This window comes from Thermobia domestica, chromosome 8 (genome assembly GCF_964235325.1).
Source record: "Thermobia domestica chromosome 8, izTheDome1.hap1.1, whole genome shotgun sequence".
Lineage (NCBI taxonomy): Eukaryota > Metazoa > Arthropoda > Insecta > Zygentoma > Lepismatidae > Thermobia > Thermobia domestica.
In genome coordinates, this window is record NC_137461.1 from 74,862,082 (window position 1) to 74,934,170 (window position 72,089).

At 35.7% G+C, this 72,089-nt stretch overlaps 1 protein-coding gene across 1 annotated transcript; it reads left to right on the plus strand.

Moving 5' to 3' along the window:
- Positions 1 to 38,867: 38,867 nt before the first annotated feature.
- On the plus strand, positions 38,868 to 39,497 carry LOC145692168 (protein FAM200C-like). The gene has a single exon (XM_081767466.1). It carries the CDS (start codon positions 38,868 to 38,870, stop codon positions 39,495 to 39,497), a length of 630 nt encoding a protein of 209 aa, XP_081623592.1.
- The last annotated feature ends 32,592 nt before the right edge of the window (positions 39,498 to 72,089 follow it).

Consider the following 72,089-nt stretch of genomic DNA (forward strand, 5'->3'; position numbering starts at 1 on the left):
TGAATTTGTTACTGACAGACTTTCTTTTATTACTCTCAAGGGACGGTGGTGTGATATTATTGTTTTAAATGTACATGCTCCAACTGAAGATAAGGGTGACGATATAAAGGATAGTTTTTACGAAGAAGTGGAACGGATATTTGATCAACTCCCGCGATACCATATGAAGATTCTATTAGGGGATTTCAATGCGAAGGTAGGACGAGAGGATATTTTCAAACCGATTATAGGGAACGAAAGTTTGCATAAGGAAAGTAATGACAACGGTGTTAGACTCGTGAACTTTGCAACATCCAAAAACCTAATCGTGAAGAGTACAAAATTCCCACATCGCGACGTTCATAAATACACTTGGACATCACCAGACGGAAAAACGCATAATCAAATTGATCACGTTTTAGTAGATAGAAGAAGACAATCTAGCATAATTGACGTCCGGTCGTTTAGAGGGGCTGATTGTGACACTGATCACTACCTGGTAGTAGCGATAATACGGGAGAGATTATCGTTGAATAAAGGTAATATTCAATGTCCGAAAACGGAGAGATTTAATTTAAAGAAATTAGAAGAGAGCCATGTAAGAAAGGAATACCAGATTGAAGTTTCGAATAGATTCTCGGTTTTAGAAGACTCGGAATGCACTAGTGTTGAGGATACTTGGATTGAAATTAGAGATAGCATTAAAAGTTCAGCAATAGAAAAATTGGGACACGCGGAAATACGTAGGAACAAACCATGGTTCGACCAAGAATGCATTAAACTAGCAGAGAAGAGAAAACAGGCAAAATTACGGTGGCTACAAAATCCGAATGAAATAACTACACAAAATTTCGTAGATACCAGGCGGGAAACTTCCAAAACTTTTAGAACAAAGAAACGCGATTTTTTGAAAGCTAAAATTAAGGAACTTGAAGATAATAGTAAAAATAAAAATATTCGGGACATGTATAAGGGGATAGGCGAATTTAAGAAAGGATATCAACCTCGTGCTTATATATTAAAGAAAACTGACGGAACATTTCTCACTGATACGGATAGCATCTTAAATAGATGGAAAGATTTCTTTGACGACTTGCTGAACACGCAGCCAAAAACTAATGCGCGTGGAGAAAAGGAGATACACACCGCAGAACCGTATATTCCAGAACCCAATCGAATAGAAGTAGAAGCCGCTATAAAGAAATTAAAGAAACACAAATCTCCGGGTGTGGATGAAATTCCGGCTGAGTTAATTTTAGCTGGAGGCGAAAAATTGTGGAACAAGATACACAAACTCATTCTCCTTATCTGGAACAAGGAAGAATTGCCACAAGAATGGAAAGAGTCAATCATTGTTCCAATTCACAAGAAAGGCGACAAAACTGACTGTAATAATTATCGAGGCATTTCTCTTCTGTCAACATCCTATAAAATCCTTTCAAATATTCTATTAGCAAGACTGACCCCATACGCAGATGAAATTATTGGAGATTATCAGTGCGGATTTAGACGAAATCGATCAACTATCGACCAAATATTTACCATTCGCCAAATACTCGAAAAAAAGTGGGAATACAATATCCCGGTACATCAACTATTTATTGATTTTAGAAAGGCTTACGACTCGGTTAGGAGAGAAACATTGTACAACGTTCTTACAGAACTTGGAATACCGAGAAAGCTAATTGGATTAATTAAGATATGCTTAAGTGAATCCCAAAGTAAAGTTCGGGTAGGAAAATTTTTGTCCACGAGCTTTCACGTCCAAAATGGCCTGAAACAAGGAGATGCATTGTCGCCATTATTATTTAACTTTGTGCTGGAATACGCTATAAGGAAAATCAAAGATAGCAACCAGGGCCTAGAGTTGAACGGTATTCACCAGGTGATGGCATATGCTGATGATGTAAATTTAATAGGGGATGATAGGAGAACAGTAGAAATAAATGCAGAGATCTTATTAAACGCTTGCAGGGACATGGGTTTAGAAGTAAATGCAGAGAAAACTAAATACATGGAAGTGCGTCGGGACCGTAATACGGCAAATTGTGGGGGCGTTAAAATATTAAATAATACTTTTGATAAAGTGGATACTTTCAAATATTTAGGATCAATATTAACAGATGAAAATCATATTCACGAAGAAATTAAATGTCGACTAAAAGCAGGGAATTCGTGTTACTATTCGGTTCAAAATCTCTTGTCGTCGCGAATTCTGTCGAAAAATTTGAAGCTTAAAATATATAAAACGATAATCATGCCTGTTGTTCTGTATGGTTGCGAAACATGGTCACTTACTCAGAGGGAAGAACATAGACTGAAAGTATTTGAGAACAGGATCCTGAGAAGAATATTCGGACCCAAGAGGAACGAGAATGGGGAATGGCGGAAACTTCATAACGAAGAACTACATAGTTTATACGGTTTACCCAACATTGTTAGGGTCGTCAAGTCTAGGAGGCTTAGGTGGGCAGGTCATGTAGCTAGAATGGAAGAAAGTAGAAATGCTTTCAAAGCCTTGACTGGAAGACCCATAGGAAAACGACCATTAGGAAGACCTAGGCGCAGATGGGAGGATAATATTAAGATGGATCTCGCAGAGATAGGAATACAAAGTAGAAACTGGATGCAATTAGCTAAGGATAGAAGTCAGTGGAGAGCTTTTGTGAACGCGGCACTGAACCTGCGGGTTCCATAGGCCATAGAGTTAGTTAGTTAGGAATGAATATATTCTTTCAAAGTAAACCATTACACATATATCTCCTTGTTTTGTCATAAGAAATAACTCCTCAATGTTATCTCGTTACATGAGTAGATTAATCGTTATTACAATGAACCAATCAGATTTAAGCGAAAAGTAAATGTGACGTCATTTATTTTAATTCACAAACGAAAACGAGAGGTACTAACGAGGTCCAAAATCACATCATCCCATCCCTTTTATCCTTCTCAAAGAATAAATATATCCTTTCAAAGTAAACCATTACACACTATTTGACAATTAAACACCGTATTTGTTCGAACAAACAATGCCAACGATACTGTGACAACGAATACGTAAGCATAGGTAACACGATATAGCTTACGTTTCCTTTTCAACATATGATTATAAGTCAATACACGAAGAAACTTTTCAAATCTTTCCAACAGTTTTATTTAACCCACAAACGAATACGATATAAATTATTGCTGTTAACCAGGTCCGGGATCGCCCCTCCTCCTCTTTTCTGCGTCTTAATAAATGTATGCTTTCCTGGAAACACTTTTTGACAATTGAATATCGTGGTTCGAGTCCCATAAGTCCCGTGAATGAAAACTATACCTTAATCAAAAATCAAGTATTTTACCCAAAGTTTTCGAGTTAAGTTGATTTTGAGTTTAACGTCCCGTTTAGCAGCGAGGATAAAACCTACTAATTAACGTGAAATCAAAACCGCATGAGCTCCTTCCGTGAATCAAACCCTGGTCTCCCACGTTAAAGACGCATATGCTAACCGGTTAGTCACGAAGGAACTCCAAAGTTTTCGAGTTCCATACTAATACTAATACTAATTTATACTATTACTGGGTCTACTAATTCATAATGTAATAGGTCATCTAAAAAGAGATCAAATCTTGTTTTGGTGATTTTATACCCACAAAAGGGAACGAGAAACCATCATAAGCTCCAAGCTAAAAGTCCCAGTTCAGTGACGTCAAACGAACATATTAGCTCGAACCAAATACCTCTAATTCATTCATACCAGTAGAAGTGCGGTGGCTCAGTGGTAGAGCGTTCACCTTTGTTGTATGTGGTCCCTGGTTCAAACCCCGCGAAAATAGTTTTGTGGTGGGCAACATTATGCTCAGGATACTCCAATTTTTTCCCACACTTTCATTCATTTCTCATCGTCAACGTCCCATTTAGCGTGGGAAGTAAAACTAAAGATTTCATTTGCACCGGTGTTAGTTCATCTCATCAAAGGGATAACAATCTTCAAATTGTATGCCATAAAAGGAAACGAAAAATAAAATAAGCATTCGTAAACCTGTACTATTTCATAACATAATGAATCATCAAGACCATATTTTTAGTAAATTTAAAAGAATCATCATAACATCCGATCCAAAACTCCCAATTCAATGACGTCATAGCCGGGCCAAGGTACCTCTGACTCATTCGCACTAGTGTGCATGGCCCCTGAAGAGGCGTAAGCAAAATGTCAATAGGTGACGCAATCCCGGGCCAAAGCATCCCTAATTCACTCACTATGGTCCATGGTGGCCCCAAATTGGATAATCGAAAGTTCGATAGGGTGGGGCAATTACTACTAACTCTTTTCTTAGTGTCTAATGGTAACTCATGTCAAAAATTCCATGTAAATACAAATTTCAAGTTTGTAGTTAAAGTAGTTTTTCCCAGGCGCTGATCAATCAATCACTCATTTACTCAGGACCTCTTCTTTTAAATATAGATACTACCTGGAATTTATGTTCTTCGTACTTATAAAATAGGTTTATGGCAAACACCTTAAGGCCTTTCTTCCCTTCGGATAGGTATTTCAATGATGCACTCAGATTTTGGCATAAATTTTTAACTCCTCTTCCGCTATCTTAGGATAATCTTCATAAATCAAGGCAACATGATAAAAACCTTGAGGCAGGAACAATATTTCAAAATTAATTTCAAACCGTAAACCACTTTTCGTGATGCAATCACAAACAACAGAAAACGTGTTCAAATGTGGCGAAAAACTATAGAAAAGCATCTTCTTTCCTTTAAATACGTAATCTTTGAAAATGCTAGGTCGTGTGTTCGCTTATATGTGATGAGGAGATTATGTTGAGACTTTCATTTTACTAAATTGAAGGACTCATGACATATTGTATCTTTCGCATTAATTCTCAATTCCATGCTCCTTTCGGGTTATGTCCTTTCACGAAGATGCTGATTGAAACCTTCTGCGTCAGGTAGATACTAAGTATATTTCAAAATTCATGTGCCTGTTGTGAAAATTGCTAAATGATATAAGCTAAATGATGATAATTTAGCATATTTAATTATATACCCAGGAGATCACATGTTATGACTGAAGGCTGTAGAATCCCCACCGCCCTCGTCTAAACGATGTCCTAAGTAACCTAATTGTTTTGCATTGAGATGACATATCTAGGTAATTTCCCGTCTTTTCAAGTTTTTCAGTTACATAGGGGTTGAGTGATGAAATAATTCCATTGACTTTTACATCTTTCAATACTTCAGTTAACATATATTGTTGAGAGGGCTAAGATCAAGGTTTCAAGTGGGAAAGCCTCAACCTTACAAATAATTTTATAGATAGGAAATCCAGCTGTTTTCTCTGAATTATTCTCTCATCTCAATAAAAATAATAAAAATAATAAACCCTCTTATACGTTGCCATTTGAGCATTGTGCTAATTGAAAAATTATGTTGAAAATGTGAACAAAAAATGATATCAATGAGATATGTTTTCATCTATTCTTAATTTGGTTGGTGATATCATTACATACAATAAGGAGGGTTAGCTGGCTCTGTGGTAGGGTTCTCATTTCTGGTATGACAGGTTCTTGCTTCCATTGCGGATCATGTTAGATTTTGGTGGACAACATTGTGTCTGTAATATTTCTCAGAGTTCATCCGCTTCCTTCATTACTGCGATATTTGTCTCACTTGTATACGTGTAAAAACGTCAGAAATACATTGAAATTATATATTACAGCACGTGATGTTCCTAAAGTGAAGAACCGTGAAGCTTACGGTCCGTAACACTTCCGATCTCCGGTCCACGCATTCCGTTTTCACTGCTATCAAAACTCTTTTGCTTACTTCAGAATTATGTTTAACTCAGAGCTTGTATGATACATTTGTTGGGAACATGTCTTGAAAGTACGTATGTAGGGAATCACTTACGTACACATTGTAAATTGCTGAAATATGCACTTTTGCATATCATATGTGTGGCTTTCTTTACCTGCATATGGACAGCCACTCTATGGTTTGTTCTGCTCTATATAAAGCGGGTTGAAATGTAGCCTTCCACACTTTTGGGCAGCTCTAACTGTGAAACTGAGCACTTTTGCACTTTTTCCGCGCAGGTCCTTGTGAATTTCTTTTCTTATTTTGATGTGAGGAATCATGTGTTAAAGTTTGTCGATATATCAACAAGAAATCCATATGAAGCAGCAGATGGTGGCATTAGTCCATTCATGGTAATCAATTTTATAGTTTGCAGTTAATTTAATTTACATTACGTAAGTAATTATCGTAAGTACTTACGTAAGTATTAACATTAGGTCTACACAATATTTTTAATTGGGAACATTAAAATTGTACCGTAGTTTTCACAACATTTCAGTTTTGTGAGTAGGCTTGTTGTTTTGTTGTATTTATCAGTGGCGGCAGGTACTATATGTTGCACGGTTGTGCAACTGTATGATTTTTACTTCGAAAGATTTTTTTTTAATTTTAAAATAATGTTTCGTAAAAATAATCCTTTGCTATTTAGCACAAAACAGTATTGATGTATCTCTTAAAAATCATGTCAAAAAACTGAAAAAAAGAGAGAAATACACATCCAGTGGCAAAAACGTTGCCACTCGATCCAATAGCATCGAGCATACGGCAGAAAGCTCCTATTTCTTAACATTGGAAAGCACATTTATTCTTGCATCGCTCCTATCCTCTTGTATGGTCTCTATCCAGTTGCGGACACCTTGGCAACTGCCACTCAGCTTCTGTAATAGTTATGAATTCCTTCACTCACCAGCGATGAAGGTGTGGGTGCTGCGTGGGTCGAGGCAGCAAACTCGCAATAATAATAATAATAATAATAATAATAATAATAATAATAATAATAATAATAATAATAATAGAATAGAGGGAGTGATATGCAGAGTGTGTCCGATGTTTTGCTCATAATATTGTTACAATCGAAAATCCTATTGTGCTGGCTTATTGTAAGTGTGTGTTTGAAGAATGTGATGGTGTTTTTGTTCTTAGCCTGTGAGTGATATTTTTAATATTAAAATATAACGCTACTAACAGGAAACTCAAAATGAATTCAGTTTGCAGTCTTCTCAGGAGCCCGTTTTCTCGTAGGCCGATGGAGGAGAAGGTTGAAATAAAAAGGTTTGGGCGTCCAACACCAATTTTAACAATCAATCAACCAGTCAAAACAGGTAAGAGACAGTTTCAGCGCTCTTTTAAAAACGCGTATTATAACAACACAGACTGGCTTTGTGGTTGTGAGGGAAAAAATGCTTTATTTTGTTTTCCTTGTTTACTTTTTTGGGGGGTGAACGTGCTTGGACTGAAATAGGCATAAAAGATATTAATCATTTGAGTGAACGGATTAAGGGACACAAAGCTACACATATTCATATGAAAAATGTATTACAATTAGCTTTATTTGGTACTACCAAAATAGCTCAGCAGTTAGACAGTGAGTATAGGCGAAATATAGCTTTGCATAACGAAAGAGTGAGACATAATCGTTATATTCTAAATATTATAATTAATTGTGTGGGTTTTTGTGGTGCATTTGAATTAGCGTTGCGGGGTCATGACGAGACAGAAGGATCTTCAAACCCAGGTGTTTTTCGTAGCCTCATTGATTTCAGTGCAGAACTTGACCCAGCCATGAAAACTCATTTGGAGAAAGCTAGTGTCTTTAAGGGAACACCTAAAATGATTCAAAATGAACTTTTAAATATTATGTTAGAAGTTTGAAAGAACAAAATCTCACAAGAAATAAAAGAATCAGAATTTTTAGCTGTGATTGCAGACGAAACTAGTGATGTGGCTAATACTTTTCAAATGGCCGTCATTTATCGACATTTAGTGAATGGAAAACCAGTTGAAAGGTTTTGGACTTTCCTCGAACGTCCTAAAGACGATGCAAAAACTTTGGCGCCATGCCTGTTAAAAGAACTTGAAAAACATAGGTTAGAGGAGACCCCACAGAAATTAATCGCGCAGACGTACGACGGCGCGTCAGTAATGTCCGGAACGTCTGGAGGAGTACAAGCAATTATTAAACAACAGTTTCCAAAAGCCGAGTACGTTCATTGTTATGCCCACCAGCTGAATCTAATTATGCTCAATGGTGCTTCAGTGGTAAGAAATGTTGAATGTTTTTTGCCACTTTGCAGGGAGATTGTTCCTTCTTCTCAACAAGTCCACAGCGTACAAAATTACTTGATGATATCGTAAAGAAAAGACTTCCCCGGTCTGTTCCTACGAGATGGAATTTCCAATCACGCGGCGTTAATATAATTTATCTGTACAGAAAAGAAATAATTCAATGTTTGAAAGATATTCTCAATAATGAAGACATTAAAAGTTCGAGCAGAATCGAGAAGGCAAGAGCGCACATTGACACCCTTACTAGACACAGCTTTGGGTTTTGGCTAACTCTGTTCCACAAAATTTTACCTCATGTTGACATCTTGTATGGACAGTTCCAAAGAAAGGACATTGATGTGGTAGGTGCTCAAAAGTATGTTTCAGTTTTTGTAGAAAGTTTTGAAAAAATAAGAAACGAAGAAATAGATATTGAGCCTTTAGTTTCGTCGGAGACATCGAAAAGAAGAAAAACTGATAACACACAACTAAACATGGAAGCTAAGTAAGTGTGTGGTGCGATTATTAGTAACGTTAAACAAAGATTTAGTTTTACTGGCCATCTTGTGGCGGGCACTTTATTCTGTAATGAAAAGTTTGGAGAATACAGGAAGGAATTTCCAGAAGAAATTGTTCAAAATGTTTGCGACTTCTATCCATTTGTCAACGCAAAGCAGCTTCATTTCGAACTTCCTGTAATATATAACACTGCCGAGTTTTCATCAATATGCTGGACCAGTTAGTTTATTAGAATTTTTCCAGCACAATAACATTGAGAGAACCTTTTCTGAAATAACCAAACTTCTGAAGGTTTTGCTCCAATGACTTCATCGGAAACAGAGAGATGCTTCTCTACCTTAAAGAGAATAAAGACTTTTCTACGGAATACCATGACACAAGAGAGACTATCTGCCCTGGCAATGTTATCTATTGAGAGAGACTTGGTGAACAGCATTCCAGATTTTAATCAACAAGTAATAGAAAAATTTGCAGCTCGAAAAGAACGAAGGATGGTCTTCCTTTTCAAATAAGGTACGATTTATTTAATTAAATAATTTTGTTTAGCTTTATATATATATATATATATATATATATATATATATATATATATATATATATATTCTTTTTCTTTAATGTTTTCGTAATGATCTCATCAGTAGCGTAGCGTGGTATTCCGAAATGGGGATGCCAAAGTTAGTCACTTGTGCGATACAATACTACTAAAATTAGCAATACATAGCTATAACTAACTAACTAACTAACTCTATGGCCTATGGAACCCGGAGGTACAGTGCCGCGTTCACAAAAGCTCTCCACTGACTTCCATCCTTAGCTAATTGCATCCAGTTTCTACTTTGTATTCCTATCTCTGCGAGATCCATCTTAATATTGTCCTCCCATCTGCGCCTAGGTCTTCCTAATGGTCGTTTTCCTATGGGTCTACCAGTCAAGACTTTGAAAGCGTTTCTACTTTCTTCCATTCTAGCTACATGACCTGCCCACCTAAGCCTCCTAGACTTGACGACCCTAACAATGTTGGGTAAACCGTATAAACTATGTAGTTCCTCGTTATGAAGCTTCCGCCATTCCCCATTCTTGTTCCTCTTGGGTCCGAATATTCTTCTCAGGATCCTGTTCTCAAATACTTTCAGTCTATGTTCTTCCCTCAGAGTAAGCGACCATGTTTCACAACCATACAGAACAACCGACATGATTATCGTTTTATATATTTTAAGCTTCAAATTCCTCGACAGAATTCGCGACGACAAGAGATTTTGAACCGAATAGTAACACGAATTCCCTGCTTTTAGTCGACATTTAATTTCTTCGTGAATATGATTTTCGTCTGTTAATATTGATCCTAAATATTTGAAAGTATCTACTTTATCAAAAGCATTATTTAATATTTTAAAGCCTCCACAATTTGCCGTATTACGGTCCCGACGCACTTCCATGTATTTAGTTTTCTCTGCATTTACTTCTAAACCCATGTCCCTGCAAGCGTTTAATAAGGTCTCTGCATTTATTTCTACTGTTCTCCTATCATCCCCTATTAAATTTACATCATCAGCATATGCCATAACCTGGTGAATGCCGTTCAACTCTAGGCCCTGGTTGCTATCTTTGATTTTCCTTATGGCGTATTCCAGCACAAAGTTAAATAATAATGGCGACAACGCATCTCCTTGTTTCAGGCCATTTTCGACGTGGAAGCTCGTGGACAAAAATTTTCCTACCCGGATTTTACTTTGGGATTCACTTAAACATATCTTAATTAATCTAATTAGCTTTCTCGGTATTCCAAGTTCTGTAAGAACGTTGTATAATGTTTCTCTCCTAACCGAGTCGTAAGCCTTTCTAAAATCAATAAATAGTTGATGTACCGGGGTATTGTATTCCCACTTCTTTTCGAGTATTTGGCGAATGGTAAATATTTGGTCGATAGTTGATCGAGTTCGTCTAAATCCGCACTGATAATCTCCAATAATTTCATCTGCGTATGGGGTCAATCTTGCTAATAGAATATTTGAAAGGATTTTATAGGATGTTGACAGAAGAGAAATGCCTCGATAATTATTACAGTCAGTTTTGTCGCCTTTCTTGTGAATTGGAAGAATGATTGATTCTTTCCACTCTTGTGGTAATTCTTCCTTGTTCCAGATAAGGAGAATGAGTTTGTGTATCTTGTTCCACAATTTTTCGTCTCCAGCTAAAATTAACTCAGCCGGAATTTCATCTACTCCCGGAGATTTGTGTTTCTTCAATTTCTTTATACCAATACATAGCTATACCGATGGGAAATATAGGGTTGTAAAAAATTTAGGGGGGACGCCCCCTAATTGGTGACCTAGTGGGGCATACAGAAGCAAATGCGTGGATTACGTCAGAAGCCAATAAGCAATTGTCTCAGCTTCTTCTTACCACTACCGTGTGACAAGAAAACTCGGCCCCGCTGTTGTATGAACATTGTTTCCAGTATAGTTCCCTTTATTTCTTTGTCGTGTTTAGCTTCTTTCTCCGCATACCATACTTCAATCTCGTTCTTTAAAAAGTAGCCCCTAGAAATTTGTCATCTTGTATCCGGAACTCAGACGCCCATTCGTGAATATGGGCCTGAGTGTATACGTATATCATTAGAAGATGTAAATAGAAAACACTTAAACCAATTCTGGGGGCCTGTTTCTGAGTATGTATTTCGTTGTCAGATATCCAGATACTGAAGGCAGGGGCGCAAATCTGTCTTCAACATTCGGAGAACGGGTAAGACCGTTCCCATTTTTTAAAGCGATGTTCAAAACATTTATGAAGTTGAAAAACAATGCTGTGGAGGATCAGAGTTGTCTTCAACATTTGGAGTAGGGCATATTTTTGGCTTACTCTGGGGGAAGGGGTGATGAAACTCATATTACGGTAGATGAATCTGATTTCTGAGGTGAACCTGTTGTATATTATATACCAGGCGATGTAGATAAAATTGTGATACGTATCAAGTGTCGTGAACACATTCGGAAATCTGAATACATGCATATTTATAATTGATATGTTTCTATTTACGCATCCACAATGATCCACATTAAAATTTTAGGACACTTGTTTTATAATAATATAAATAATGATTTTCCCAAAACTATGAAAGAAAATCAACTATGTATGGCGCAACAACACTCTTTTTTGAGCAAAATTATGATGATCACAATAGCATTATAGGAATCGTTACAGGAATTAAACAAATAGTTGAAAATAGACTAACAATAATAAATGATAATGAAATATTAAAAAACACGATTCTTTTTTTAAAATGAAACAAGTTAAGGGAAACAATTTCATACCACTTTCCTTTGTGGCATTCGGATACAAATCATCACAATTTCAAATCGGGTGGAGGGGACATGTTCCCCTCATCTCCTCGGGATATGTGCTAATGACTGAAGGGCCCAAGCAATCTTTGCGAGGGGCGAGAATGCTGGCTCTCTTGGCCTACCAGATCGGTGACCGTGATTCTACAGAATGCTTTATATTTATGCTTGTGTGTGTGAGCTCCCTCAAAGAGTTTCTGGCCACGCCACTGGACGTACTATGTATTTATGATGAAGATTAATAGTTTGCCTTTAATTACGATTACAATTACGATGCATTTAATTACGATTAAAGCATAACTATTTTTATACTATTATTTACATAACCGACATGCTTCAAAAAGACATTGAACTAGCCATTTCTGTTTTGTTCTCTTTCTTTGACGTTAGCGCTCGTACGTTCTGTACAGAAACTACAGCTTAGTTCAAAATAGATGGAGTTGGAAATACTTGAAGATATGCCAGCGTATATCTAGAGTAAAATGTAGAGTTGCAAGGGGTGAAGGAAGTTAAGAAAGCAAGTAGTTGCGCATGCGCAGTCCACAGAAAGCAGACAAAAAACCCGTTTCTTGCAGTAGGCCTGGATGCCCAAGGAACATAGCATACGACAAGAGGAAAGATAGAAAATGTGCATCTGATTGACGCGCATACGTAGGTTCCGCTTATCAAAGCAAGGCGAGAGATGACATCCAGAAGATTGCAGTGGAAATAATTGTGATAATTACAAGCAATCAATTTATATACAATGAAATACGTATTTTTTCTTATTAATAGGGGATGCCGGGCATACCGGCGTTCCTTTACGCTACGCCGCTGGCTCTCATGCTGTTTATATTTCCGTGCTTTACAACACATGCTGCATTCTATTTATCTTTTGTTTAAAAGTGTCGTATGTGCATAACGTATAAATGTGCAATGACAGTGATTGTTTACCTCGTTCGGAAGGAAACAGAAAAGATAGGTCATTTCAGTAATTGTTAATATACAGGTTGGCCCTAAAGTAGGTATACACCCCTGCATTGATCAAGTGTAACATTCCAGTTTATGGATTTATTTGCTTCGACTGCTCTGGGCTTAAGTTATAAGTAAAAAGACGTTAAGAACAAATAATAAGGAAACTAAGTCTACCGGTTTGATAACAATAAGAAATGACATAAAATTCAGTACGGGACTATACCTACTTTTGGGCCACCCTGTACTTAAATCAATAAACATAGCAGTAGAGTTTGGAGGCAAAGACACAAGAGAAGGAAGGTTGGGGTGGAGTGGAGTGGAAGTCGCGCGTAAGCATGTACCTTATGATACTGCAACTGCTGGTTTTACAGACCACGAATCGCTACTGGTATTTATTCTATAAAGAAAATTGTCAGATATTATACATACACCACAAAGGCGTAACTGTGCGAAGATTAAAATTCTTTATGATGGCGGAAATTACAGAGGTATGATGGCGGAAATGCTTTATTACATTGTTTTCACTGGTTTTGTATGCTTACAACATAAATATTCTCACAATTTGTCTCAAGTTTCTCATTATTATGAAGAAATATGTTAATCCTTTATGGGAATGAAAGTACACTTGGATGGAGTCACCCTACTGAACTTTGTTCTACGAAATGATAGCTAGATATTAATTATTAAGAGAGACGTTACGTAACTTAACATTTAAATAACTTGTTCGTCGTTCGTAATTCAAGGACAAAGCTTGATAGTTAGAAATATTTAATTTTCATGTAGATGTGTTCTAAATCATCTTCAGTCTGCTATCAGTATCTTCGCCATAATAAATTTATATTGTCGTTGGATAAGTTAAACTTGTTTTATTTCTTTAAAATGTGTTGTAGGAGAGGGAAACGAGCAGTATCAGATATTCTTAGATCAGATTTCCATGCATTGTCACAAATGTACGCACTGAAGATCATATTTCGCTAGGAAACTAAAACTATGCTCAGACTGTCTTTCTTAGCTAACTTTTACAAGTGGTAGCAATTGAAACTCACATGAGTATATGGTAACCTCTCACCCGAAGTCCAAGGTTAATCTCTTTGCACATGGCTTAAAAAAAGACGTCTTTGTTGCCTCCGTTTTCACTCTCCCCCTCTGCCAGCCTGAATCCCCATTATATTACCAAATGTTATCAATCTTTAATTTCAAATTAAGTGCTTTATGATTTTTTTTTTTTTTTTTTGCAATTATAAAGTCTCATTAGTTTCTATCACCGTTGTCCCTTAGGACAAGTTATTATAACAACGGAAAAACATATTAATGGTTCCTCTTGATTACTTTTCAAGGCTCTTTCTTATAATTCACTTAAGCACTATTACTTTTTTTTTTACAAATTATAATATCCATTTATTTCTTTTTTTCATAAAATCTGTTTTTAACACATTATATTATCATGCGGTATTAAAACAAATCTGGAACTTCTGATATTTATTTACCTCCATCATTCCATTGGAAAATTTGTGTGATCTGTACACGAGGGAATGTTTTTGGGCTGCTAAAATTAAGATTACTGGTGCCATGCTATAACTTTGAGTTTCGCCTTATCTCAAGTAGATGCAGACATGTCAGAAGGTTTGATCCTTGTAGATACACTAGTTCAAACGCTGTCCAAGATGAGGTCTGGTAAATATGACTCTCAACGAACAATATTCGAACAAATGTATCAGGTATGTTTGGAGATGTGCAAAGAAAATGGTCTCGAATTCCAGAGCCGGAAACAAATAAAATATAGGGGTTCCTCGTGGAAACGAACCAGACATCCGCCATCGAAATATCACAAATTCATTTTGGATGAATCTTTTTCTTCATTGGATGCAGGAAACGAATTTTCTAAAGATAATATATCTATCAAGAGACATTTTCTCCCTACTATTGATAGACAATCACTGATATGGAAAACTGCTTTGTGTCATGTTGCAAAATCATCAGATCAATCACCACTCTACATCCAAAAAGTAAAAACTTTTTTAAATTACAACATTGTCGAGCCTATAACCCAGCATTATGGAGTGATCTGCAAACATTAAAGTGAGAACTCAAAATCCTCCCAAACACACTTAATAGAGCAACCCAAAACCATAAAAAGCATATAAAGCATAACAGCAATTTACACATATGGTTGGTATCTTGAACATGATTGTGATTGTCTAAGAGTCCAGAAGAAACTAGTTTTAAAAGCATAATTTTAGAAAATAAAACATAAAGCATAATTTAAAATATATAGCACAATTCTTAGAAAATTCTCTTTAACTGAAAGTTTAACATACTGTGTTAATATTTTTTAAAACCAATATTTACAATGCAAAATCACTGAGAACATAACAATGCAACAATGAAAAGCTTATTTTCATTCCTTTAAACTTTTCGGTGTAATCCTTTATGTGGAGAAAAGAAAAAAGTAAAAGAAGAAATTTTTCCGCCAACAAGGAATAGTATGCAAGAACTACATACTATATTGTTATGTTTACTTTTTGAACTTAAGCACTTTCTATACTTTTTGGTGGCATCTTTTATTTTCCCTTTCTGTATATGTGTACCTGTAAGGCGCACACAAATGATAGAAAAAGTTTTATTCGAGCAAAGCACATCTCTTTACAATGAATTAAGTAGAAAGTTCTTTAAATATGAGAGAAACTTGTTGCAAAAAATATCAATAAATAGATCAAGATATTTAGAATATTTAATGTATAATAAATATTATACATTATACACGATTAATGTAAAATAATCATTGAAATTAACAATAAAGCATAATACTATTAATTGTTTTCGTTATTGTTTATAATGTAAATAAAAGCACTGCATATTGCCAGTATTTAATGTTTAGAAAATTTAGAGAAAATGACTAATTCCTAGGTACCTGTTTGCCTTACGCGAACGAACCAGTGATTCCTAGTAACTGATAAGACTTGGCTTGCTTTCTATCATTTCCAGAGGGTTTGTGTTTTACCAACATACAGTTTGGATTCGAATGGACTGTTAATTTCGTTCTTTGGTTTTCTTAGATTTGTTGCCGAAAGTGAATCGGAGTAAAGTTTGGAAGGAAAATGTTTAGAATTCTTGTTGGAGTTCAGATTGAAGCCAATTTCATTTTCCTACTTGGCCCTGTAGAAGATTGTGTAAAGGAGTTTGATAAGACCCAGCCGTTAGTAATATTGCGATAAATGAAGGAGGTTACATTTTGTGGTTTGCTTTCGATTTCTGCTTGCAGGTGGTCGTTGAGTCTCACTTGGGAATTTTAATTATTTTCAGTTATTTTAAAAGGTTTGATTAGCACTGTTTTGATGGGAATTGAAATTATAGCGGCATTCTATTTCTATCCTTGCTTTTTTTCTTCAAACAAGCTTTAAAGAAGGCGACTTCGTGCCAGGCCTCACCGACCTATATCGATACCTCTTCTCAATTCAGCACTCCGTTAAGAATAGACTGCCATTCCCGAAGAAACCTTCCAACACCTGCGTGCGAGAGTCGAAGTTGTCATCAAGGCTGGGCCAACACCATATTGAATTCCAGCAGTACCGATGGAGGGCGCCACGAACTTGTAAGTCATTTTCAGCCAGATGTGCGGATACTATTAGTCCTTATTTTTACATGTCTGAAATTTCAACCTGTGACACCTTTCAGGTTGCTCCTTTCTACGAAAATCAATTTTCTGTGACATTTGAATCAAATTTATTAATATTTAAAGGTGGCTTAAGCGATTTGATGTTGCGTTGCCTAAACACGAACCACTGTTGAATTACGCCCGTGAGCAAAATTGTCAACTTAATTTAAGATGCTATTCACTGTTTTCTTTTACTTTCGATCACGATGCGGGGAAAGTCTTTCATTATATGTAGCGTAGTGTTGTTGCTACATATTTAATTGTGCAATAGTGAAGTCGGGCATACGTATCTATTTGTTGACAACTAACTTGTGTTAATCTTCCATTTAAGAATTTTTACAACTCTGGGAATCATATATTTTTCCGAACTATTGTAGTGCCGAAGTGGTCGTTGCAATCTTCTGTGTTTCCACAACGGAAGAAACTGGAAGTTAGGAATGAAGAAATCTGTCCCTGAGAGCAAATATAACAATGAAAAATCAATAGGACCCTTAAACCTCAGCGATTCTCATGAAAATGTATGTCTGGTTTTAGTAATAAGGTATGTAAATCAAGAATGCACGGAAACACTCAACCATTGAAAAAAACACAACCGTAGAAACAATGATTGTATGCAAGGGTATGGTCTTTGTAAATGGTAACAGTAAATTGTTAGTCGTTAGTTTCAATATAGATACAGTCTACGATATTAGGTTAGGTTAAGATAGTTGTGATTGTAAATTGTAATAGTAAATTGTTAGTATTTTCGATATAGATACAGTCTAAAATGGTCATTGTAAATTGTAATAGTAAATTGTTAGTGTTAATTTTCAATATAGATACATGCGGTCTGTGATACAATATTGGGGTCTGTGAGAACCCACGACAAAAGAATACGAAAAAATTAGGGACAAAAAAATAGAGGTTAAACACTGCATCTTGATATTACCTTTTATTTATAATACGTACTGAAGGAAACATTTACACCATTTAAATAACACACATGTAGATTATACAAGATGGATCCCTTGTTAAATTATATATCTCCCGTTGCTATAACGACAAATACACACAGAGCCCGAAACGACTCGAAATGACAGAAAAATTCATGTCTTCAAATTTGGACATACTTTAATGTGTACAAATGAACTGCCTTCTAATGGCGGACATAAGGAAATATGTCGATTTTTTGACATTACCGATATGTCCGCCATGAACTTAAAAATTGTTTGCAACTATAGCATGTCAAAACGATCTACTGCCTTGTTTTAACTAGTTTTGACGGATTAGTGTGTTATGTTTTGATCACTGGGGCAATGTTTGAGATGATATATTTTTACATCAAAAATTTATACAAATGTGCGGAAACGTGAGGCGGTTGTCGTTTTCTCTCGTTATCAGTGTTACCAATGTAGCACTTTGTCTCTTGATCTAGAAATTTTTAAGGATATTTCTATCAAAAACAATTGGTTCATTTATATTGTTAGAATAGAAATTTAGCACCTTTTAAATGTCTAGTGACTAAACTAGCGTTATTTCCACTAAAATTAATAATATTTCTAGTGTCTTCTTGCAGTGTGTTAAGTAACAGTATTATTCACGTTGTTGGCAGTGCGTTTAGTATCATTACGACATGTGTATGTACCCTATTACGGACAGGTTTGACATATACTTTGCATGTCATATCTTGTCCTTCGGGCTCTGTGTGTAATACATACCGTCAGATTACTATGTTAACAGAACACCAATCAAATTATCCGGAAGAAAATTAATTCTAGTTCTTTTTATATTTTCTTCTTCTTTTAGCTGGCTAGTGCATATTTTAATAGCACATATTGGCCGTAAATATAAGTAATGATATTAAAAAATACACAATATCGTTATATAATGTCGCCCGATCAATAGGATTTTTTTCGTTTACAACAAAAAAAGAATCCTTGACCGTTAAATATTACATATTGATTATCTAAGTTTTTGAATGATCCTCGTATGTATGATAATTACATTTCATATAATTATATATCATATTTCTTTATATTAATATATTCTTATTACCATAATTAATGTTATTTTAAACATTCATAAAATTCATCGACGCAAAGTGAAGGTACATTCAAAATACGGTATAACAGTTGTTTATTTTAAAGTTCTTTCCAGGTCATTAATGCTTCTCATAAGTTAGAAATTAACAAAATCTATATTAATTTCTTGGCCATAACTAAGAAGAGTTTGAAAAAGATATTATTGACATTCATATTATTATTATTTTGGAACGAGAAATGACCAAATATATTATACATTCAAACAAAGTACAAAATACAAAACGAAATATCGACAACGTTTAGAATAAAAAAGATAATCAGCATCATAACAAAAACTAACACAAATAAAGAAATTATCATATTAACAATGAATTTAAAGATTAAATGTCATTCATGTTAACTTTGGATACAACTTTAGAAGGTATGAATGTCTTAACTAACTGATTCCATTTACTTTTAGTATGTTTAGAGGGACGCCGTAACTTAAGTTCATCAATATTGCTAAACTCAAACGTTTACCATTTTTCATATCCATTTGTTCGAAAACTTTTGGATTAATTTGTTTGATACATAAATATGGTCTTATACGCTGGATTTTTTTATCATATTAAGAATTAGCATAGTTATCAGAACTTTAATAAGCATTATTCACATTCTAGATCTTTTGCTATATATTATGAAATTCCTATCACTGATTTTTATTTATAATATTTTCATAGAATTCAAATAAAGTACAAATAACAAACAAAATCATAACGTTATTTACAGTGAAATAAAACAAGAATCAATTGAATATACTCTTTCAGACGCCACAACATTAGCTTAAGTTACATGACCAACGAATTCATTTAAATTGTATTGAAAGTCACAAACCGGAATACAGTCTTGTGCGTGATTTATTTCTGCAGTTCTTTGCTTCCTATTTTGAGAATTTTTGTCATGTATGAAATTTCTACGAAATCCGATTTGAGAGAAATTAGATCTAATGATTGCATGCTTCTTAAGTATAGTACGATTACTATTACTGTTGCTACTAAGATTAGGTTCGGTTATCTTACCGGTAAAATTAGGTTCAGTTCTCATTCGTTTTACTGATGGTGAAATGTCGTGTCTTCTACCTGTACTACCAGGGCTGTACTTATTCTTTCCACGATAATCATGGTAATTTGTCCTACCACGATTTCTATTCCATGAAATCGTCCTCTGGCCATTTGATGTATCACTGCCCTGCTTCTTAGAATTAGCTGCATCGCTGTCAGGCGGATAATTTTTATCTGACTTCTTTCTCTTTCTGTCAACCCATTCTTCTCTTCGCCGATTGTTTTGATTCCATTTCTGTACCCCGTCCTCTTTCCTCAGAACTTATCTCTCCGCTTGTGATCATGTTCATCTTTGCTACTTCCCATGGTTAGCCTCACAACATTATCAGAAGTAAGTTCTTTGCTTTCATTTACTTCAGGGATTTGCAAAACAGGAACAGAATCAAAGCACTGTGAATCACTGTTTGTCGGTGAACTATCATATGGGTCACTGTTTGCCTGTGAACTATCATTGGATGGAGAATTGAGACAAATTCTGGATTCATGCTGATTGTCTTGGGAACAACCACCGTTATCCGCATTCTTGTTGTTTTGATCCATTGCACTCTGCTATGTATTCTCATTAACTGAAGCTCCAACAACTTCTAAGGAATTTTGATGTAAAGCGTGCTTGTTGTCTTGGGAATAACCACTGTTCTCAGCATTCTCGTTGTTTTGATCCATTGCACTCTGCTCTGTATGTTCATTAACTTTAATTTCAACAAATTTTACGGATGCTTGTACTTCGGTAAACTTACGTAAAATCTGCTCCATTTTGCGATCACTTTGCTCAATCCTTTGTGACAAATATTGCGATGACTGTTGATTTTTCTGCTCTATCCGTTGTGATAATTGTTGTGTCATATGCTGATTATTATTATTCATTTGTTGCTTCATATTGTCCATTATTTGTTACTTCATATTGTCTATTTGTTGACTCACTTGCTCCCCAAGGTGTTTAATAAGGTCAGCTAGGTCTGAGGATGTATACCTTGCTATAATAACACTTACTTCAGGTGTATTTTCACTTCCATCAACATTAATTTTAATATTTCTGTAAATTTTTCTTCCACTGTTTAACAAAGTATATTCCGTGTTGATGGATTTCATAAAACTGCTACGTAATCTTAAAATCAATCTAAAGTTAGTTATTTAGGAGATTGTTTACTTATCTTCTCACAAATCTCTAGAAATCCTGACTCGGAAAACACCAAAATTATAGGTAACGTATTTTGTATATTTTTAGCATTACACTATAATCCACAGTTCGAATATGTCTACAATCTAGTTTACTATTTTACCAAAATCCATTTAAACACTGCATCTTGACATTACCTTTTATTTATAATACGTACTCAAGGAAAGATTTACACCATTTAAATAACATATATATATATATATATTATACAAGATGGATCCTTTGTTATATTATATATCTCTCGTTGCTATGACGACCAATAACATATATCGTCAGATTGCTATGTTAACAGAACATCAGTCATATTATCCAGAAGAAAATTAATTCTAGTTCTTTTTTATATTTTCTTCTTCTTTAGCTGGCTAGTATATTTTAATAGCACATATTGCCCGTAAATACAAGTAATGATATTAAAAATTACGTAATATCGATATAACAGCAGCTGCAAAAAAGAGAAATATTAACTTAAAACTCCATATTCCAGTAAACCTATTGATGTTCGACTTCGAATGCGAGGGCGCAAAAGTGATGTATTACCTCAGCTATCTGCAGTGTTCGATAGGAATATTATCAGCTACAGGTGTGTCATGATAATCTCTTCGAGGCTTCCCTCGGTCTGTGGACAACATCTTCTGGAGCTAACCATCCATAGATCAATCATCCACCATCAGTATGAACAATACAGGCAATCAATCGGTTCCTACTCACATTAAAGAGTCATTGAAACTAAACACAATTTTGACATTCCATTTTGATGGAAGTTATTGAATGATATTAGTGGTAGCAATAAGGTAGAGAGGTTGCCCATTTTGGTATCGACCATCGGAGAAGAAATTGCTAGAAATTCCAAAGTTGTCTTCTCGGAGTAGAAGGGCTTCCGCTCATGCTGTGTACAGTAGTGTAAAAGAATGAGGATTGGAAAACTTGATTCATACAATATGTGTTAACACTACCTGTTCTAACACTGGTCGTTCATCAGGAGCGTGTATAATTTTTAAGCAGTTTTACGTCACATCCTGGAACTTATTCTGTACTCTGCCTTTGGAACATGCGTAGGACCCATCTGCTCACCAGAGATTCTCTTTTTCAAACGTAGGAAGTGGCCCTTCATTTACTAAGGAAAGTATGAGAATATCTTCTCAGACGATTTTGTAGCAGCAGAAATTCATGATGAAGTAATTTATTTCTGTGAACACCAACTTCAAGATCATCAACCGCTAGATGGTTGTCGCGAACCTCTCTTGTTGATGTTGATCTTCGAAAGTGCAACATCTGGTCCATCAACCCAGGTCTTCCAAACCCCTGAACCAATGCATCAAGCTCGCTGGATGGCAAGGTCTTAATGTTTGGCTATTCCCTTCCCAATTTAAGCTGACACACAGAGTGTTGAAGGGATTGCGAAATTTCAACATATTTCCCACGAAGATTTATTTTAAATTCTGCTTTCTGGCATCCCAGGCTTCAGGAAGAGCGAGCACTTATCTCCAACTCCTAAAGAAACATGGTTATCCTCAATGTGAGATTGGTAAAGCAACATCACACAAAATGACACGACATCTGTGGTACCTATCAATAGATTTGATCCTCCTTAGGCTCTGATCCATAGTTTAAGTGCAATCTTGAGCAGAGATGGAAGGGCTAGTTCTATCAATCAAAACAGAAGTGGATTTGGTTATGATAGAAAGTAAGACACTCGTCGATCCTGTGACAAAAAGAAGGAGAAATATATTCTCTTCTTGGCATCCCACGTGGTTTCCTCAGTCAATACTCGGATGTGTGAAATGATAGGAATGACTTTAAGGTCACTAAAGCAATTATTTCCTCATTATCTACGACAAATAATTATGCAGTGCTTGGTGTCGCCCTCTAACTCAGTCAGGACGCGTTAAGACTTGAGAAATCGAACAAACCCGGGAAGAGTTACCCGTTGCAAGCAAATCAACTTTTCTTCAAACTAAGTGATTTCAAACCTATAAAATAAAATAATGGCGTTCCTCACAATCGGAATTTGTTGTTCTGTAATAATTCAACAGTGACTGCTCCAAACTTTGCAGTTACATTGATTTACTGTGAATAACTGATTGTGTAAAACATAAAATACTCGAACAAGCACACGAAGCATTAGCCTTCACATGGCAAAACTTTAACTTTATTGAGCTACCTCTAAAAGTTCGTAAATGATATTTTGCAAATATTATTTCTATATGAAAAGGAAACTTTTGAAGGTGTCCTCCCACTTGCCTACATCCCTATTTGCGTACATGTTAAAACATTTCCCAGTTGCGTGCAAGTGCCAAATGCAATGAAATGTCATGATTAAAAGCGATATAAAATTCCCATATCCGTACATATTCAATAGCTAGTACTATTTTCTTAAATTTTTGTTAAGTCTTTGAGCAGAGGGGAATATAGAATTTAAAGATTTCGTTTCGAGTAACAGCTACAGCTTATAAGAATACTTGAATAGTTTCATAGCAGGCCAGCACGACCTTCTTTATTGACGGCACGTTTTAAGAGCTACGACAAACTTTTCTCCCAAATTTTTGTAGTTACGAAGATATTGAAAATTCAATAGAGGAAACGAATGTGATTCCAGTGCTTTCTAGCCTTGTCCCGAACAAGAGAAAGCATCCTATATATGAAAGGTTGAAGACCTGAATTGGAATATTGAAGTTGTGATGGTAGGCTTCAAAGAAGCAGTAATAAATTCTTTTAGAATAATTTTCCTTTCAGCTTCCATAAGTGGGTGCAATTTTTACTGTAACCAATGTCTTTGGCAAAAGATACAGTATTTGGTCTTGGTTACAAACTACAAAAACAATAATGATATAAGACTTTAGGTTCGAATGTTTGCGTCATTAACTATTCTTCCGTTTGAAATGATCGACAGTAGTTGACTGTTTTTTCAAGAAGACATGCTTTGAGCTTGAGCAGTTTTCTGGATATTTCATTGACCAGTAGCTAGAACATTCTACAGTCCCAATAAACATGTGGAGCTTTCATGAAAAAAGCCATAGAACAAATAATACCGTAGAGGATTGGGATAACATTAAATACTCTGCTAAAGAAGCAAAATCCTCATGTCATCGAATTAGTCCGTTTTCTCAAGTTAGAAGCCAGGACAAGTGACTATGTTTACGACTGGAAGTATCTCAAGTTGCACGGTAAAAGAAGAAAGTATATATGACGCTTGACCATAAAGGTTTTGGTAGCTTTGATGTTCCAAAAAATGTTATATGATATTTGGTTGCACTTTCATATATTCTTCGACGGAGATTCTTTATAAAAGCCGACTTCTATATTCCTTTGATGTGATTTGTGAATTGATATCACACACATTTCGGGCATACATTGGTCGAATTTGAATTCAACATGAAGAGTTGAGTGGAAAAACTTGCAAGAGTATGGAAAGCATGTATGCGTCTTTTCGTATTTCCTTCAGCATGCAATTTCATATCTTCCTCTGCTCAAACTTTATTAAAAACTCCCAGAAACTGAAACGGAAATGGGAAACCTCTTATCAATATCAAAAAATGTAATATCATCGCCCATTGTATTTTTACTCATCTGGGAAGGATTTCGACATGTACGCATCTGGGAATGTACGCAACACTATCGTAAAATTACTTAAACTACTTAATGTTTGATATTTTGGATCGTTACATAGGCGTAAACCTCATAGCATATCTCCACCATGGTCGGTGGATACATGTATAATATTTGGAGATTTTAGGATGTTACAGCATCTCCACCATGTTAGCCTGACTTACTCTAATTCTATTTTTGTATGGAGATCGTAGCAACTGAGTAAAAACTAGACCAAACTAGAGAAATGTCTGAAATTTCTCTCTCAAATATGCTCCTAAAACTCGGGCAGAAATTGTATAAATTGCAAGCAAAACTAGATTAGCGTAATGACTATTGAAGCTGATACAAAAATTAGTAAAGTCTTCGTGTTCATTTTAATTTATTTTATTAGGAACAGGTTCGTACAAATTTGAGGTTTCAAGAAATTTTGATTGGTCATGTTTAGTAGCTATCTGGAATTTGTGACGGATACTGATAAAGAAAACAGGCCAAAATAAGAGTGCCATACCTGTTGTGTCGCTGGTTCCTTTCCGACAAAGAGATCCTAATCCACAGCTCTGCCTTCGGCCGATATAAAATGTTCTCTGAGATCGTTAAGCTTGATGATTTGAGCACATAACAATAAAAGCCTTTCTTAAATCCTTTAAACACTATTCAGACTCTAACAATATCGTATACCGCAAGGTGCTTAATAATTCTAAGATATGACTCATTTATCGATTTATCTATACTCTGAAGTTATTCCGAACTTTTACTTCCGTGACTCGAATAACGTCTCTGCTCACATTCGTTCCTCTCTTCTACTCTCTTTTTACACACCCCTGAATTTTGAAGGAAACATTTTATATGGCCGAAAAACGTGAGATTGTAGATTTTCAAAGAAGTTTTTCAAGCGGTACCGACTTCAACAGGCACGTGAAACCTCAAAAAGGACCTGAGATCCTGAGAAAGAACATTCTGCTGCCAAAAATCTTTAAAATTTTCTGTACACAAAATTCCTAATATTTTAAATTCTGCCAATCTAAGAAATTACTGGAAAAGGTGAGTACAAAGATTTTACAATATTACAAACATTTAGTGTAATACAATGCTGAAATTAAAATGCTGATTTATTGACAGTTATTTAACAGTCTTGTTATGTAAGTTCTTTTGATGTAATATACTAGCTTGCAGTATTTTGTGAATAACAAAATCTAGGAATCATAATTAATGTGAATAATCTTCATGGCATAATTTGTTTTTACACCTGTTAAAAGAGAGTGAAATTTAACCAACACAATTTATAATGTAAATAAAATTAAGTTGAATTACTTGTATAATATAATATATCATTGCAGTTCTTCCATAGTACCGTAACATTGCAAAAACTGCATTAATTTGCAGTGTGGTCACCATGGAAGTCATCATGAATTTTGCCATATTGCATATCACACAATATTTTTTTTTTTATGTAAAAGGTTGTGATTTTACAATTCAACTTAGGCTTGAATATTCCCACAAATGAGAATGTGAACTCGTTTTCCACACATCAAATTTTTCAGGCAAGGTATGCTATATTTGGCATAGGTATCTAATAGGAAAATGTATCATGACAAGGCAGTATCAAAGTGACGCATGGATGGAGGAAAAGCAAATGTTATAATTTGACATTCGTCAGAGGTAAAAGTGGATCTGAAAAGGTAAGGGGACTGTAAGTAGCTGCACGCCGTTCCCCCTGCCTATCTTTGATCATCGTAATTTTTTAGGAACTGGGAGATGCCGCACATGTTTTCTCGAGGTGGGGATACGGCGTTCCTTGGTGTCCCCCCTCACTTTTACTATTCGCATTGGTATAAAACTGCGTTAAATGATTTTGTGTACATCATGGCAGCCATCTTGAATTCCGCATATTGGACACCACACAATATTTTAAATAGAAAGAGGCTAAAATCTTCCTATAAACGATAATTTAAATTAATTTTTGACAGATCGACATTCATTTACGAGATAGCGTTTGCTATGTTTTACATTTTTCAAGTAGAAGAAAGTATCGGGACAGGCAAGTAATAAATAGATCCTTCGTCGTGTTCTTCACGTTTCTATTCTCTTGCTTGCTTTTGTAAAACCTTGTAGAGTGAGTTACCACATATATTATTAGTATGTGTAACACATTTTATCATTTTTTAAATAGTAAGTGTATTTGTTGTTAATTGTTACTTTATGAATATAAAGCAATGTAATGCTCTTAATGTGCAAAGTTTCGAATATTCAGTAGAGCTCAATGACTTCGTTGAAATAGTAGCAAGTGGTAACAATGTTTTATCTTGTCAGTTTATTGTACTGTGTGGGATTAATATGGTAAGAGTATAATGGTAGAATAGCTAGGAAGAAAGCGTAGGACGAACCAACAGGACGAAGTACTATCACACCATGAACTGAGCATTTGAGAATACTTACACAAAACGATGGATTGGAAGACGAGCATGATCGAATGGCCAGCAAGATTTTGCTATCTATCACTTCTGGGTTACCCTCTGTAGTGGTACATTATGGACAACGTGCATCACACCAAACCATATGCCTAGAATGAATTATGGATCGCCTTGTGAAAGAAAGAAGAAACCTTCATTTTGATAAGCTATAGTATACACCTTCCACTTTTTACGACCAAGTAGCCTATTGTCAGACAATCGGAAAAATGCAGATAAATATAAGTAAATGTCATTTTTTCTGTAATATGCAGTGTATAATGTACAGGAATATAGTAAACCTTTCAGATGATTGAATTTTTAATGTCAATCGTACCACACTCTATCTTGTAAAGAATTAGCGATACATGAAAAGTAAGTTCAGGTTCCCGTTTCAGGATACATCCTAGCCAATATTGGTGCCATACATATCCTTTCCATTTAGATAATGTTCTGTGATATTCCCCGCAATGTAGGATTACCAATGTTGGCTGCCACGATGTCCACATCCCCATTCAATGCAGTTTTTACACCAACACCCACTTGCAACATTTGCTTTTCCTACGTCACGTTATTACTGGATTGTTCAGGTACTTTTGCCTACTACATACAAATCTTAACACATCTACCTTGTAAAAGAACGGTGATAGGTTAAAAATATATTCAGATTCTCGTTTGTGGGAAGATTCAATAATACATTAATATGCCAAATGTAGTCCTTTCCATTTAAACATATTATGTGATATCCAATATGGCGGAATCCAAGATAGATGTCATGATGCTCACACCCTCAATCAATGGAGTTTTCGCTTCAACAGCCACTTGTAACTTTCCCTTTTCCCCGTCCACGTGTCTCGTTATTAATTGCCTGTGCCGATACTTTTAACTACTAGATACAAATGCCAAACGAAGCTGTAACACCCTACCTCGCAAACGAACGAAAATAGATTTGAAGAAAACAACAAACAAGCATTTTATAAATGATCCAAGAAATGCATCAAAAGATTGTGATTTTGCTCAATAATTAGTTTTTGGATCAGGTGCCACAAAGTTTTTGAACATTTCCTAAATCGAGAATTCATGTTTTTTACTGAATAAGAACATCATACTGAGTTAAGTGATAGTTTAAGTTTGACTTCACTGTATGCAGTTCTCCAGATATCAGACTTAAGTTAAAAATTTTGATTGAAATATATTGGATTTTTTTGATCCAATAAGTTCATATTCTCATTTGTGAAAAGATTCTAGCCTAAATTTACGTGCCGAACCTACCTCTTTCCAGTCAAATAATATTCTGTAATATCCAATATCCGTGAATCCAAGGTATATGCCATACCCCATTCAATGTAATTTTTGCATCAATACCCACCTGCAAGATTTACATTTCCTCCGTCCACGCTTATCGTTATTGCTAGTCTGTCGTAACATTTTTGAATAACTCTATAGTATAGTAAGTACTTTTTTTCCTCACGTGTGTTCTTTCAACACAAATAAATCAGGTACTATCCTCAGAATATTCTTCATCTAAACATTTTTATGATTGTCCGGCTTTTCAGGCGTTTTTTGTCGCGGGTCCCTTTTGATTCGAGCCTTTCTGTCCTCGCTCTTTTGTCCGGGTCCTTCAGAACACACATTCTCAAATTATAATTTGAGAAGTAATTATCGGCTGTGAGATAATGGAGTGAATTCTTTATAGAGCGGTTTTTAAATAGTAAAAAGGATGACATTGAAAGAAAAATTTTGTAGGAAATTTTGGGAAATTTTCTCCTAATACTTCACTAAAAAAAATATGTATGTGTTATGTTAGCAACTAAAGCCACAATTAAGTAGCTAAAAGTCTAATGATTTAGTGATCGCGAAAAACTTCTGAGAAATGTACTAATGTATAGAAATGAATGACACAATTAGTCCATTTTTCCACTTTTTTGACTTAGATAACTGGACAACCAAGTGGCCTATATGCCAATTTTGTGAGTAGCTTCAATTTTGTGAGTGATCACTAGAACAACCCAAAAGCATAAAAAGCATAATAGCAATTTAGACATATGGTTGGTACCTTGAACACGGTTGTGTTTTTTAAGGCTGCCGAAGAAACTAATTTGAAAAGCATAGAGCATAATTTAAAATATATAGCACAATTCTTGGAAAATTCTGTATAACTGTAAGTTTAACATACTATATTAATATATATATATATATATATATATATATATATATATATATATATATATATATATATATATTAAAAGAATCAATTTTTACAAAGCAAAATCATTGAGAACAACAATGCAACAATGAAAAGCTGATTTTTATTTCTGTAAATTTTCGGTGTAATTCTTTGATGTGCAGGAAAAGAAGGAAATGAAGAAAGCTTTCCGCCAACAATGAATAGTACACGAGAACTTCACACAATGTTTTTGTGTGTACCTCTTGAACTTGAGCATTTTATGTGATTTTTTGTGATATCTTTTACTTTCCTTTTCTGTATATATGCACCTCTAAGGCGCACACAAGTGAAACAAAAACTGATTCGAGTAATGCACAGGGGCGGACTGGCCCACCCTGCTACCCTGCAAATTCAGGGTGGGCCCCCCAAGCAGGTGGGCCCCCTCCACCAATTTTAAAAAGATATGTTCAATTAAACCTACCAGCATCAAAAATATGGCAGGATAACTCCCGCAAACTTGTGTTTTGCATAAAAAAAACGTAAAGTTAAACTTTCATGAACATACCTTATTCTTCTTCACGTTTATCGATTTAAAAAGGTTCCGTCTATGAGACAATTAGGCCCTAAAACATTGCGGGGTTTGTGATACAGCAGCTGTTAAAAACGAGCACGTTAACTACTACTTTTTTAAATATAAGAAATACAGTAGATTTCAGTCTGTTATTGGATTTGGATACCATTGCCTAATCCGGTCCTTTTACAAGCCGGCGAGTGGCGATGTTTTAAAGAAACAATAGTTTCGTAGATATTGTTATTGTGGAAAGTAAAAATGGAGCCGGAACGTTTTTGAACTGCATTGTCCTCAGAGCAAGCTTCGCAGAAAGAAATCGGATCAGGCTTCGTTGTTTTTTTTTCTCAGTGCGGTAAAGCGAAAAGAAATTAGTAACCACTATCAACGATTGTTTCATACAAACCTGAAACAATTACTATGAAGTTGCTGCCCTCGGCTCGTGTTTTATTTTTATATTACATCGAAGAGCAAATCTGATAGCAGCAATTCAATTATTGCAACACCAGTTAAGTGTCGTTTGTCGTGGAAGACAGATGTAGTTGTGTCAGTATGGATGGTAGGAGTGATTGTAAGATTACTGTAAAGAAAAAATATAAAAGTGGTGCTAAAAAGAGAGAACACAAACGAAGATGTGATTTACAAAAAGCTGCATCTGACCCAAACAACGTAGGCTATTTGAATCTGTTAAGCCCCAAGAAACAAATGAGCGTGATGTGACTCATTCGAGTACTGCAGGACAGTTGCCAGGTATGTTTTTTTTTTTCTGTCTAAGGTGTTTATAAATTATAATGTATACACCACGTCTTTGGATGATTTCAGTCAATTGTAGCTTATCATTTATGGCTATTTTTACTTGAAATTACACAACTTTAACAAGCGATCACGAAATTAACTGAACTGTTTGCTGCCGCGTAGTGCTTTCAAACGGGTCAGATTAGGCATTCATGAGTCGAGTCAAGCCTGCTTGAGATACGGGTCGGGTCAGGTCACCTACGCTACTCAGGGCTGCTCTAGCTACGGGTCGGCTCGGGTCAACTTTCTTACGCACCGTTTCGGCTAAATCCTTCTCGGGTCGGGTCGAGTTGAACGTCGACCCGACCCGACTCATGGCCCGAATAGGTTTTAGCCGAAACGACATATAAGAAAGTTGACCCGAGCCGACCCGTGGCTAGAGCAGCCCTGATCCGATCTGTGACCCAAGGAGGTTCGACTCGAGCCCTGACCCGATGAAGCCTGACCTGACCCGTTTGAGAGCACTAGCTGCCGACACTGGGCTCAGTAAGAGTTGGTGTAACTTCTAAAAGTGCTGAACGCTTATTCTGTCAGTCAAATCAGTGTGTATATGTGTAAATGTTAACTTCCCTTTAGTTATTTAAAGTTAATTTAAAATAAAAGTGTAGTAAAATGTAAAAATTATTTGTGATGTGCAAAGTAGGTATTCATATGAAAAGAGAATTTGGGGCCAGCCGAGGAATGGGGGGATTACACTAGACGATAGACGATATCTAATCTTTCAGCGACATGAAGATATGATATTATGACTTACTTATGTCAAGAAAAATCTTGCGTTTCGAAATCTATCGCAAATTTATCTCCAATCGCATTCTTTGTGTTGCACTGAGGCCACAAAGTTACAGCTTTTTCAAGTTTCCAACAGTGACACGCTTGTTGGGGGGGGGGGAGTTGTCTGCTAAGAGCGAGACGTACTTCCTTGAGATTATACAGCAATATTTAGACGAGTTTGTGTGTGTGGGTTTCAACATTTTCTTCTCGGCAGAAAGACAGGTACAGAGAGAGATTGCAGCAACTTCGCGAGCAGACTCTCGACTGAAGTAAGTGGTATAATTTACGTATCAAGGAGGAGCGGAGCCCCAGATCAGCTATGACAAAATACGGATCTTCGTTAAGTAGGGTGGTTGCAGGTTTGGTTACTTAAGAAATTGATTACTTAAATTGTGAGTGTAACTGGGGCATAATGAATATATTAATATTAGGATACATTTCTGGCATTCATATTAATATTACATTATATTAGGTTACAGTATGCAATTCAGTAGAAAATTTCAACCAATTTTATATTAGAACTTATTTATGAGGAAAGAAACATTATTTCTGTCAGTGCTTTAATTATTTAGTGTTTCAAAGTTGACTTGAGATTAGTTTTTACTTATTGCACATGCATATATTTTGGGTTTTCTAAAACATGACACTCAATTGTTTAAATAAATGGTTTAAATTCATTTCATAAAAAAAACAATAGCACTATATAAATAACTGAAAGCACCAATTCCGGTATTGTGTGTGTTTACAATAAAAAAAATGATAATGCCAATTACACACTGTATGAGATACTATTAAAATGTTCCTACTTCAGATTTTTTGTAATTAATGTTTTGCTTTTGTATGAATATATGGGATACTATTTATGGGTTCGAAGATAGACTTTTAAAATTAATACTTATGAAGAATGCCAAGTACTTTTTTTTTACATTTTTATACAGTGGGCCCTCATTTCAGTTTAGCAGGGTAGGCCCTAGGGTTGCCAGTCCGCCCCTGGTAATGCATATCCCTTTACAATGCATTAACCATGCAATACTAAGCCTTCGTAATTTTTACGAATGGAGTTGGTAAAACTGGCATAGAAAGCAAACCCTACCCCTTCCTCTCCCATGACAGGTTCTCTCACCAGACCAGTAAGCCAGTCGCGGCAGTGTTGTCAGATAGCGGGAAATTCGTAGCGTTGGCGGGAATGCGGGAAATTCTGGTTGAAAACGGGAAATTCTGTCAACTTTTCTTCCTTTTGATGTCATCTCTTTCTCACTCCTTGTCTTCATGTTTTTGTAGATGGAAACGTCTTTGAAGGTCAAAAGAACCAGAAGAGCAAGAGATGTTTATAAACCGAACCAAATGGAACTGATTGTTCATCGCGCCAATATCCATTTTCTAGGAGGAGAAAGAAGGGACGGATGGTTTATGGCCCTTTGCTTACTATATCTGTAAGGGGAAGGAGGAAAGGAAATAATGCTTGGAAGCAGGACACACACAGACACAAAAAATGTATGTTTCTCTCTATACCAAATAACCTACAGATAGAAAATATAAGGATGACCCTATAATAGATTTCTCCTCCCGCAGGAAGAGATAAACTTCTGATTAATTGTTCATAGTTATTTGATTTTAATTTGAAATGAAAATTAGAAACTGAAGGAGGGCAGTAGGGAAAACCGATTCCACACTAACATTTACTTACGTGACGAATGCTTTGTTTATACTTTTAACCACAGACAGAGCGTTGATAATAACATATATATGTATAAAAAAATAAATGAAATTGATTCTTAACGTTGTAATGGGTAAAGTATACCACAATAATGGAACGGGTAGTATAGTGGGATTATAGTTATAGTGTATTGCCTGTCACATGGAGACCATTATCCAAATGATTCATGACATTTCATTCAGATGTGACAGATAGTAAAATAAAAGAGATTGAATAAAAATAATAAGATTGCACAATGTAATTAATTAATATTCAGAATAAAAGAAATAATTACACATAAGTCAAATGCACAAATATATTACGGTACTAAAAAAAGAAGCATACAATAACTACAAAAACATGTAAATTGCTAATAAATAATTTTGACTTGTTATATTATACCGTACTTTAGTTATACTTTCTTTTTGAGTTTATACTTAATGTCCTGACGACAGCTACTCAGAGACTTCATGTCGAAGCTCTGAACGGAACGAAGTGAATCCGAAATGGTGTATTTCGAATGAATGATTCCAAAAGAATGCATACTTGGTTTATAAAATTTGTCTTTTTATACTTGTAAATGTTCTTGTTTGTTACAACTAGTTGGCACTATATTTTTGAATCTTAGACCAGTCAAAAAATAGTTTCCTTATAAATATTATTATGTATACAAATATAAAGGTTATTTTTGTTTTTCCGTTCAGTTTTGGAAAATCCGTGTATTTGTCCACCAGAACATCACCAGATATTGTGTTTTTAACTTTTCCTGCAAACAATTGTGAGATCACCGATGCACCTATCGAGGTCAGCTAGGTGTTACGCTATAGCTTGTTATGGGAAAGTTTATTTTTCAGTTCACACAACCTTGGCCTCAGGTTATTCTTATTTCTGGATGCTTTGACTATTCGCACTGAAAAATATTATTTTAATTGTTCACTTTGTTTTATTTTAATAAAAAAAACTTTATGCACTAAGTGATAATTCACTTATTATATGACAATCCCCCTCTGGGAATTAATGAGCGGCTACTGATAACGTCCGCATTAATAATTAAAAGAAACTTTATGCACTGAGAGTCGGTGCGTTGAATCTTGGCGAAGCACTGACGGGAAGATGTTGTATGTGGTGCAGCAGTGGATTGCACTCTTCCAAGTACTACAGTTTTTTTCTTTTAACAATATTTTTTTTTCTTGTTTTGTAAGTCACAATATACTTATACCCACAATGGCTGTTAAACTGGCGTTCCACACTCCATGCATAAAGGTTTTTTTATTATAATTTTTTTTTCTAATGCGGACATTTTCAGTAGCCGCTCAATAAACCCCAGAGGGGGATTGTCATATAATACTCGGCACCTGGAAATGCATAAGGTTTTTTTTTTTAAATTGGAATTATATTTTAGTGTACAATTTCGTACACAGTAATTAGAAAGTGACAACATGGTCAAGGTTGTGTGAATAGGGAAACAAACTTTCTCATCGAAGACAACAACAGCCAGGTGACCTTTACATAAGCTTCTCGGCCCGTTGCTTTTTCCAAAACAAACACCTCGTGACGTGATGGACTTTCCTAGAGTAAAATAAGAACAAAAATACTTACTGAAAACAATTTTTGGATTTTTCACCATCATACGTCACGAGATTCAATAATATAAAAAGCACGGGCAAGAGGCAGAAGAGGAAGAAAAAATTGATCCATCCTTCGTTCCGTACAGTTTGGGTCAGAACTTCAAGAAGCAGCCATGGAGTTTGGGATTTGTGCCTTGTAAGTATCCTTTCTTTACAACAATATTCCTTTCCACTTTGGAGAGGAGATTCAGCAAAAACTCTGCCATCTGGCATGTAATGAGTCATTTATCATTGTGGGTGTAAGTCTCCTGAGTGGCACGCAACCCACTATGCTGTACTTGCAAATTTAAAAATTTTGTTTTCTTCTATACATACAATTCAAAAATTTTATTCTGTACAAGTCAGTAATAATAAATTGTATTTTAAATGGGGCCACTCATTTTATTTTAAAGCCCTGATATATCTTGCGGAGACCGGGGTTCGATTCCCCGCCGGGGAGCCATAACATATATATGTATAAAAAAATAAATGAAATTGATTCTTAACGTTGTAATGGGTAAAGTATACCACAATAATGGAACGGGTAGTATAGTGGGATTATAGTTATAGTGTATTGCCTGTCACATGGAGACCATTATCCAAATGATTCATGACATTTCATTCAGATGTGACAGATAGTAAAATAAAAGAGATTGAATAAAAATAATAAGATTGCACAATGTAATTAATTAATATTCAGAATAAAAGAAATAATTACACATAAGTCAAATGCACAAATATATTACGGTACTAAAAAAAGAAGCATACAATAACTACAAAAACATGTAAATTGCTAATAAATAATTTTGACTTGTTATATTATACCATACTTTAGTTATACTTTCTTTTTGAGTTTATACTTAATGTCCTAACGACAGCTACTCAAAAACTTCATGTCGAAGCTCTGAACGGAACGAAGTGAATCCGAAATGGTGTATTTCGAATGAATGATTCCAAAAGAATGCATACTTGGTTTATAAAATTTGTCTTTTTATACTTGTAAATGTTCTTGTTTGTTACAACTAGTTGGCACTATATTTTTGAATCTTAGACCAGTCAAAAAATAGTTTCCTTATAAATATTATTATGTATACAAATATAAAGGTTATTTTTGTTTTTCCGTTCAGTTTTGGAAAATCCGTGTATTTGTCCACCAGAACATCACCAGATATTGTGTTTTTAACTTTTCCTGCAAACAATTGTGAGATCACCAATGCACCTATCGAGGTCAGCTAGGTGTTACGCTATAGCTTGTTATGGGAAAGTTTATTTTTCAGTTCACACAACCTTGGCCTCAGGTTATTCTTATTTCTGGATGCTTTGACTATTCGCACTGAAAAATATTATTTTAATTGTTCATTTTGTTTTATGTTAATAAAAAAAAACTTTATGCACTAAGTGATAATTCACTTATTATATGACAATAAAGTCATGTAACTACAAACACAAATATATATATATATATATATATATATATATATATATATATATATATATATATATATATATATATATATATATATATATATATATAAAGAAAGAAAGAAAGAAAGAAAGAAAAGAAAAATGCATGCTCTCGATCGCGCTATTGAGGATCTGGATTCTAGTCCAGGTATAGCAGTTGACATTTCTGTCGTTTCTGACCAACCCGTACAAAAAAAAAAAAAAAAAAGTTTCCTGTGCCAGCTGAATAATGGTTTTGATTTGTTGCTTTTGTATAATCTACAGGTATAGCCTATACGCTGAACTTCTCGTTTTTGTCTATATTTTGAATGATCTGTCCAAAGTTTTTGAGAAATTTGTATTAAAATTAAGAATAAAGAGAAACATTACTTTTAAAGCTTTTCAGGAAACAATCAGACGACAACTGAAGGGATATTACTTAGATGGTCGCTATTTTGTCTTCAGAAGTAATGGTTTCTGTCTTTATTTAAGATATCATTTCAGTATAAGACTGTGGGAAACCAAAAGGAACTTCTGTCCATATTGTTTGAGCATACCTGTGCCTACATTTTTAGTGCCCTAACACCTTCTATTGTAGCTAATAAATCAAGATGTTTAATAAAACAACTATGAATCTCCTTTGTAGCCGAATTGCTACTTATCGTGCTTTCGGTGCGAGGGGTTCCGGGTTCGAGTCCCGCTGGGAGCTCAAAATTTACGGTATTCGTGAGTCCAATTGAGGAGTTACATGAATCGATATGTAACGTACTCTGGTCAAGGATATGGCGGTGAAGGGAGTCATTCGACCACTTTACACCCATACCCGCAGCTACGGCAAGATCATGGGGCCCCAAAATTATCTTTACCCTCTAATCGATATAAAATATCACTCTGCTTATTAAAAAAAAAAAAAAAACCGCCGCAACAGTCCCTTGGGACCAAGATTTGCTAGTAGGATTACATTCAAATTGGTGGTTACGTGGTCAGCTCATTAAGGATTACATGGTCTGCTACCTCTTAATTTAGGCGTTAATTCAGACAGCTTCCTAGGGCTGGATTAACGCATTTGGAGGCCCGGGGCTAGAAAAATTATGTGCCCCCTGCTAACTTCACCTAATACATTTCTATGAATGTATGGTAAGAAAGTTAAGGGAATATATTTCATATTTGTGGATCAAAGGAAATCCAATATATTTCAGTCAAAAATTTTCTTGTAAGCCTTATATCTGGAGAACTACGTACAGTATAACCAAACCAAAACTACCACTTAACTCAGTATGCTGTGCTTATTCCGTAAAAAAATACGAAAACTTGATTTAGGGGAAGTTCAAAAAAAATGTGAGCCTTGATCCAAAAAGCCCAATATACTTCATTCAATAAAAAATTTTCTTGTTGCTCATATTTTATTTTATGATGATTGTATCTTCATAATTCTTTTTAGATAGCCAGTTGGGATTTTGATCAGTGTAGAGGCCTCTGTCCACCTTGAGGTCCGGGGCTATAGCCCCCTAAGTCCAACCTTAATCCGGCCCTGCAGCATCCCAATTGCCTTCACGATGATGCGTGAACATTGAAATTTTTCAGTAGCCGAGAATCGAACCCGAACCTACGCGCACCATAGGCACGCGCTAACCACCCGGCTAAGAGGAAGCACATCAGTATGATTACTATAGAGAAAAGATATGTTTGGCACCCAATTTTAATTTACGTGCCTCTGAATTTACTTATGGTCAACCAAGCTTTTGTGGCTGACTACGGGCTTTGTTACAACCCACTGAAACGAAAAAGTGCCTGTTAGGGATGCACGGATTATTATTATTATTATTATTATTATTATTATTATTATTATTATTATTATTATTATGCTAGGGTAGTATAATATATGTTTTATGAGTCAGTTTCTGTTGTATTCATTAATATGAATATTTCAGATAGTAAGAAATGCTGAAAGTTTTTATGCTTTCTAAATTGAGTTTCCTTGCTGAAGGTAGAAGGTCACTGAACTTGCTTTCCAATCTTATACTTGACATTCGACATCTGCGAACCATCCCTTGCTTAAATTCCTCGGTCCTCTCCGGACTCCTAATTGAGGCCTCGCGGTAGAAGTGCAATAAAACTGAAAACACTAGTAAAATCTGTCCACCAGGTCACAATATATTGTCATTTTTTCTGCAAGAAAGGCAATCAAAAACTAGTTAGTTCGTTGTTCGGTGTTCCAGTGTCAGGAAGTGTCATGTGTTTGGCTAGGTGGATCTTGTGATAACTTTTTTTCTAAATATATATATATATATATATATATATATATATATATATATATATATATATATATATATATATATAGAGAGAGAGAGAGAGAGAGAGAGAGAGAGAGAGAGAGAGAGAGAGAGAGAGAGAGAGAGTAATCAAGATGAGTGATTGCGGTGTATAGAAACGAGACAAATCTAAAAAAATTAATGAGGATTGGCTTTCGAATCCAGAGTTTAAGGGGTGGTTGCAGTCTGTGCCGGGAACAAATGCTAAAGCTAGGTGTAGAGCATGCAACGTTGAGATCGTGTGTGGCAAAAGTGAACTTCAAAAACACGCAAAAGGGACCAAACATCTAACTAATGTTAAGCAATTGCAGCATACACCATCTATTGCTGCAGCGTTTACGTGACAAGGAACAAGTGAAGACCAAGAGCATAAAATTCGCGTGAAGGCTAGTGAAATTGAAATAAGTGCATTTTTTGCTGAACACAACATCCCGTTTCAAGCCGTGGGCCATCTTCTTCCGCTATTGCAAAGAGTTTTTTCTGATTCTAAAGTAGCAAGAGACATTAAATTAAAAAGAAATAAATGCGTCAGTATAGTAAAAAATATATTGTGCAAAGTGGAGACAGAAGAAACTATACAACAATTCCGGCAATCTTTCTTTTCGATTATGGTTGACGAAAGCACCGACATTTCAAATGACAAGCATCTTTGCTGCGTGGTCAGATATGTTTCTCCAATAACAGGCCGCATTAGAACACAACTTTTAGAACTTATAAAGCTGGATGCAAGAAACTCTTCTGCACAATCACTTTTCGGATCTTTTATGCAGTGTCTTAACAGACATGAAATTTCCGTAAAAAATGTGGGAGTGGCAAGTGATGGGGCATCAGTTATGGTGGGGAAAAATAATTCATTTATGTCCAGGCTCCGTGATCGAGTTCCATATTGTGTTCTATTAAAGTGTATTTGCCATTCAGCACATTTCGCAGCAAGTAAAGCGTGTGAGAAACTGCCTCGTGGTCCTGAAGAACTTTTGCGTTCTATATCAACATATATGTCTTCAAGTGCCAAACGCTCAGCGCAGTTTATGGAAATACAAGAGTTCTTCTTGCAGGAGAGAAAGAAAATCTTAAAACCATCATTAACTAGGTGGCTTTCAATGCATCAATGCATTGAGCGAGTACTCCAAAACTGGGATGTGCTTATAGCATTTTTTCAGGTGGCAGTTCTGGAAGAGAACCTTCGAAGTACGGAGACCATTCTTAATGATTTAAATAACCCGTATACAAAAGCTTAGTTTCTCTTCCTTAAAAACGCATTAAAATATTTAAATTCCTTTAATGCATTTTTTCAATCCAACAGTGTTAACACTCATACTTTGTGGGTTGAATGTAATAAACTATTTAAGCAGTTTTGTCAAAATTTCATAAAGGCAGAGCTACTTGAAAGTGAAAATATAAATGTTTAATCCCTCCAACTTTTTGCCTCTGCAAGAAATATACTTAGAGCTGGATTGCACGAAACATCTCCAAACTTGAATTTGCCGGAAAATGATATTAACAGTTTTAAACTAAAATGTCTCGATTTTTATATCTGCGCTGCAATGGAAATTCAAATTAGATTTCCTCTTAAAGATCAGATTTTCAAAGAAATGAGATTTCTCGATCCTTCCATTGCATTTACTCTAAACAGGAAAAGTTTAAAGGAAATTTCGGTTTTACCTTCTAATTTTTTTACTGTTCTGAATGCTGAAGCAGTGGCCGCTGAATGGAGAAATTTACCGTTGGCCCTTGATTCTGACGAAAAAAAGGCAGAATTAAATATTGATGAAATGTGGCATTCCATTGGGGAAATTAAAAAATTTGAAAAAATTTGGCTGAAGGGGCTGAAGAGGCTGAAAGAACTTTTTCCATTGTGACCGATGTAAAAACCAAGAAAAGAAATAGGATTGGGTCTGACTGTGTTAACGCTATTGCTGTTGTCCGGTCGAGCTTCCAGGCAAATAACATAGACTGCACAACTTTCCGAGCAACTCCAAGTTATATTTCCCACCACACAGCATCTGCACTTTATGTGGAAAATAACGACAAACCTACTTCATCATCAGACAGTCAAATATAGGGATACAGTGTTACATTTCAAATGGAAACGCGTCTTTTTGCATAGTGTATATTTGTACTGCAATAACATTTTTTAAATATATTTTGTAAAGTTTAATTGCGTGTGTCCCTGTGTGTATATTTGTGAATCCATTGCGTATAATAACTGCATATAGATACTGTTTGACTATGTATAGTGATGGTAGTGATTTTGTATAGTAAATTTCGTACGAAGAAGATGGAATTTCGTCAATTCTTGGTGAGTACACTTTCACTTTTTGATTTTTAACATATTGGAAACTTATTTTTCTTGGCGGGAAATTTTGCAAGCGATCGAGAAATTTCAGGGCTTTGAGCGGGAAGTCTGTTATTCTGAATCTGACAACACTGAGTCGCGGGCGAGCAGTCCTGTAGTTCATTTCGTTCTGGGTATAGTGGATGACGTTTCATAGTAAATTCTTAGTCGTAAAAATACGAATGCTTAGTACTAACGTTTGTTTTTCATAGTGTATCGTACATTTTTCAAACTACATTCGGCACAGTATTTTATCTGATTTCCACAACTTTACTGTCATTTTCTAAAAATGGCCCATAATAGACCACTAGACCCGGATGCTATGAGCAAGTTGTTGCTGGAAGACGAGAGTGAAAAATATTAGGAGAAAATTTAATCTCCAGCTTTGCGACCAGCTGGTTTCTCCTCACATGCATTGTCGAATGAGTAAGCACATTTGCAGCGCAATCTTCGAGTGTCAATATCAGATTTCCTGCAAGTTCCTATTAACTCAGGTCGGTAGTCAGCCTAAAAAATGTAGGGGGGCTCTGTACAAGTTAAGGGGGGCTGGAAGCCTATCGTGATAATTTAAGTGGAGCGGACCCCCTACACCCTCTGGATACGGGCCTGTATCATCACTGAAAGACGATAGCCTCTTGGAGCAACGAAAACATGCTTTTACTGCCCAACATCTAAAAGGGGGATGACAACCACTTACAGTAACCACTACCGACTGCCTAATTGTATGGGGTATAAAGCAATATGTTGAGTCCAATGTGATAAGGAAAAGTAACAACCTAAACTAAACACTTTGGCGTAGTGTGTTAAACCGTCCACAGTATAAACTAAATCAATATTCCATTGTTACAGAAGAATTATTAGGTCTGACGGTTATGTTTTTCAGAAACATTTATATATGTCATTTTTCATTTTGAACATATGCGATATTTAAGTTTACATCTAAAATAGAAAAATATATAACTTTTCCTTATATCATAGAACACGATGTTTTTTAATCCTTTCTGTATATTATAGAGTAATTATTTTGTCAAAATATTTTCTTAAAATATTTTTTAAATGTTTTCTGAAACTGCATTTTTGGCATACGTGTGAAAAATGACCGCAACGGTAGAGAAATAGAAAGATTTCAAAATAAAAAATATACATTATTTCACGTAATAATGTAGTTAGTCATAAACAATAATACTTTTAAACAATTATATCACATACATATGGCTTAAAAAAAGAAAAAAAAAACGACAGTCGTAAAAATTACGAATGCTTAGTATCTACGTGGTTCTCAAGAGGCTTAGTAGTCTAGGGTTAAGTAGAAATTTCATTGAATATGAAATTTTCCATAAGTAGAAGCTTCGCTTTGTTATAATTAAATATAAACTTATTATTAGCTCAGTAAAACTATATGTATTCATTAAAATTCAACACCTCTGATGAAACCAAAAGTTAGTTGGCGAAACTGTAACACGTGTTGAATTTTAATGAAAATATATAGTTTTGCTCAGCAAACAATTAGTTTATACATTAAATATGAAAGAAACTGGTTGCATAAAATATTAATAAATAGATCAATATATTTAGAATATTTAATGCATAGTAAATATTTTACATTATACACGATTAATATAAAACAATGACTGAAATTAACAATAAAGCATAATAAAGCATAATTTGGAAAAACAAGCATAATTACAAAAAAAAATAAAACATAATGTCGGTTGCTGTAGTGATTACAAAATAAAGTCTTAACAAGAAAGTGAAAAGCTGTGAAATGATATATAGGGTGTAAGCAAACACCTTACCATAAATTTCGCAAGCAATTCTGCAAAACAAAATATGAAAATATGTTCATGTAAGCATATGCCGAAAATTGCATGCTTTCTGACTGAACGAAAATAAAGAAAAAATATTATAGAGCTTTCATCAAAACGCAGTCAAGGTTTGGTTTGTTCTCGGGAAGCTCGTTTCAGAATGCAATCCTATTCTTTCCAAAATTGTAGTTTGTATCCAACAGGTTCAATGGCTGCACAAGGGATTACGCTGTGTCTTAAGGACTCGTTAATAGTTTTTGAGATAGAAGTGGTTCGAATTTTAACGGAGTGAAGAAATAGATGTAATTCTTCAAGTTCGAGTATTGACTTTGCATAATTTGGAAGCCTATAATAGTTTTTCCTCTGTAAGGAACAAGACGTACAATGAAGCGCACTAGTCTCAATAAATTAAAAGATTAAAAATGCAACCCAATACAACTTAGTTTCAGGGAGAAGCTGGAATGGCTATAACGCTTTTAACTGGCACCCAATCTTATGTCTCAGAATAATTTGGTATTAACATCTTAGCCAATGCCTGTCAGTCAGTATCGGATCTAGAAAATGAAAACTGGGGTTGGCAACCAGAACCGAGACTATCATGAGTTTATTATAAGCTTTCGAAAATATATAAATATCTTAAATTAGTTTTTCATAAAAAAAAACTGGGGGGAAATAGGCTCCCCGGGCAGCGGTTGCATCCACCACTCCAGGCAATATCGTCCTTATCATATCAAAATTTTGTTCGATATTGATATACTCATGCCAAGAATAGAGGCTACTATAACTAATAAAAGCAGAACTCCAAGTCGTTGGGAATTTTGATATGCCCTGCAAGGATATTTCTCAATCTATAGGAAACGAAGAGAGACGGTTAAGAAATGAAACGTCTTCATTAAAATAAAACTAAAATGTAGGAAACATTTGTGTAATATATCTGTTAAGACTGATTTGAATTTAACGTCCCCCACAGTTCCATGTCTATGGAACATGTTGACCTACAGTTTAACGTATTGGTCCGAACCGTGGGACGAGGGATAAAAATGGATCTGAAAAGGTGAGGGGAATGTAGGTAGCGGCATGACGCCACGCAGTTCCCCCTGCCTATCTTTGCCCATTGTGATTTATCAGGAACTGGGGGACACCGTAAATACTTTTCGAGGTGAGGGGACGGCGTCGTCCCGTGTTTCCCCTTACTTTTAACCCTGCATATACCTTTATGTGTTGCCAATATATTTAATGAAACTGTCTCCGTATTTGATTAAAATTATTCCACCCGACTATGTGAAACTATACATTGTTTGTTATATGTAAATTCTGAATTCCATATATAATTCCTCTCCCCCTAGAAATTTTGAAATGTTCTTGAAATGTAGTACTTCAGATGAAAATAATATTGTTCAAAAACTTTCCGAAATTTCCAGAACATGAGTTAATGTTGGATTTTATCTTATACCTTTTTGATTACTACGGGAGATTGGTGCTTAATATATTCACGTAAACAGTGGGTATATCATTTTATTCTATTCTCAATTACAACACGAAACGGTTTAGGCTTGATTGCAAATCCTTCTATAAACTCTGTTGATGGTGGAGGTTCATTTGGGGGAATGCGGAAGGTAAATTTCTGTAGCATCATTGTTGTAAACAAAAAGAGGATCATTCTTGCTACCTTTTCACCCAAACATCGTCTTCGACCTGAAAACAAAATACAGAAATTGACTTTAAAATTCTCACTATAATATTATAACTTGAAACGAGTTCTTTATGAAATCTGCGGAGTACTCGTATACTTATATAACAAATCAATATCAAATGTAAACAAGGACACGTGTGTTACTTCTTGAACACATCTTGATTATGTATATTTGCAGTAACTTCTAGGTTAATAATGTTGTTAACACTAAGATAAGAAATCCTGAGAGAATGGAGGGCATTCTTCAATTAATATTTTTGGAATATAATTCCCCTCTAATGCTAGGTTTATATCTTTGTCTCCTAATAAAAGAAATTATAAGTTTGTCTCAAGTCCTTTCAACAATGAGATCTCGAAAACCACAAGTGTTAGAAGCGTGCCGTTTTCTCTGGAAGATTCTAAATTTTTGTACATTGTCCAGTTCTAATTGAACATTTAAAAAACATGGCCAGTATTTCTTTATTTTGAACTTTTGAAAAAAATAAGCACATCATCATTATATCATCATTGTATTACTTATACATTCCAACACAACACAGCTATATACACGGGTTGTATACTTCCCGGCATGCCCGCATCCACGGAGGGCTAGTGGGACCGGCCCCCTAAACTTTGGCTGGTCCCCTAAAAGTTTCACGGTAGGCTTGAAAATGAACTATATTAGCATTAGAACTATATTACTATTATATTAACAGTAGGCATATTGCAAATGAACTATAATATGGTGATGAAGAATAATATGATTGGGTCCGGCCCCCTTAATTTCTACCGCCCGCCCCCTAAATTTTTGGACTGGCTACGGGCCTGCTTCCTGGGAGTTCGTTTCATGTCTATATGATAAAACGAAGAATAACCATTTCTCCAGCCTGAGATAAAGCTTTATTGTTTGGAGTGTTTCGTCCATTGAACACAATATATCACTGGCATTATAATTAATGGTGTATGTAATATATTTGCTTATTACACACTGCTTGCAAGAAGGAAGAAAGCAGTAATCATACATGAATGAGAAACTGCAATCTGATGTAAGCTCTTCCCTTTTTCCTAGCCCTTGCCGATTTTCATCAAGACTCTTGTGTCTCTAAAGTGCCATGGACAGATGTTGTGATGAATGACAAGTTCCGTGCTTATATGTGAATAATGCACTGTTTAGGGAGCGCAGGTTCATCTAGTACAGTTCAAATGTAGATCTTGCAATTTTTAATACATTACAATTGTACTGAATTTCCTATATAATTTTACATAATCTCTATAAAAGTATATTCTTCGCTTGCAATAACATTCAATTTATAACTTTCATTCTAACTAACTAACTAACTAACTCTATGGCTTATGGAATCGGAGATTGGAAGCCGCATCACAAAAGCTTTCAATCGACTTCTATCCTTAGCCAACTGGTTCCAGTTTGTACTTTGTATTCCTATTACTACGAGGTCCAGCTTAATATTGTTCTCTCATCTTCTTCTAGACCTGCCTAATTGTCGTTTTCCGAAAAGATTCCCAGTTTAAGAGTTCAAAAGTTTGTTACCCTTTTCCATTCTGCCTACATTACCTGCCCATCTAAGCTTCCTACACTCGATAACAGTAATAATATTTGGTACTCGGTACAACTTATGCAATTCTTTTGTATTCTATTTGAATAAATTATGTTTCTAAATCATGTATTGTACACTAAACATGTAAACTTTTAGGTATCAGATTGATTTCTGTTAATAATCACGAAATATTCATAGCTACTTTCAATTATGCTAATACCAATACTAATAGTTTTCCTTATCTGATAAATTAACTTTGAAATTGTTTCTTCAAATTTCTGATTTACTGCACAATTCTCAGATCTACTTGATTCTCCTGGTATTCCATTAAATGTGGTTCTACAGTCTATGAAATGCGGTTTTGAGATAAAACCATAACATACCCAGTAATAGTGTAAATCCGAACATCAACATAGATGATTTCTATTCAACTACACGAAATTCTTATGCTTCATGCTCTAGCTACGGTTCATTATTAATTCATAGTTGCAATGCTAAGAATTTGAAATTCTTCTTTTCATTCAAATGTTCTTACAATTTCAATACATTGGCGTGTCTCCAGGTTGTAGTTTTGTACAAGTAAGCAAATTATATATCAATATCCCTTATGAAGAACAACCTGCTTGACACTATAGACAGCTTTATATAGGAGTATTATTCACCACCCACAAGTAAACACTTGTAGGTCCGGGATCGATACAAGACGAAAACACTCAACGCATTGGAAGATAAGGCTTCACCCGATATTTAAAGAGGCTCATCACAGCCAAATGGCTGAGGTACAGTAAAATGCTTTCCTTCCCTAACCTTTGCGTCTTTGCGATATTTTCTATTATAAAACATGCATTTTATTTCATTCATCCCCAACTAATTACTCAAGCACTGTACTGCCCGGATCCCCACGTACTTTCTCTCTTCCCATGTGAAGTGCTATCCCCACGTTCATTTAGTAAGAACTGATAATTGAGACAATTAATTGTGGTTGTGACCCCACAGTACAGTACAGAAAGTGTATAATGATAGTATAGTTCCAAAGTTTGTGTATGCGTTGTACACCTATCTACAACTCTTAATGTTCTGTTTACCATAACATTTTCTGAATCACAGCGGGAAATATACTAGATATCCTGCCCTACTCAACTTTCAATGGTGTGTATAGCCCCGTTAAGATATTGTATTTAATCTGCTTTTCTACAGAGCACTTAGGCACATCAATATTTTTCAATTCTTGCAGCAGAATTAAGAAAACAGAATAACATTAGGGGATGAATTACATTTATTCTCTCTTTATAACTCTGAAAAATCTGTATAGCAATACGTCTTACTCGTGCAATGCTAGAATATCTTACCTCCTCCATATGGAAAAATATGTTCTGTGTTAACAATTTGCCCATCTTTCAGAAATCTGTCTGGATTAAATTCATCTGGATTAACCCACGTTTCTTTGTCTCTATGGGCAGATAGTATAGCGAGATACATAATTGTACCCTGAAATAGGAGATATCTTTTTTTATTAAAAAAAAAGCAATTTGTGTAACGGAATGAACTTAAAACACAAAAAATTATTTAGAATGAAATAGAACAAACAAAAAGAACGGAATTTATGTGTGAATTAACTGTACCACACCAGAATTTCGTTAATAAACTCATAGCCATTAAAACTGCAACACTTGAAAGAAAAGGAATTAGAAACGACAAATTATGTAGACAGTTAGCTGATCAACTCTGAACCACTTATCACCCTGAGCAACATTCCACGGCGGTTCGGGAGTCTTAACATAATACGCACAAATCCGAATCTCAGAAAGGGATATTCGACGTAACTTCTGCGGATGGCAGGACTTTGTATATTGTTCTGGGTCACCTCAAGCTATGTAGTTTTGAGATGTCGTTAAGTTTCATCTTATATATCTACAGCGATATTTCATGTGTGAATCAGTGTACAATCACCCTATAACAGAGTATCCGTTGTTCCAAGGTTCTGTGTCTCATATATAAAGTCTAAGAACATGGCTAATGCAAATTCATTTCCCAATATACTAGTATCATAATTGGCCTCTCTGAAATGTTTTTTTTTTTTCGATTTGACTATTCTTGTTACACTAAAAGAATGTAACGAAATTCCAGTGACGGTACATTCTTTTAAGTGGGATCAATTAAGACTTATCTTGTTAATATTTTGGTATAGTTAAAGTTTGAACTTAACAAACTTTATGTTCTGCGACGTACAAGCAACCAAGTGAATATATCACAGTTATTTTTGTATTACATGGCAATTTACAATGTTTCACAGTGTACTATTCCGTTGATTGAACTTTACATAAGTTGCAGGTGTCTATCAATCCTTCCACTAGGACGTTGGTATGGGTTAAAATTTGAGAAAACATGCGGTAACTTGAAGTGAATAAAATAAAACAACCTTAAACGATTGTAGATAAACTCTTTCCAGGTAACACTATGAACTAAATCAAGAAAGCATAGATTTCCAAACCAGTTTGAGAGGGATAATCTTCACAATTCCAATGTTACATCATAACTTCAGATTTTACTAAAAAGTGTTACTGGGATAAGTATATTGAATCGGTGGTATTATGTGATAACGCCTTTAAAATATTACAAGTTTTAAATTAAAAAAAATATTGAACATAATGTATTTGTAAGTTATAAATATGCATCAGTGGCGGATTTAGATGGTAAAAGCTCAGGAAGACAGCCACTACGATGCCTATGGTAGATGTATAATGAGTTAATAGAAAAACTTATTTTTTTAACAAAGAAAATAATATCTTCAGTCACTCATAAACCGGGGACGCCTAGCTGCCCGGGCACAGGCTTTGTCTGCCGCTGTTGTGCATGAGGGTTCACAGTTGAGAAAGAAAAGGTAGTTCTTATTTGTAGCTGATCTCGGACGAAAGCGATATTGTGACAAAGGACGCTTGCTTAGCGCTCAAACACATTGGAACCTGTCTATGTTGGCCACCATAGCTTCCGTTGGAAAGTGGCAAATTTAGACAGGTGGCCAACTTACAGAAAATAAGTGTGATTGGTAGTAGTAGGGGCCCCTCTATATTCAGCCGAGTCAGCAAAAATGTTGGTGACGTCATAGGTCAAAGGTCAATGACCTAGGACTGGGATGAATGACTCAGGTTACCTAGGACCCCTGAGTCCATGTATTATACGAAAATCGCTATAAAATCTTAATTTACCCAGAACTACATCTCTAACCTAGCAAGAACTCTAGAACTCTTTGAGTGCTACTCAGAACTCTAAAAATATATAGAGATTTTAAGATTTTTGGTTTTCCGTGAAGTTAGCAGCGAAACTTTAAAATCGCTATAAAATCTTTATTTACCCAGAACTATTATTCTAACCTAGCAAGAACTCTAGAACTCTTTGAATGCTACTTAGAACTCTAAAAAATACATACATTTTAAGATTTTTGGTGTTGCGTAAAGTTAGCACCGAAACTTTAATATCGCTATAAAATTTTTAATTTCCCAGAACTATTGGTCTAACCTAGCAAGAACTCTAGAACTCCTTGAGTGCTACTCAGAACTCTAAAAGAATATCGATTTATTAAACTTTTGGTCGCTAACTTCACTGGGGTCAACGAATGAGGTGTTAAAAAATGTAGCAGTAGGGAAGAAAGAAGAATTTTAGATATGTTAAGAGAAGGAAGAGGAACTGGTTAGGATATTGGCTGAGGAGGAACTGTATTATGAGGGACGTGCTGGAGGGTATTGTGGAAGGAAAGAGAGGGAGGGAAAGAAGGAGACTAGTTGAAGGAAGGTATTAAAACAGAAAATTGCTACATTAAGACGAAGAGACTACGTGAGGACCACCCAACGTCGAAGTTTCTCAGTTGCAGCAAGTAACCTGCCAAGAGTGGCAGAATATCTATTACGGAAATGATGATATATTTAGCAATATTGAGTAAAAAGAGAGAGAGAAAATTAAAATAATAATTATTATAATCTTAAGATTTTAGAATAAATTGAGTAAAAACTGAAAACGATTCAACTGTCTATGTGTTTTGTGAAAATTCAATCTATATAAATACGTTTGACCTGTATTGGAAATACAAAATAACGGCATCAAACACCAAGTTATTTGAAGTCTCACTTCTGAATATGGATTACTAGCATCAATTACCCACTTCGTTGGGTTAAACCTAAAAAAGTAATAATAATATATTTCGGTAGTCAGTTACTTTTTACTATTAGTAAAGCTCTCTCCGATATCTGTCATTTTCGATTATTTGTATATTTCCCTCCCCTCCCCAAGTTGCGGAGCTGAATTTAAATTTAAACGGCATCAGAAGTGTCACTTTTCGTTTCAGAGACCCCCAAAACTAAGAATTCGGCACTAATATTGGTCATTTTCAATAAACTTATATATCACCCTTCACCCCCATGTTGCGAGGTACGGCATCATAAGTGTCATTGCCCATCTTAATGACCTCGAAAACCATGAGTTCGACATTGATAATAGTAATTTTTGGTAATTTTATATATCTAGTTATTCCCCCAAGGAATTGGCATTTAAACGGGATCGGAAGTAGCACTGTTCACCTTAGCGACGTCGAAAACTATAGATTCCACAATAATATTTGCTCATTTTTGCTCATTATTGTGTACGAGGCTGAATTTGGTCGCAAACTCAGCGAACTGGAAAACTATGGATTCGACAATATTATTTGTCATTTTCGATGGTTTTTATATATCTTCTCTTCCCTCCGCCAAGCTACCGGGCTGAACTTGGATTTAAATAGCATAGGAAGAGTCACTGTTTGTCTCAGCGACCCCTAAAACTATAGACTCGATTTTAATATCTTCCATTTTTGATCATTTTTAAATATATTTCATTCTCCTTCCCCTAAAGTGCATCGCCAAGGTGATATGACAGAAACCACCTCAGGTCTGATCCTCATCTATGTTGAAAATGAAATCGAGTTCGGTCGGGTGGTTCAAGAGTTATTAAATTTTATTTATTTTTGTACATTTTCCATTCCCACCTCCTACCCTAAGTTTTAGGTCGAAATGACTTGACAAAAAATACCCCAAGTCAGAACTTCATCTATGTTGAAAATTTGATTGAGATCGATTGGCTGGTTCAAGAGTGATGAGGTCACAAAGACAGCACGTATATTTTTATTTTTTAACATATATATTTTAAGGGAGGGATCTATATATTTATTTTTATTTATATTAATTTTTGTACATTTCCCTCTTCTCCTCCAACCCTACATTGCTCCTCAAAGTGAAATAACGTAAACACACTCCCAGGCCCAAAACTCATCTATGTTATAAATTTGAATGAGATCGATCGGCTGGTTCAAGAGATTAGGGTCACAAAAATAGTCACTTTCAATTTTATAATATAAATTTATTGTTGTTGCGTAATGTATTATCGTTCAGCCTCGAAGTGTCGTATATCCAATGAGGCAAAAAGTTATATTAATAAACAATTATTCAATGTATAAGCATTCGGCCATTAAATAAAACTTGCGGTCACATGTACTAAGTTTTTCTCAATGTCATGAAAATGTTATTTCGATATTAGTTTTAAGAGTACAGATTGAAAATTTCCAACGGATGCTTGAGTCTCGGAGCCAAGGCCATACCCATGTAGTCGGCACCTATGATATACGGTATTACCGATGTTCAATACTACATTTCTCTTTAGTTTTGGAAGAAGAACACCACTAATATGCTTTCAAATGAAATGAAGTATCTAGTTTATCGTCCCACGAATAGGCATCAAGGCTAAGGGAGACAGTGATGATGTGAAATGACTGAAATAGTGGAATGGAGAAAGTAGGAGGAAACGAAAAAATACCGAGAAAACCCACGCACACAGTGTTTGTCCACCAGAAAATCTCACATGGTGCAAGATGATAACTGTGTGGCTTGTAAATGAGTAATATCTACAGAAAACGCAAACAACCAATTCAGAAAACGACATACTGTTTCTATAAGCTACAGGGGCAGACTCACACGGATTGCATAAACTACTGGAAACACATTCAGTCCTTCAGCATTGTTACTGAAGCCAAAAAGAAAATCTCCTTCTTTTTCACAGTATATAAAGAAATCAAGTAGTGCCGGTACTTGTGCAAGTTTCTTGCGCAAGAGTCATGGTCTTGATCTTTGTCTTGCAGGTATCGTCTTGATCTTGGTCTTGGTCTTGGTCTTGGTCTTGCATCGGGATCCCTGTTCTTGGTCTTGGATGCAAGACTCTTGCAAAAGCTGCAAAACCAAGACCAATGTTCCTGTCAAATTGACCAAAACGTGTCTCTAACGGAGTAGCAGGTTCAAAATGTATTCTAAAATTAGAGAAACGCAGTAGACCCTTAGTTTGTTACATATAAAGAATGAGCCAGAAAAAACTTGGCCAGTAACTTTGACGAAAAAGTAGGTAAAGAAATGAAAAGAAGAAAGGTGGTTTTAATATTTTAGTTGACTATAAAGTAAAAAAAATAAATAAACACACAAAAGATATCATAAAGAACTAATTGTGGAAAAATGCTTGTACATTACTTTTAATCCGCTTCATAAGAGTTCACACATCTTCTGTTATTTGATTGGCAGCTGCAGTCCACTTGCGACGAAAAGTTTTCAAGTGAGCTTCCTTCCCTTTTGATGTTTTCAATGTTCTTTTATTATGGGCCCAATATTTTTCAATTGGCCTAAGTTCAGGGCAATTTGGTGGATTTGCCTCTCTTCGAACTGCGACGATACCCTTTTCTTTATAACAATCAGTGACTGCTTTAGAGTAGTGAGAGGTAGCAAGATCTGGCCAAAAGAAAACAGAGTTACTGTATGACATTACAAATGGATACAAGCGTTTTTGTAAACACTCCTTCGTTTAAATTTCGCCTTTAATTGTCTCTGTTGTGATGAACGCCTTGCTTTTTTTTTTTTTTTTTTTTTTTTATCGCATGAGCAAATAGCTTGCAAAATCAAATATTTTTTGGGATATTTTTTGATGCCTTCCGTTGTTTAAATTTCTCCTGCACATCTCCCCTCTTCAGTGCTACGTAGTACTCCTTTCCGGGAATTTGACTGAAATCAGCGACACAATAGGTTTCGTCGTCCATAATGCAACATTCATATTGAGTAAGGTACTGATCATCCTTAAGGTAAGTTTTCTTGCTCTGGATTTTGCCGTCAGTTGTTGCTTTTCGTTTCGGTTAGGTACCTTTTGCACTTTGAAAGATCGTAAACCTTTCCTTGCTTTAATTCTGTGCATTGTAGATTGGGACGCTTTGACCACACCAGGAACTGCTCTTTCCGATAAATTCGGATTCTGACGCAGCAATGCAGTAACCTTTTTCTCCAGCTTCGGTTTGCTAATCCCCGGTTTTCTACCTGAGCCAGGTTTTCGTTCAACAATTAAATCTTGTGTGTACTTTTTAATTACATTTTCCACAGTAGACCAAGGGTACTTTATGAGTTTGCTTAATTTATTAAGAACATACCTGGATTTTCAAGGTGTTTGTTCACAATTAGTTTTCGTTTTTCTGACTCATCGACCTTTACCACACCACGCGCACTTCACAACTGACAATCTATTCGTGAGTAAGATCGGGAGTCTGTCCTTGCTTATGCACAGTGCTGCCAATGTTCATCTTATATACTAGAAAATATGACGGAATGAAAGCGGCCAAGTTTTTTTCTGACTCATTCTTTATTACTAAGTTGACGTGACATAATGTTCTCGGAAATTAGTATATACTCCTTAAGTGAGATGAGGGGACAATTTCTATTACATAATGTATGTATGTTTGTCCTCTAAGCGAATTTACAGAGCAATGAACTTGGTGTCTTCATTGAGCTGGGCTTTTATCATGTATCTGATTAAAATACCTCTTATAAGGTATAAACCATGCGTTACGAAAACGGAGAAACTTAAAACAGCAGGAAACTAGTATAACGATAATTGGCTATTGAAAATAATTATTAGTGGCGTATTTAGGGGGCAGGACTTCCGGGCTTAAACCACCCGAAATATTACTTACTATAGTAAAGTATATGAAATATCTTGCAGAATTTTCACAATTTCAGGCAAAGCAACCCCTCCGTGAAAATTAGCAAAGCCCCTCTCCGAAACAAAATCGTAAACACGCCACTGATAATTATATAAGATTAATTTTCTGTAAACAAGGAGTCATTTCAGACTTCGCTTGAGGGGGGGCAAGACCACCTCAGACTTTCACGTTTTGTACTAATATATTAGTAGATAATCGATTAAAGTACGTAAACCTGAAATTCCTGGGGGACAAATGCCTTCTCCTGTCCCCCTTAAATGACGCTGCTGTCTGTAAATACTAAGAAATCAATTGGTATTAATCTTGATTTGTTTGAATTAATTCTTTTTTAAAAAAAAGAAAGAAAAGGAAGACTAAGAAAGAAATAAAAAGAGTTAAATAAAAACTTGTTTGTATTTAAGGTAGGTTGAGAATTCTTTTGCTTCCGGCTGTTACATCAAGGTCGCGCGCGCTTCTGCTTTCTTCCCCTTCCCGCGCCATAGGCTTATTGGTACGTGCTGCACCGAGGCTCCGTGACCTTTTAGATGTGTGCAGAGTTGGAAGGGTCAGCTGCCTTAAGGAAATGTTCGTTCACACAGCGATTGTGGTCTTCGTTTCGATGGATTAATTGCAAATTGGATCACGTCGTTCGAGTTGAATTTCTTTATTGCTTAATTTGTGAATGTCATTAATCCTAATGAAAAAAGTGAGAATAAACAAGGAAGTGAGGAATATGCAGTTACATGTGGTGATAACGTTTCTGAAAGATTGAAACTTGTACATAACTTGTTTGCTTGCACGCTTTACTTAATAAATTTTGAAACTGAAGAGATAAATTTTGAGTGCTTGGTGTTGCATTTATTGGCTAAATTTGGCTAAATGTGTGGTTACTTTAGTATTAGCATTGGCATTTTTTTCTTGCTTGGTTATGTCAATTCGAAGAGTTTGCAAGTGAGTTTCTTGATGAAATTTAGTGTCCCTTTGGACCGAGTAGTTATCTCTCTCTGTCTTTTCTTTAATGCTAATAGCTCACAGAAATCAGTGTTTATTCTTGCTTTAACCGACACAAGACGTGATTGCAACCCAGACTGGAGTAAAAATTGGAAGTTAAAGTAGGCTGAAAAATTAGAGGTGAGTTCTTTTTAAATTTTGAATAGTGTGTCCTTTGTGCGTGTTATTGAGTGCTTGTGTGGTTCTGACTCCAATTGCTTTTCAAAGGTTGGAATAGGAATAATCAGCAGGATTACGTCTCTGGTTTAAACTCGATTGATAACCAAGTTATAAGAAGATTGCGGGACTTGAACCCATTGCCTTTAATAGAAAATGAAGTAAATTGAATTTTCTTACCGGATTGGTTTGTTATATGAAACCTATTTGTCTTCCTCAGAACTTAAATTCAATAGTATTTTTGTTACAACGTACTAAATTGTGGTTCCCAACCGTTAGCACGCGGATTGTACTTTGTAACACTAGTAAGATAACAAAACCTTATAAGATTTGGAGAAATTGTTATTATTCTTGAAAATTTGTTTTAGACATATGTCTTGGACTAAAGCGGAAAACACGTGGTTCTCAAGCCTTAACCCGCATTTGGTATTGTTTAGATTTGATGAAGTTACGAAACCTTCAAAATCCGTGAACTAGGCCTAATGATATTATCTCTTGAAATTGTCAAATTAGTAGTCTTGGACAATTTTATATGGAAGACTTGCTGTTCTATGCTTTAGGCCGCGGTCTTTTTGTATAGTTCATTTAATATTTCAAGATTTTCAGGTATTACGAGGTTATTTAGCTAGATTAGTATGGATTTAATAGTTTTTCCCAGATTAGAGATTTTGTTATGGTTTACTTGCTATTCGGATTTGAGTTAAATTGGAAAATTTAAATGAAACTTAAAAGTAGGATTTTCCATTTATTCATTGACTGATAAAGCCAAAACATTGTTCTTAAAGGGAATTCTGACCACTTTAGCTATTAAATTGAATAAGTGCAATTTGTGTGTGCATAACTTGCTGAGATCCATGGAAGGATTATATTGTATATTAATTGCTTTAATTTAGGGAATAATGCACTTGATGTTTACTACGTTTTGACGAGCTTGATTGAATTAATCTATGAATATTGAAGAATTGCAACGATTAATTGAATATTGTGCAGTCGCCCCTTGTCGGTCTGAGAGCTCAGCTAGTGTGCTTATAAGTAACGTAATTGGGGATGTCAGAACCGACAAGTTGCGCCCAGGATTTTACATATATTGAACTTGACAGAACGTAAGGCACGGGACCAGACCTGGGTTGCATTTACATAAAATCAAACGTTTGTAAAAAAGAAACAGATTGTGATGTTGATGGGCTTGAAAGGGGTGAGAAGGGAGCAACTTTTAGGACAGATTAACCTACTTGCACTTACTTGTAGATTTGGATGTTGCCTTCTTGACGATTCTTCCAGTGGGCTGACGTCCGTCCATCTCTCTTTCTGGGTGGCTGTCGTCCAAGTAGTCGAAGGTTAAGAGTTAGCGAAACTCGGACAAGGAAACCAACTTTACGAAGATCGCAAGTTCAGTAAGAGTCAAAACTACTCTTTAGTAAACAATTCATCGTCGTTAACAGCTATGTAATGTTAGCTAATACAAATGTGCTCTTTAGGACAGAGCAAGGCTAAATTTGTCGTAAACTTGAAAATGACGCTCGCGGTTTACATCTTAACTCGTTTCTAATTCCATATCGACTGCCTCTTCCAAAAGTCTCTCAATCGTTTTTGTTTAGCGTCCCTTCCGGGTTCATGAAAAAGTGCGTGCTCGTAGATTAACTAAGGTAAGTTGATGGTAGGAATGCGGACGGGGAAGCAATCTGTTGTTTTTATTAATTGAGAAATTACAAGTGTAAGAAGGAAATAACAGACAGAAATAAGACTTCCTAGTAGGGAAGGCGAATTAACTTAGAAAAAAGAAGTCGAAAAGTAATTTAACATTAAATGAATGATTATCCTTCTTACTGTAATGATTTTTAAAATAAAATGTCCCATAGTTCAAAATAAAATATTTTCTTATGTGTCTAAATACACATATCTTCACAATATAGTTATTATGGAATTTGTTGCTGTTTTCATTGAAAAAATCTTTGTAAATTTTGTAATAAAGATTTTTGTTGGAAAATTCGTGTTGTTATTTGTTATTTATTACTGGTGTTATTTATATTCGTTTAGTTGTTTATTTTGTGCACTGTGTAAAACTGGATTATCAATTGGTTAACAAATATCTCTTCGACAGCCAAACCCTTCCTCAAAAACTTCTTCTGAGACTAAATTGAAATTTTTATTTTTTAAAAATATTTTTATGTCTAATTTAGCTACGGATACGATTACAAATATGTTACGAGCAGTTGAAATATTTCAAGAATAGAGTATGCGAACTCCTGTGTAAAGGACCTACAATTTTTTATACTTGCCCGAGAAAGGCCTCAACTTCATCTGTTAATTTATGACTTAAAGAAAACAACGGAAACCTTATAAGTAATATAATCAGTATGCTGAAATTTGTTTCTCGTCTTTTTCAAGTTTAAGTGTAATATTTTTGCTCTCACGAAACAAATATCTTTAAACGATATTTATCTATTCATCGTTCGAAGAAATTTTGGATACCTCAACTAGTTACACTTCCGGAATATATTCTTGCTAATATTCATCTACGCGAAGAAATAAGAGCTACGGGGGACCGTACTAAACGTGCTTGCTACACTTTCTTATCTTAAGTCGCGCTATGTTGCAGTTGAGAACTGACTACAGAAATTTTCAAATGTGAATAACATTAATTGTCGTTTCCGGAAAACTCTGTCCGAAGAAAACTCACCTCTAAAAGTGAACTAGCTGTGTGGATTTCTTTAATGAGTAGTATTCTACGCAACATCATAGGCAGTGTTATTAGACAAATGTTTGTGAAATATGAACAAACTCGTGTGAGTCGCTTGACAAGTAACACTATAAAGATACTCGTCGCAGAAGGAGACTATATCTTGTGCAGTTTTCTTTCCATAAGCGACTTATCCTGTATTGTATGTTTGAATGAGTAAATTAATATATATATAAAATTAATATATATTTGAAATATGAAAGAAATCTACTTCGTAATTTCTGAGAAAATTCCTCAGAAAAGACTCATCCTAAGATGTACCCTATGTTGAGTAAGAGTAGGAGTAAGGCACCCTATGTTGCATTTTCAGGACAAATGAGTTATGCCAATTTGTTAAGTTATTAATGTAATATTTATTTATGAAATATGAAAATAAATCTTCTGATTATTTTTGGAGAATACCATCCTAAAAGAAAAGTTCACCCGAAATAAACTACCCTTATAAGAAGTCATTTTCCTTGAAAAATGTTTTGTACTACAGTTAATGGTTGTTAATGCCATATGAACAATAGTCGTTAGTCATAAGTATGACTGTCATTATGTGTGATTGTATATGTTTCCCCACTTTGCACAACACATTACCACTGCAATAATGGTACGTCATAGCTTTTATAAAGTGAAATGTTTCAGTTTCTATATTTAAAAAGAAGTAGCGATATTAAATGTTATGTACAATACGATTTTAACAAAACAAATACCAGTCTTTCACCTTAGGTATTTTGTAGTTCAATAGATCAGTATCCTCCAGAGCCAGTCTTGGAAGTAGTGCTATTACTGGAGCTATCCTTTGTACCTCATGGATAGTGGCAACTGTGTAGGGCATCCTAAATAATAGAAAAATAGGTGTAATGTAAATGCTGTATATTATCAAAACATGAGTAATATAATAATATCACATAGTACCAAAGAAAGTACTATAAGTAGTCACGAAATGAATTGGTTTTATTGAAATATTGAAGAGCGATTAGCAGTAGAGCTAGATTTGAACTACGTCTGTCTAGATAACAAAACCATATTTTTCTTTGACCTCACTGAACAAGACCAAATTTAATATTCAGTTGAATAATGTACCCAGGGATAAATAAAATGAATAAAATGAAATTTCTATTTTTGCGTCCCATAAAATATATATTTAACCTTCACCTCATCACTGCTCCGGAAGTCATGAAGGCAATAAACAAAATCAAATCACCTGCTTCAGGAGCTGACGACTTGCCAATCATTCTTATTAAAAAAATATTACCGTTCATTGTAGATGTCATTGTGCATATTTTTAATAGTTCCATCACAACCGGAGAATTTCCATCAATTTGGAAACTCTCTCACGTTCGCCCATTGCCTAAAACCAAAGCTCCAACAAAAGCAGAAGATCTTCGCCCTATTAGTACACTCCCTGCACTCTCCAAAGCATTAGAGCATATAATACATGACCAATTAACTAAGTTCCTCGAAAAAAATAACATCTTAAATCCGTTTCAGTCACGTTTCAGATCTCAGCATAGCACTTGCACTGCTCTAGTTAATATCACTGATGATATTCGTGCCGCTATGGATGAACGCCAAGTTACACTGTTATCCCTACTAGATTTTTCTAAGGCTTTCCAAACTATAGACCATGACATACTGATTGCCAAACTGTCTTCCTTCTAAAACTTTTCCCAGTCAACTTTATATTGGTTTAGCTCCTATTTATCAAATAGAAAACAAAAAGTTGTCACTAATATGTTCCAATACGAAACTTGTTCCTTGTGGAGTCCCGCAGGGCAGCGTCCTAGGACCTCTTCTGTTTTCCTTATACATCAACGATTTACCTGAGCACATCACCCATTGTAAATATCACTTATATTCAGATGATATACAATGCTATTTAACGACTAATCCCCTAAATTTAACCACCGCGATTGATCACTTAAACAGTGACATTGAAAGTATCTGCACATGGGCACGTAAAAATGGACTGCAAGTAAACCCAACCAAATCAAAATATATCATGCTTGGTTCTCGTAAACTACTCTCCACGATCAATATTACAAGCCTACCGAATGTTCTTGTAAACAATGTAGCCATTCCTGTAAGTGATAGCGTCAATAGCCTAGGACTCCAGATTGATAAATTCCTAAATTGGACAGAACATATTAATAGAGTATGCAAGAAAGCTTACGGCTCCCTCCATTCTCTTCAGCGTTTAAAAAACCTTCTTCCGGAATCCATTAAAGAGTCCCTGGTTCAGTCATGGTAATCTCTCATTTAGATTATTGTGATGCAGCATATGTTGATTTAACCGAAGATCTGGCAAAACGTTTGCAGCGCATTCAGAATGCCTGCGTTCGATTCATATTTAATAAAAAAGCGCTTCGACCACATCTCTAACGCACAAATCTAATTTGTTTTCCAAGCCTTTCATACTATTTGTCACCAAAGCTTGGAATGACACCCCTGAAAACATCAGAAACTCTTGTTCAGTGTTGACTTTTAAACTTTGGCTTAAAGAATATCTTTCTAATGTAGGTCTTCAGTAAGAAAGAAAAAAATTGTTACACACGAAACTATTCCTGGCGTTACTATGCAGTCGTTTTTTTCTTCTCTCCCTTTCTATTTCTTCTCATTTTCTTTTCTATTCCTTTCTGATACATGTGTATGAATGTATACATTATAGACAATCACTTAAGTAGGTGTATCATTTTATCTATAGATAGCGAATCATAGGAATGTATTTTATGTTATATATAATCAAGATTGGCGTTTGTTTCTCCTTGTATTGTTTAACATGTCTTTAACATGTCTCTTGTTTGTTTTAGTGTTTATTTTATATGTAATAAGTTTCATTTTCATTTTTCATGTTTTATTTTCTGTATTTTTATGTATGTCGGTAACTCTTTAACGTACCTAACTGTATGTCATTTTTATTCTCGTCGTAAAAAAAAGAGAGAAATCCGACTGTAAAGAAAAATGTAAATGGTTGAGTGGAAGAAAAGGTTATGCCTTAACTCCGCCATTTTAAATAATAAATAAATAAATAAATAAATAAATATACATAACCAGGTGCTTTTGCACCAGAGATGATAGTTAACATTGAGCCACCGAGCCCCTATATAACCAGCGGAATGAAGCAGGGAGGACACAAAAATTTTAAAAATTTCGAGATAAAGAAATGAAAAATTATTTTGTGTCTCTGAGCGCAAAGGAACTTCTTCTTGGCTATAAAAAGTGTTGCGTCTACGACGCAGGATATCCTGTTTCGATTCCCAGTGGCTACTAACCTGGCACAGGTTAAGCTGTAGGTTCACGTTTCGTACAGTCTAACTGCTAAAAGGAGCAGTAAACTACAATCCAAGCAACGAAATCTGCACATAGGTTTCATTGATTTTATAATTATTCAAGAAAGAGTCAGCTAGTCGGTGGCACAGTGGATTAAGATGCAGTATAGCTGAGTAATTTAAGACATTGGCAGACGATCGGGAGGCAAAATCAATTCGCTTGTTTATTATTGAAATTTAACTTCCGGTTTTCACTATAGTGGCTATATGAAAAGTGGATCTATAAGTTAAAGTAGAATACAATTAGTGTTCGAGATACGATTTCTCTATATGTAAGGGAAGTGAGTATCTGTACATTTCAATACTTTCTGTTTCTCTACCTGAATTGGTTTGGTCATTTTTAATTACTTGATAGAGTGCAACGACAACATTTATTTAGATCTGCATATGCCAATAGAGTGGAAAACGGTTTACACAAATTTCTTGCTATTGTGAGTGAATCAAGTGAGCACACGCACAAACAAACGTTGCATAGAGCGCTTCATGAATAACACAGATCATTGTACATTTCTCCAATTTACATATGCGCGAGGAAAATTTTCTACGTCCCTTAAAATTGTAAATTTGGCAACAATGCATTTTGAGTGAGAGGAGAAGAAATGGAAAAAGAAACAAGACTTATGAACACAGCTCACAGTTTGCTGTTTGAAATTCTCAGTTCCTCTTTTCTTACTTCATATATTGATACTTTAGCTACTAAACAGTACCTTAGCTATAATACAGAAAATGTTTAAAAAACACACGCTTCTCGACGAAACAAAGAAAAGATTGTGATAAAAAGAAATGTTATTAAGGAGTTGGTTTTCTATCAATACAACTGAAGAAGCGTTCTCTAGTTGTTGCGATATCCATGCGTGTCAAGTAATCTATTTTTGTGTCGATTCAATATTTTGTGAGTTAGTTCGAATCCCACTCGATACTTGTATATCTTTATTTTATTTTTTTTTCAGTTATGCTTGCCGCACACTTTTATAGTTTATCTATTACACAGAGGGGATGGGCAACTATCTAATTTCTTCAAATATAACAAGGTGTACAGGAGTAAAACCTATTCTCTATATCCTAATATGATTCCTCTTTAGTTCAAATTACTGCTTTATATTATTATTATTATTATTATTATTCGTATTATTATTATTATATGCGTCTTTGGACTGGGAGACCTGGATTCGATTCCGAACGAGACATCATGTGGTTCGGGACCCACGTTAAACTGTAGGTTTACTTCTCATTTAGCCTTGTTGCTGAATGGGACGCTAAACTCAAAATCATATATATATATATATATATATATATATATATATATATATATATATATATATATATATATATAATTATAGACGTCTTTGGTGTGGGAGATCCGGATTCGATTCCCGGCGGAGCTCACGTAGTCTTGGGCCTACGTTAAGCAGTAGGTTCACTTCTCACATAGTCTCGCTGCTGAAAGAGGCGCTAAACTCAATATATATATGTGACATGACATATCTAAAAAACCCAGGAACATTTCTACATGTTTACCGTGTCCACTGACAATACTCCATACGGTGTAACTTGTCGTTTGCAGTAAGGGCTTGAGTTAGAGTTATGTGATAGGCACGATATTTTACCTTTTTCAAGAGGCTAAGGGTAGTTCTTCTAGGTATCTCTATTTCCCTCTCCATCTGCCTACTACTAATATGGGAATTGATGTGAATTGCTGCTAAAATAGTTATAATTCGTGCATCATCGTCTTAGTTGCGAGCTGATCTTACTCGCATCAGGCGACCCTCACGGACTCTTACTTCAATATGTCGGATCACTGTATGGTTTGGTGGCCGTCGATCTGGATAACGTGTTTTATATAAATCAGCAGCTTGACGATATTTTTTGCGACATTCACCCAAAATAAGTAGCATGTCAACAATTTCGTTTGGAGTATAATCAGTCATATTCTTATGAGCGACAATATTTCAGACAGTCAATAAAAAGAAAGTAAGAAGTACAACAACTAATACTAATTCGTAGAGATAATAAGAATACGTACGAAAAAGTGTTTGTCCGACAGTTACATAACTAGTCACTCTACACTTTTGCTTTTGGCACATCTGCTACTAACACTGTCTCTCATTTAACTCATTTAACAGGGTTCGTCTGTAGAAGTTTGGTTCGAAGCTTAGAGGCAGCATTTACTGTACCGGTGTGTGTGTATTGGGCACAAGTGTCTGTTGAACCAATGCGAATGAGGCAACGGGGGTGCGTCTGCTCTATGACGGCGTCCTACACGAAGATTCAGGAACAACGCTAATAACCGCAATTACTACTAACGTTTTTGTGTACAAAGTAATGGTACTTCGTTACTTCATAAGTCAAACAACATTGTTTTATTTATTTTCATTTCTGAAACTATATTTTCCAGATGAATTTGAGAGTATTGCTTAGAGCTTTAGAGCTCTTGCGCAATGTGCTCTAGTAAGAGACTTTAATTTAGTTTATCACGTTTAGTCGTCTAAATCTCAGGCCGGACTACAGAAGCACGGATGAGGAGAGTCAGCACCTGAGGCCTTTTACAGACGGTTCCATCCTGACATTCGTCCAGTGGAACTTAAAAAACCAGGTACTCGCACTCAGAATGTCCGACCGGACAACGGTTCGGGCGTACGCTTGATCTACCCAATGCTGTTTGGAAGGCAGACTTCAGGGATAGAGAATTGGTGCACTGAGTTAATGCGGATGGCCACAGTTAAATTTTGATTAACTATTAGCACTCGTGTCATATTGTGAGTTTCAGGGCTGAAAGGGTGCGTACGTATATCCCGAATTTCTTTCCGAATAACCAGCACGCATTGCGTTAAAGTTTCTGTGGCTAAGGAGATTGGCAAATTCACACGTTTGTAAGTTCCAGCAACTGCATTATTCGACAACTTCTTTCGCAAAACGTTCCTTCTGTTTTCGCATCAAATCATTCTCAGCCATACAGATATGCGTTACCATTCACATAAAATTTCACCTTTTTTTAGTCACTATAGCGTCATCCCTACAAACAAATGTTTCAACCACACCGTACCTATTTGTAGCGTAGCTTTAATTTGATAATTAAAGTAGAGTTCTGATATGAAATTTCACAGTTACTTTTCACCCTACACACATATAGAGCACAGGGGGAGATTATTTTGCAGGACTTGGATATCTCTCTATACAATATGGCAATTTTACTCTAACATTTTTACCTCTGTTGTATCATTCTCGAGCCATGGAATACCGTCTGTGGTTTACCTATTTGAGTTTGGTTATTTTCATTTATCTCTAACCGAATTCATACTATGGGCACTAGACGTTTTCTTAGACACAGTCACCATATCTTGGCGATCATTTTGAAAACGGTGTCTTATGTCGAAAATATTCTTACAGAAGCTGTTTAATATTCCTTTGTATATCTAACGTGATGTTACTCGCTTCAAGTTGCTATTTGAAATTTTCAAGTTGGCCCCGGATAGTCTTGAGTTGGCCCTTGGAGTCACCACGACAACACCTCTCAATGTGTCTTACTCAGTTACCTACTCCAGTTTTTCTTCTGTTGGTTTATCTCCAATCGCTCTCATACTACGGGCACTATAGCTTTTCTCTGACACAGATACTATGTTTCAGCGTCCTTTTGAGAACAGTGCCATTTCATCTCAATCGTTTTCCGCTGCAAGATGTTCGATTTTGCAAGATTTATCGAACGAGGTACCACTCGACTCATGTCTATTTGAAATTTTGAAGATAGCCCCCAAGAGCCACTGGGATCACAGAGACCACACTATTCGATATGCCCTATGATGTTTACGTATTTCAATTTTGTTCCATTCATTTACCTTCCATGGTTTTCATACTACGGGTAGTGGAGTTTCCGAACCATATAATGGCGGCCATTTTGAAACCGGTGCTCCATATGGAACATCTTTTGATACAGCGTTACTTAGTTTTTCAAGACCTTTCGAACGAGGTATTACTCGACCCATATTCCCATTTGACATTTCAAAGTTACCCCCCGTTACACCCATTTAGAGAGGGCGGAGAGGGGTACTTTTGGCGGAATTGGGTTCCCCCTTAGCAATATATAACGTGTACTTGAAACACTTCTTCTATGTTTTACCATTTTTTAAATATTTCCGTGGATTGATTACAATGACCCACCCTGTATATATATATATATATATATATATATATACTTTAAAAATGACAAACAAAAATGCATACTTTACTGTGAAATACAAATTCACAGACAACGCTTTTATGTAATATTTTAACTAAACTTTAAATTCACTTACGCATGTGGATGCTATGACATATTTTATGATGCTTGATGTCAAATAAACTGTACTCGTATTTGTGACAAAAGCTTAAGTAGCGAATAGCTGTAGAGAGAGCTGTTCGTTTTTTAAAAAAAAATCGGAGTTCAGCTGCTTTTCTGGAAAACTAGCTAGTAGCTGTAGTGAGTTACAATTTTACCATGTAGCTGTAGCTGTAGTGCAGCTACCTTTGAAAAGTAGCTTTCCGATCAATGCACGGAGTAAAATATTGTTGGCAAATGGCGAATATACAATATACTTTCCTTCTAAGGGTGCGTCTCGGGTCTATTTTCGCCGAGCTTCCTTGCCTCGATTTCAACAAGCGGTAAAAGGAAATTTATCATCTTTTTTCAGTTGGTTTTCTGTATGCTCTGAAAACCCTTAAAATTAGGAATATGATTATGAGTACTCGGGTCATAACAAAAGGAGGAGCAAGTAAACCATGGCCTTACTCACCTGAACCGATGAAAAATACTAAGCACTGCTTAAATCCATTAATTTCCAAGATAGATATGCAAAATCTTTATCGAGTGAGAAAAAGTGATGTCAACCGGTTCGGCTGCAGCCCTGAGTCAGAGGCTCAGCTCGAGGTTCCACTCCATTCAACTGAGCCAATAGCTTTAGCCGGTGTGATTGGAACGAGGCATTGGCTCGGTTCGGCTCGGCTTAAGTGAGTCATCGACTCGAACGGACTTGGTTGCAATGAGCCTTCAGCTCGGCCAAGGTGAGCCATCGCCTCGGGTGGGGTGAGCCATCAGCACGGTTCGCCTCAGCTCAGGTGAGCCATTGCCTCGAGCCGGCTCGGTTGGGATGAGCCATCGACTCGGTTCGATTCGGCCCAATTGAGCCGAGGGCTTGAGCCGGCTCGGTTGGGTTTGCTGTTGTCTCGGCTCACTTTTAGGTTCGGCTTGGTGGTGTCTGAGCCGTGAGCCGAGCTACTCGAGCAGTTGACAACACTAGTGCTTTGATCTTGAGGCGAAATCGATTCGAAATCAGCCCAGAACCACACCTCATCTCGACTTACAAAATACTCATGTGATGTTATTTGGAGTAAGGTGACGGCCAATGTTTCATGAAACTGAGTGCATTCTTGGGAGATAGACTCTAGCAAATGGTGATACTATTGAGAGCTATTAAGAGGTTTAGTGAAAAAATGTCAGTACGTCGTGAAAACCTATCTAAAATGATTTTGATGCACCAAGATAACAAAGTCCATAGGTGTAACAACAAACTGGGAGGATTTTTTTCTATTACTTAATAATAATAATAATAATAATAATAATAATAATAATAATAATAAGAAGAAGAAGAAGAAGAAGAAGAAGAACTGCGTTCCGGTAATAATGAAGGAGGTATTCGGAATGATAGTGATCTTCAGAACACTAAAACTCCAAGATTTATCTTGAGATTTACCTATAACTTACGGATCGATGAAAGAAGTGATTTACACTGAGGAGGAATCACTTTGGGATATATAGAAAAGGTTTTATGCCTTTACACCTTCTTACTTTAGGATATATTAAAAAAAGTAGTCCATCTCCTTCGTGCAATACATGTACTGTAAAAGTGTACGGCAAGAATAACAGACAAATAAGAAAATGAACAAATAGAGCATGCAGTGAGATTAGAACCAAGTTCAAAAGTAGTAAATTCGCACAGAAACTAAGAACTTATCACGCATGGCTATCAGAACAACTACGAGGTTTTGTTAAAACTTTATGAGTAGAGAACGAACTTGTCAACAACTCTTCTTTTTTTTAAAACAAATTTTGTGGTCAAAAAGCTTGTGTTGTTTACCTACAACCAAACCTTTTGCTTTTACCAAATACTATGATGTTCTAAACGTATCATTACATTAAATTACAAAACAAGAAAACAAACAAACAATAAAGAACTGAGTATTTCAAACAGAAAACTGTGACCTGTGTTCGGAAAACCCGTTATTTGTTCCTACTACTTCCCCTACCATTACTTAGAATGCGTTGTTGCAAAACCTACAATTTTAAGGTACTTAGAAAAGTTCGAAACGATCATTTTAACGAAAGCAAACTCTATATTATGTGTTAGCGCTACATTAACTTTAGTACATATCACAAGTAAGAATACATGCACAGTTATTGAAGGTGCTCAACATAGTTGCAATTTATGTAAAACCAAATAGAACAATACTTGTATCTATAAATCTTTAGGATCTTCCAGTTTACAGATGTCAAATGGAATCAAATGTCTCAAACCTTGAAACAAAATTCTGTAATTATCGAGCGTGTAAGCGGACCTGTTTGGAAATCACGCCACCACTGATATTAAACTTCAGCTATATTTCAAGCATGAAATATTACCTTAAAATGGCCTTGTATTCCTTAAATGTCAGTCACGCACCATAAATGTCACGCATGCCGTTCTGTTTCAGAGCATAATCGTGGAACGGAAGACTGGGAAACTTTATTTGTTTCCTTCCATATCATGAAAGTAACGACATCTGCTGAGTGAGTACTATACTACACACATATATGAAGCGTTCAGAACAAGCCGAATTATGACAAATACACAAGTTATGAGAAATTGAGATAAGTTTGGTGGGATCAACTGCACGGAAAAGTTGGCACTTCGTTTTTTGTAAAGAGTTATTTACTGTATCTGGACATGAATCATTTAAGATCTGGAGGAAGTTTCAGAAAGAGATCTTAAAGGTTAAAAGATGTTCAAACTGACCAAAAGTTAACTTGATTCCATTGTGTACTGAACGCCATTTATTGTAAGGATACAACACCGAAAACAATATTCAGATACCATATATTAAATTATATATACATTTGTCAACATAACATACACTTAGAAACGTAAAAATAATTGTCGAGATTTAAATGTCCTTTCTGCCTTTGAAATATTTTAAATTACATAGGAAACAGTCATTAGTTTCTTTCTTACCTTTTAACGTAATTCACGTAGGATGGTGAATTAACTCCTATAACTGTGTCTATTTCTTTCTGGACTTTTTTCTGAACTTCAGGATGCAGCACCATATATAAGATTATGAAACTTAACGTGTTACTAGCCGTGTCCAAACCACCAAGGAGCATGTCCGTTATTATGTCGTTACAAGATGACTCTGCAAATATTTATGCATAAATATTAAGCGAAAAAAGTAACTGTAACAATGAAGAATTGTGTGGTGTGAATACGACCTTTTATGTGAACTTATGAGAACTGAAAGAAAGTACTGGCAGTAATATGACCACATTGAACATGAACACACAATTGTGTAGTGTTACTAGCAGAGATAGTAAAAAAATATTCATAGCACTTAGGGTTGCTCGTGTACTATGTGTATGCAGACGTAGACATAGGAGTTAAATGTTGGTATGAAATTATACTACTGTAAGCATGTTTTTTGAATTACAGCAACACAGCATAAAGATTAAGGTATCCCGTGGAAAAATCAATATACGGTTTCTTGCAGGTCTCCTGGAAATCCATGATAATGAAATATTTTCCTTTTAGACTGACCTACCCTTCAGAAGCAGCATTTCGATCAAGACGTGAAAAAACTAAAGATTTACCACGTGCACAAATCCTGTCCACGAAGCGCAGTAATCGAGTTGGTTTTTCGGTGAATCAGGGCCGGATAGCAAGGGAGCTAGTAACGGAGGTACGACGAAAGCACATCATATGTTTCATGTTTTATGTTACGTGCTAGGAGTCTAAAAATCGAATCCTGTTCAACACTTTAAAATTTTACAATTTACGCTCTTACAAGTGGCCATGTGGGGCGTTACAAGGTAGGAACACAAGCGTTTCTTGATCTAATCATCGCCATGAATTGAACCTGGTACAATTATAAAAGCTTGAATTGAAAAATGTCAATGAATGGTGTCACCCTCCTACTCCAGCTGGATTCCCATAATTTCCTCCAAAGTACCTGAAAGCTTAAAGTAATTGTTATATTAATGTGTGAAGCGTATCATGTGAACAGTTTCCATCTTTCGGTTTCTCCTAACTGGACAGTAAATATCGCGTTCTACCGGTGGTTCTGATATCAACATCTTAATTCCGCTTTATACAGAGAAGGAGAATAGTTCCATGCACGTCCTATTATTATGCTGTAAGGCCATCTCCGTAGTCACAATTCTGCTTTTTGAAATACAAAGCCCGTGAGCCGCCCTGTACTCTACAAATATGATCCCTGTGACTTTGGCAACTTCTCTAACTGAAGGAAGTACTTAGAAGACAACACTTTGTTATTGAAAACATCATTTTGTATGAGATAGTGGATCTTATCCTGAAAATTGATAAAAATAATACTACTGCTGATGGTCATGGACTTGCTGATGGACATGGATATACTTACATTCACGCGTATATACCGCTACCCGTTACTATTTTTGTTCTATATACACAATTTTAAAAGAAGAAACGGATTTTTCATATTACTTGTGGTTAACATAGCGGTATGAGAAAACGGAACTTATTGTTGGATTCTATATATTATATGACATTCAATATAGGTTTGAAGTGATATTGTGGTAATGTCACTACCCTCTGATTACGGCCTCTATAGGTAATTTTGTCAGCGAGTATCTGATACCTTAAGACTTCATTGCCACTCATGGGTTAAGCCTTCGTTACCTATATATGTTGAATTTTCTTTACGGGGGAATTCCAAACAGTTGAACATGAGGTGATTGATCAAGATTCGCCTAATGTCCAAGAAGCTGAAGGTTTCCTCCCAGACCAGATATCTGGTAGGACTGAGTTGCGTGTTTGCATACACTACCCGAGTTCTGTTCTTTCCTCTGTACGACTATAACAAACACAAAACATCTGATCCTTGTTGATCAGGGAGAAGTAACTCCTCCTTTTTCCCTACATCTCCATTGGGTTAATTTTCATATTTCTCACTGGGAGACAAAGTCGTTTTATAAACTTATATTATGTATGCAGTACACAGTCGAATGTCTAAAATATGTATTTATATGTAAATATGTCACACATGTTTGAATCGTTATTGCATCACTGTAGAATTTTCTGTTTTCTATTTTTTTCAGTAAGAAAGAGTCAACGTTAGATATGACACTCTCTAGGGCGAATTCTCTCGTAAGAATTGGTGTTTTTAATGTACTGCCCTCAAAGCAAATTGGCAGATGCTTTCTTAAAATTACGTAATTCATACTTGTCTTTCTCGCGTAGTTCGATGTACCTTGAGCTTGCAATGATAAAATTAAAAGCCTTTTTCCTTATATATAGGGCGATTATAATTAAAGTGCTGCTATTCACAGTGGTCCAGCTCGGGCTGTAATCAGCGTATTACATTGAAATTTGTTCAATATGCTAATGAGACCATGCAGAAGAGAGATATGCTGGAACAATACATTAGTTCCACTTCCCAACACCAGGGAAAAATGTGGCGCAGTATAAATTTTACTGACTTGGAAATGGTAATGAATGTATGGATAAGACGATTATCTAGGTCATAGGGGTCAAACATGTGAGATAAATGTAATTCAAAGAAGGTTAATGGGAGGTTTTTGTGACAAATGGTTCAAAGGGAACAACTACAAGTTATCAAATTTTGAAACTTTGTTTCCATTCAATGGTAACAAATGGTGAGATGGAAATAACTTTATTAACATTTGTGGTTACAATGACTGACTTACATAACATGACCCGCATGGCACCAGATACATGGAAACAAATGTTGCATCTGCAAAATGGCGTGCACAATAATTGTTTGCAGCAGCTTCGGAGGAACTGTTGCAACATGCCTTATGTTATCCTTGAGATTCGGCAGAGACTGGACATTTCCATGGTATTCTCAAGCTTTCAGATATCCCTGAGCCAAAAGTCACATGGACCTAGATCAGGGGATCTTGCAGGCTACGCATTTGGAAAACCTCGGCAGTGAAGGTTACACGAAGGAAATCTTTCACATGGCGAATGATGTGCAGTGTTACTCCGTCTTGCATGAAAACAGTGCTCTCAAAACAGTTTCATGCCTGTAGCGCAGTAATCACATGTCCCACTAGAAGATCCGTATAACGTGCCGATGTCATGGTACAAGTGACAGCTCCTTGAAGAGTCTTCTCCTCAAAGGAAAACAGGCCAATAATGAACGTTCCTGTGAATCCAGACAACACAGTCACGTACGCAGTGTGTAATGGATGCTACTGCACAACATGCGAATTATCTTAGCCCTATGCTCAATTGTTTTACGTGTTTACTGCCCTTTCTAGTGCGAAATACGCCTCATGAGTCCACAGCATACACCACGGCCACATGTTATCCACTTCCCTTCGTGCCAAAGCTTTGCTGTGGATCTAGGGCTTTGAGTTGCTATACTGTGAGGAATACTGTTAGGATACCAGTGTAAAGTTACCGTAAGAACTTTCTACACTGTTGACCAATTCACATGACACAGCCTGAGCACTGGTAGCGGAGTATGGAGCACGTGATGCGTTTCCCGCAACAACCACAACCTCATCAACAACCTCCGTTTGAATGGGCTGCCTTCCTCTTCCTGGAGCCACAGGTAACTTACCCATTGTCTTCAATTCTAGTATAATATTCTGTAAGTCATTTCCCGATAGCGGTCCTTTTCTAATTCCTTTCAGATGCCGATATTCCCTTAATGCTACACTGTAATTGCTGCTGGAGCTGTGGTTGCTCAGTGCTAGAGCGTTCACCTCTGGTTTGTGGGATCCGTATTTCGATTCTCGCTCGCGGCAATTGAGCTTTAGGGTGGATAACAACGTTTGCGCGAGGTTTCCTCAGATTTCTTCCGTTTCCTCCAACTTTCTTTATTTCACTACGTCATTCATTTTCCATTATTACCGTCTTCTTTAACCTAGCCGGTATAAACATAGGGCGCAAAAGTGAAAGATTGTAAGTGCTCCCGTTCAAAT

Coding starts and splice junctions, on each gene's coding strand:
- LOC145692168 (XM_081767466.1), top strand. CDS start 38,868: ATGGTTGACGAAAGCACCGACATTTCAAATGACAAGCATCTTTGCTGC.